Raw genomic sequence first — 70008 nt, 5'->3', positions numbered from 1 at the left:
CACACAAACACACACAAACACTTACATAGACAGACGCACACACTCACGAGTAGTCAAGGAGAGATGTACAAATTTTGCCAAACCTTCTCTAACGGTCACCTGTCCAAGACAACCGCCTATACAACGTAAAGGGGGGGGGGGCTTAATATACTTTATATTTTTACCTAGGCGAGACGATATTCTGACTGCCTATATGGTGAATGGTCTACACTGCAGTACAAGACCCTTGAGCAGACAGCAGGTGGCAGGGAAAGGGCGCTGGTAAACTTTAGAACAGATGACCAGTGGTCAGAATATCAAACTGACCTCTGCTTTGTTTCATCAAATTTGACCCAGGGGTCCATTTAGAACTGTGACATTCCATACGCAAACTAAAGTTCTGAACTCGCAATGAATAATATCCTTCTGATTGGCTGTTTCCACCAAACTAACCAGTTCGAGACTAGAAAATCAAATGTGTTCATTGTGTTATATTTTGCAGAACTTGAACGAATTGTGCCACAATGGTAGCCCCCATGAAAAAAAAGATCTAGTCGCCCCGAAATGTATAAAAGTATCAAGCCTTATCAAAAAGGGTTATGGAGAAACGTTCAGCTATGCGCACTGGATATTACTTGTTTGTCATTGTCATCCACAGAGTCCGTTAAAATGTCAAGTGGCGACTCTATCATAATATAAGACGAAGGGCACCACTTGCCGGTGTGTGGTGGGTCTATTCATCTTGGTAACTGGGTAACTAAATGATAAAGTTGTGACACGTCTATTGTTTGTTGCCAATACATGCATAAACTTTTTTTTAATGCTTCAGAAATTAAAAGGCAGAACCTATGAATATACTTTCTGCCTCCGACAGGATAAAGGCCAACGAGTTTTTAGAAATCTCTACCCACACCTTTTCCCTCTTAACAGCCCAAGTTTAAGAATCGTTGTTTAGGATTTTGAACTAGAGTCCTTCGCCCGGTAGTCTAGAATGAAATCAACATAGTCATTCATTAATTGTTTGAAAGATGATACGCTGCCATCATTAACACTTAAACAAAAAAATATATACGACTGCATGATAAAGTGTAAAAGAGGCAACCCATGTGAAAACATTAAGACTTCAGCATCGCAAATGCGTGAATATTATTAATATGAATCACAGAAAATTTTTAAGTATGCCTTTTTAGCGTAAACAGAGAGAAAAAAGGTGAGTGACAGACAAACACACAGGCAGACTGACTGACTGACTTACTGACTGACTGACTGACTAAGGCTGTAAAAAGACCAACGGACAGAATGGATGACACAAAAGTAGATTAGCAGACGGAACAAAAGAATTCTATCTTTCTTTCTATAGTAGATGTTTTACGTCCCTTTTAGACTATAAGATATAATCAAGATCATTTAGGAGGCAAGCTTCATCGACCCTGTCCGTCAGGGTCAATCTGGGCTAAGAAGGATATTATGTCCCAGCAGACAGATGGACATGATTTTCTTTTAAATCCTTCTCTCAGGGGAATGGAAATATCTTCTGCTTGCGCCGGCGAAGCGCCTAATCGCTACACCTCAGACACCCTTCAGAAGGAATAAATTGTGAAATACGAATAAATCAATATGGAAAGAACAACTGATACAGGCAAACATTCTAGTTTACAGACAGATTGATGCAACGTTAATTATTAAAGACATACGGAAACAAAGATACGCACAACGCACACACGATATATAATAAATTATTGTAATAAGATACATAAAGAATTACATAAAAAATCGAAGGAGCCGGGAAAAGGACTATGAAAAATAGTCTAGAAACCCTAGCATCTACAGACCAAAGGTTAAAAACTCTGTCTCTACAGTTTTACATTATAAGCACTTGTTTGCATGTCTTTTTCCCTCGCAGAACATGAAAGGTTAGTTCACCGTTTTGTTCTAACTAAATACCGGACTTTCCAATTTTCTGGCGCCGTCTCAGAAACTATAATTTACAGACTGTTCAGGTCTTGTTAAGCCCTGGGCCCAATTACTTCATACGTTAGCTCAGTCTCTCCAGTAATTTGAAGGAAGAAAGCGTTACTGAGCTCTTTCTAACGGCCGCTTCCTAATCTATTAAATGGCCACAAGGAAAGGGAGGATGGCAAAGCTATCGTGTGCCACAAAGCATTTCCGTAATGGCTTTGAACTTTACAGGGAATTTCCGTCTGCAAGTCGGGGCTAGTTCTCGTATGGATTGGGATTTACTCAAGGCTCAAGGACAGAAAAAGGGAGGATACATAGTCAGAGATTGTTCATAACAAAATGGGTTTTTTGTACTAACATTTCAATTGTTGGCTTTTTTTCCTTATTATTTGCTTTTTTTGTTGTTGTTGTAAATTTAAACCTTATGAGCCATTTTACAAAAACATTTATGCGAGTACTAATGTGGATAATGACAAAAAGTTAACGAGTGTTCAAGGGGACTAGAAATACTACATTCACCTTAATAATCTTAATGGAAAGATGTATTGAAGCGCAGAAGAATCTATCTTTATTTTCTTTGATTATACAGTATACTTATTCAAATACTTTCGATAAGGTTGGACATGATGAGTTAAATGTATTGAAAATTCTGGAAGAGCTCGACAAAGAAGGAAAAGGCATACAAAATTTATTAAGAATTAGTACTGGGATCAAAATGCGCTGCTGGGGGAATTGATAGACAGTGCAGTTGATTGAAAGAGGATTGAGACAAGGATGCTTTATGTCACCTAACTTTTTTTAAACATAGGTTCTAGTGAAACAATCCTTAGAAATATATGTCTAGGTCTCAAAGTGAATGGCAAAAATATTCCTAACATCAGATATGTCGACGACACAGCTTTAAAAGCATATTCAGAAAAAGCCTCTCAATACCTTCTAAGCTTAGTCCTAGACACCGTTATAACAGAAAGTGGACGAAAAGGGTTACAGCTGAAGGTGAAGAACTCATTGAAGAGATCAACAGTTTTAGGATATAATTACATTCGATGCCAGATGCTCCACAGAAATAAAACTAAGAATTGCAGTGGCAAAACATAGTTCTAATAAAATCAGCACAATTCTGGAATAAAAGCTTCTCAAAGACTACCAAAATAAAGTTTTAAATTAAATTAAAAGGCTATGTGAGGTCAACTCGTCTATACGGCTGTGAATGGGACACAATTAAAAATTAAATAGAAATAGAAGGGCAAAGACATCAAATGAGATAGTACTTGGAAATAATATTAATAATAAGCCTATGTGGGCCGCCCTCTTATAAAAAAAAAAAGAAATTAAAGAAGAGACAAGTGCAGTTTCTAAGACACTTCAATAGACTTGAGAGCCTTGTACGTCTCAATGTCTCACAAAAATATATATAAGACAAACGAGGCAAAGGTAGACCCAGAGTAACTTACTTTGGATGTCTAAACAGATAGGTGACGGGGAAAGATCAAGATCATTTTATGACTTTTTTAGAGCATCGGAGAAAGGAATGAATGGCGAACCATGATCACCGACGTCTGTCGCAGATCTGGCAAAATGATGATGATGATGATGATGATGATGATGATGATGATGATGATGATGATGATGACTTTAAAGCACTAACCATTGCCTGCAGGGCGAAGCGTCTATATAATCAAATAATCACTGCTTCCCTTCCTAATTTTGAAACATTGTCGCTGTCAAATTCACCCTTAAACGTCAACCTCTTAAATTAAATGTAAAAAGACGTTCGTAATCAACAATGAGTATGCCTAACATTCAAAACGGTTTCACGGCCACAGAAATAGCCTCCTCACCCCTCTCAGGCCACTCCATAAGCAGTCGCAATCTTTGATTAAGTAAGCTTAAAGTGAGGCTGGAAGAGTCTACCAATAGAGTTGAAGGGAACATGTGCATAGCAGTCAAAGCTGTTTCATTGCCACATATACCCTGTTCACTCCTTTGGGGCCACAGTTATAATCAATCACAAGCCCTGATTATGTAAGCTAACTATCACTGGTCGAGTCTACCTCACAGATATGGGGGGGGGACTTACTCCTAATAATCTCTTGACTGCTACATGTGCTTGTTTTTTTCCTCGACTTTTCACCGTCCTATAATCAGATCGTGACCTCGATTATGACACCAGCTCCTGGCGAAAGGCTAACAAAAACAGCCAAATGTGAAATTCAAAAAATGATAATTGTCATGTTCTACCAAAGAGTTAGACTCACTGGTATATCTATAACACATAGATCTTGTACTGACATCTCTGCTTCTTTGCTTTGTGTTTATGTATTCACATCTAAAGTTAAATTTAATTTTAGTTGGAACTGATATTTAATAAGATACTTTCCCGATTATTTTGGCGGTTGAACATACAATGTGAATTCCGGATTTGTTTTCATTCACAACTCAGTCAGAGTCGCCGCCTGGAGTAGGATTCTTGTGTGATATCTACAGGCCATATCTGGTCCTGTTTCACTTTGATTACCCTGTCAAACAAGTCAGCCTTCGCCCCTGATTGCCTGTTACGTCTGAACATTCATTACCCACATACGGTTTCGTGCTATCGAGTATCGCTTTCGTCTTTCGGCCAGTAGACTGCATTCTATTCGACCCGGACTAAACTTGGACAGTGACAAACGGGGTCAAAGTAGCCTAAATACAGTGAATGGGGGGGGGGGGACATTTACAATCTACTAACCAAACATTTCTAGACAAAACTTCATTTGAAAGGCAGACTGTTCGGCCCAGTGGCAAAGCTACGAATAAAAGAAAGAATAGATACACAAAAAGGAAGACCTCTGCTGTTGCGCTGAGGGCATATCTATTATATATTCGTAACTCATCCGGGTGAACGTAGGGAGCAGACATTGCGTTTTGCTTTGTTTCTGTGTAGTATGGGACTTATTTTCTTCTAAGAGAAAAAAAACCATTTACTCCAAGACAGCAAAACTCATTTACTTTGTACATGTACCAGTTTTTGTGTCCTTATTATTATTCCCGTGCACAAGGAGGGGGCGGCCGGGGGGGGGGGTTGCTATCCCCTGTCTTTTCATTAGTTCCACTGAATGAAAGTTCAATAACACGTAAAACACACTTTTTGCTAAAAAAAATTTAATGAAGCCTCTTTGATCCACATGTCATCTCCTCCTTGCATAATGCAGGCCCAGAAACGGGGGGGGGGGGGGGGGGGGGGGGGGGGGGGCATGGCATGCTGAAATTGCATCCCCGATGTCAGCGTGCAATAATTCGTGTCTCCATCTTGCACGCAAAGGAGCTGTGCTCGACTCCCATGATTAGACGTAATGCTGTTATCCAGCTCTCCATCTTTCTGCTGAGTACGGTATTTGTAGTTTGTATCCCCCACAGCACGAATTGGCTCTGCTAAATGTATTGCTTCGGTCTATTTGTCTTATCTTTCTCTGCACCAGATAGCCATTATATTATGTCGATGTGCTTCTCATACTCACGTCTCACATTTATGTCTATTAGTATTAGTTACTCTCGTTCAAAAACTCAAATATACCAATTTTCGCTTTACTTTCCCCATTTTAGCCAGACTGGCACCCAATACATCTAGGTCTAGACCTACCGGTATCCCTTGTCTAGCTGACGATTGTAAACTCAAAACTGTCTTTTTTTCACTTAGCAACGGTGTATTGTCAGAGCTTGGTAAAGTAAAGCAGAAATAATTTATGATGACACAGAGGGAAGTTTACATAGATAAACAGAGATAACACCATCTTTATCCAGCCAACCAAGATAACCGTTATTCCAACTCAAAATCAAAACACTTATTAAAGTTTCACTCCCCCACAAACACAATTTACAACATTAATAAGAAAGCGGGTTATTTCGATTCGTCCTGTCAGTGAGGGAAATACTGCATCCCAGGAAAAAGATGTACGGAGATTTAAAGTACCCGATAAAATATCTTCCTTCTGGGGAAATCGAACTTACTTCTTTTGCAAGTACGGCCGGCCAAGGCCACAATTATCTCATCCAGGACGCAGGTTTGACTAGACTTTTAAAATGTTTTGCACCCCCTTGACACAAATGATATTATTTAGAGGAGGAAAGTGGTTTGATCCCGCCTGCCAGGGTCAAGTTTAGTTTAGAGTTTTACGGCACTTGCAGCACAATAAGGTCATATAAGTGCCGAAGATTAGATTTAGTTTTAGTAAATGTTTTACGACACTTGCAACACAATTAGGTCATATAAGTGCCGAAGATTAGAGGTGTTACAAGAGAGTAACAAACACAAAAAGGAGGGGAGGTAAAGAAGATAGATGTTTGAAAGGAAAGAAGGAGCAAACACACCAGAGCACCCACCAACCACCCACTGTCAGAGTCGACCCGAACTGTGTGGGACACTATGACACGGCACGAAGACAGAGACATTCGATGGAAAAAATATCCCCACCAACAGTTAGGGAATCATATTTGCATCATCAGCGCGCACGTTGAAGTAAAGAACGTAACCATTACACCGCTATTAATGTCATTTTTTTGTCTGGGTCACTGAGTTCTATAAATAATAATTATTGATGTTGTATTGGACATACCTCTACTGACTCTGCTAAAGGTCTCCGGCTATGGCAGAAATCAAAGAAAAATATATTCTTTCTTGATCTAATGGATTTGTGTTTTGCGGGCGGCGTCAAGCCATAATGCTGAGGTTGTATTCCAAACAAAGATCTTGTTGCGCTTGTAACTCAATGTAACTGATCAGATAACAGCCGTGAGAGATCGCGAGGGCAAGATAGTTGAGAAAGTTTCCAAAACAGTCTCTCTTATTTGAGTTTTTTTTCTCATGTGCCCTTATTACACAAATTACTTTCGTTTTGGTAAGAGTTTAACAGCACTTGCAACTAGTAAGAGCAGAACGCCTGCTAAGGTCATATTATGAGCGCGCGAGACACGAGATGGTTGCAGTCACGACAGTTCACTGCACGGCTTGGCTCGGGTCAACGATCAGATTTTAAAATGTTAACAACTTGAGATAAAAATAACAATCTAAAAATAACCTGTTTAAAATCAAAATAACTGTATTTACAATTTTCCGTAAAGGCCAATGGCCTTTTAAAATCAAGGTTTCATTTGGGGTGAACGACGGAAAACAGATCTTGCAGTTCTTTACATTTAAAATGTTTCCTTCGGGCCTCTCCGAAGTCTAGACATTTTGTTAAAATGTTTCTAATGGTAAAATCTGTGTCGCATCCGACACAGAACGGCTTCTCATCTCCCTGAAGGGCGTATTTATGTTTCAGGGAAGTGTGTCCGATGCGTAATCGAGTAAAAAATGACTTCGTCTGTTCTCGAGAGGCTCGAAGGTTTTCGTGGACCCAGTTTGGGCTTAATGTTGAGTAGTTTGTTGTTGGTTTGATTCTTCCAGCGAGTCTCCCACTGACTGGAGGTGTCGTTTTTTTACTTTATTCTTAAAATGAGCCTGTGGTAGAGTGTTCGTCGTTGATTCCAACACTAGGAACAAGAATTCCTTCGTCGGGAGATCCACCTACTCGTTTCCTCGGATGCCCACTTGGCTAGGAAGCCATGCAAACACGATACTTTTCCCGTTTTCAGTCAAAGCGTGTATGTTTTGTTATAAACTAACTATTTTTGGGTGTAAAAGTGTGTAGTTTATAAGTGAGGTGATGCAAGACAGAGTCAGATAGGACAAGGAAAGATTTGTTAGGAGAATTTTCTGCGGAGTCCAGTGCCATGTCAATGGTGTGTACTGTTTGAAGATAGGGCAGGGGCGCCCACAGTCGAGACCGATTTAGATCCATCTGTGAAGTTTAGCTCCGCACTGGGTTTTTCAATAAGTTTTTTTGTATTCTGCTTCACGCGTGTTGGTTTTTGTAGTTGCTTTGTTGTGTGTGGTCAGCTGTAAGTCTACTTTTGCCTTGGTGAGGTGCCACGGAGGGAGGTATTTGTATAGCGCATATCCCCGCTCAACAGCAGGCTCTATGCGCTTTACACTATATTACGAGTATTACCCCAGTAGACCATAGAACACTCCAAAACATTCTCAGCTTCCCGGGAAGCATACAGTGCAAGCAGCTGATTAAGCGCTCAAACACTAACAAACTGACAAGATCTTTCGCTGTCTATTATGATGTCTGGGTTCTGAAAATACAGTCGTATGCTGGGTTCTCTGGTTGTAAGCTCTGTTTAATTGCGTACTGTTGTAGTGAAAGTTGTGTGCGTCTGAGAGTGAGTGATGGTGCGTTTGTCTCGGCCTAGAGCCTCTCCACTGGAGAAGTGCGGAAAGCCCCCTGGGCGAGGCGGAGTCCTTGGTTTTGTACTAGGTCTAGCATTTTTAGGACGTGGGGCTCTGCCGATCCAAAGACCTGGCAGCCGTAATCGGATCGGACAAGGGAAATGTATAGGTGGAGAAGGTGTTTTGAGTCCCCGCCCCACTCCGGATGCGATAATATTTTCAAAGCGTGTAACGCTTTATGGCACCTCACACGAAGGCCTTTTATGTGTAGTATGAATGTGAGGTTTTTTTGTCGCGGTCCTGGACAGGAATTCTTTCCCCGTATAGCGTCAAATCCGGCTGCAGTACATGTCTGCCTGATCCGCGGAAGAGCACTGCAACCCTCTTTAACGGTGAAAACTTGAAACCGTTATTATTTGCCCATTTTCAAAGTTTGTGCAGCTGTGTTTGCCTTGCCATAGATCTTAGTTGAAGGTTTTTTGGAACTCGGCATATCAGGAAGTCGTCAACATATAACGAACTGTCTATGCTATTTTGGACGGTCTTAACGATCGAATCTATTTTAATTTCGAATAGAAGAGGAGAAAGGATGCTCCCCTGGGGGACTCCTTCCTCCTGTTGGGGGGGGTCTGAAAGGGAGAATCCGACACGAACCTGGAAGGAATGGTTCTTCGGGAAATTGCCAATGAAGGCAGGGAGCGTGCAGGTCTCGGAGAATGCCGTACTTCCAGGTTGTTTCGAGGGCTTTTACTAGGTTTAAAAAATGGCGATCATGTGGCCTTATTCGGCAAACATTTCGCGTATAAAGGTCTCCAGGTGGACCGGGTGATCCAGAGTGGATCGAGTTTCCCTGAATCTGCTCTGGAGACCGCTCTGCGAGCCCGTCGTCTCCAGAAACCACAAAAGTCGCTTGTGAATCTTTTTTTTTCTATTATAGAAGTTTGCATAAACAGCTCGTCTCGTTAGTATTATTGGTCTGTAATTGGATAGGTGCGTGTGGTCTTTGTTAAAAGTGTGGGTATTGGAATGACAGTGGCGAGATGCCAAGACTCCGGAAAGGACAGCGACCGCCAGATGTCGTTGTATATGTCTAGTTGGAGTGTAAGTGTTTCTGTGGGTAAATGTCTGAATGATCTGGTTGTGGATGGATGTCATCCGAACCCGGGGCTGTATTGCTCAGGTCCGAGAAGCATGATGTTTGTTCATCTAATGTGAAGTCTGCATTGTAGGATTATGTATTACCTGTATTACCTGTCCTGGGCAACAACATCATTGCAAACCGGACAGGTCCAAAAGTGCTCAGTTCCCCTCAGCACCAAAGCCCGCTGATTGTTCTGTTGGCTATCTGATTATGGCGACGTCTTTCCTTTCCAGATAATCGTTCCTTTCTTCCGTCTCCCCTCTCTATCCCCATTTCCCGCATCCTAAGGACTGCGTGGTGTTCTGCTGTCTCTCTGTCTTCTTCATCCCATAACTTTTTCTCCAGGGTCTTCAACACTTCTCCTTTGTCAAATTTCACCTCACCATCAACCACGGCACTGCCTGCCAGCCTATCAGCCTTTCACTCCAGACTGCCCAGGACAGAATATCCACGTGATGGCTCAAAGCGACGAGTGATGTATTGGGTTCATCCATTCACTCCGAAGAAGCCCTTTCTCAACCCTTCGTAAGATGCTCTGGGAGTCTGTGATAATGATGAAATGGGTAGTTCTTGGTCTTAAGGTACACCACGGCAGCCTAAAAAGTCGATTTTGGTATCCAAAACCGATTTTTCGATTTTGGACTATTTTAGTAGAGCAACATCTGCTTTATCGATTGGAAATATTTTCAAGTGTCCAAAACATCTATAAAGTGCTCACATATGCCATGTATTTTAACATTGTGGGGTAATAGAATGGTATGAATTCGTGTTTTTTAAAGTTTTCTAAAAACTATGATTTTCTTAGGGGGGTGGGTCACCTTGGCAGAGATATTTCTAAAAGTACTCGTCGCAGCGGAATCCAACTTTGCATGACTGTTTCTAGATAATATGTTTGCAACGTACTAAAAGATTATTGTGATATTGTAATAAGTCTTCCGTCAGTGTTAAAAAGATTGGCAGTATAACTCTGATTTGTGATCATGTTTTTGTCCAAGTATCGTATATGACACTAAAAGGGCAGTTACAAGAAAAGTATGAGACTTAGGACAGTAAATCTTTAGTACGTTGCAGGCTGTATATACAAACTCTGTGTGATAATATCAAGGCTGTATCAATTCAATCTTTTTCAGAATCCCTGCCAACAATTTGCGCGAATTTTGGTCTGTCGAACCCTTTGCATCTAAAAAATTCAAAAAATTGACAGTGACATCATACAGGGATAGTGTGTTTCTGTTTCTTGACCCATACTGGTTATTGGGAATCCCATTACACTTAATTTAGAGCCCAAACAAAAATTTTCATTTCAGCTGTACCTAGTTCACCTTAATAAAGATTCTGGGTTGTTTGAATGCAAGCGCAGGTGTTGTTGTTCTGTTAGTTTTGATGTTTTAGAAGGCGGTGTTGTACTAGTTGTAGTTTGCTTTGGGTGAGTTTTTGGAGAGATGTAGCGATAGAGTTTGCGATGTCTACCTGTGTTTATTAAGCTGTGGTTCCACCTGGCCTATGAACATACCGGACGGTGTCTGTGCGTCTACCCAAAATTTTTGTTGTTGCGATTTTGAAAACTTGGTTGAGTGGTGTCTGACTATTGATTTTGGAAATGAAATGTATTTTCTGAAGGATTGTCTTTTGCTCTCCCCGAGGCAACTACGTGCTTCAGCTTGAGCTTTTAAATATTTGATTTTGTCTTCTGTAGTGGTGTTGTCGACGGTTCTCTGATACTGATATGTTGCCTTCTTTTTCTTTACTGCACATCACACTCCCCTGAGAACCAGATCTTGTTCTTCCGGGGTTTTGGGTGTTTAGGGTGGTATATATTTGTGACATATTTCTTGAAGCGTTTCATGGAATTTGTTGTAATTGAGGTCGAAAGTGGGGTTCAGAATCTGGGAGCATTCAATGGCGAACCCGCCTCAGTGTGCTTTTTAAAAATTGAAGCGTTCTGGGATCGTGTCGTTTTTGGAGACTATTGTTGTTGGGTTTTTTTAATAAAGAGTTGGGAAATGGTCCTACGGTAATCCAACACAGACCACACAAGATCAAGGAGTAGGTCAGGGGTACAAAGGGATGAAGCGCCAAAAGTGGATCTGTTTCTGTAAGTGGGGGACCTAACATTAATTTAAGAGGCAAATGTTATAATGAAATAAAAAATCTTCTATTATTTTTCCTTTCTGGTCTGTAGGTTTGTCTCTCCAAAGGGTGCTGTGGTCATTAATAAGTAAGTCAAAAAAAGTCGGAAAGATAATGACGATTGATGTTTGACTTGAGTAGGAGAAGAGCAAACCACGCCAGAGCACTTGCCAACCACCCACACACATTAATTTATTTACACAAGCCCATTGTTTTTATCAGAGGGAATGAAACAGAATAGACTTTTGACCGATGTTCTCTTGATTTTACAGAATCTTCACAAGGACAGCGTCCAATTATTACTTAGAAAACTTCTTTTTCTTTTTTTTTTTTTGTTTTTGTAAAGTGTTTTACGGCGCTCGCAACTGCATAGGTCTTATGAGCGCGCGGGACACACCTAATATTTTCAGTTGGTGGGAGATTTTGAATTTTGCCCGCGTGGCGGGCGAAGCCTACTCTTATCGATTTTAGACCACCAAGGAATCTTTAACGTGCGCAACTTGCACACGGGCCCTCCGAGATTTTTCGCCCTTGTCCGAGAAGGCTAGGTATAGATCTTTCCTACCAGAAGATCAGGGGTGTGGCAGAAAGACAGCAGTAAGGAGGAGCCAATGAGTAACAGTAGAAAGCCTGCAGAAAGAGTCAGGAGCCCAGAGGAGGGGGCAAAGTAGGTGAGGGGGTGGGGGCAGAAAGTGAAAATGAAAGCAGACAACAGAACATTGCTAGAGAACAGGAAAGGAGGTGAAAGGAGACAATTTTAGAGAAGAAAATTTTTTTGGTCGCTACCCGGATTCGAACCCGGGACCTTTGAATGAGAGGCCAACACCTTAACCTCTAGGCCATGAGAGCCCCCCCTTCTTTTTCTAAGTTGACAGCAATTTCCAAACAACAACCGAATCATTTTGTTTTCTTCATAACTCGTTTCACTGGAATAACTCTCAAAACAACGAAATTTTACATTATAACATACAGACACACAAAGCCAAATCAGCGTGACCTGGAAATCTTTTGTACGAATTTCGCTATGTATTTGTTTTAAGTTTTAAAATTATTACATTACATATTTGTTTAAAATTTGGGACTTGATCATCAGTTTGCTATATAGGCTACTATATATATATATAGATCTAAGCACATTCCCTGGTAGGTGCTCACTATGTGCTATATTATGTGTGCTGAACAATTGTATGGAACAATTGGAAGCGGTATATTTTGGCCTCAAAACAAAGAAAAACAAAACAATCATGACCATAATAAAAACAAATTATAATGAAAGTAATAACTGTAAAAAAGCAATAAAAGTAAAAATGATAATAATAAAAACCAGTAATCTGGGGTAGTCTCAAAATAGCACAAACTTTTGCTGCAAAACTGAAAACCTCAGCATGACAGACTGTTTTTTAATCTTTAAAAATGTAGGTGTCTTTACATCCTCATAACTATAACTTCATAACACAGATCATTTAGAAGGCAAGCTTCTGACCCTGCTTGTCAGGGTCAACCCGAGCTTAGAGCAACATCCCACCAGAAAGAACAAGATACTTGATAAAAATGTCCCTCTGGTCGGGACGCGAACTCGAGTTTCCTTTAAGGGACAGCAAAAGTACCTACCCGCTACACCATAGACACTGGTCATATTACATGTATATACATACACATAGATATATTTTTTAAAATAAATATCCATACAGTTGAGGCCACTTAAACAGAAATCAGCAGGACCCCTAGATTTTCTCCGGTTTAGCTGGGTAAAGTCACAAATTAGCAAAGACAGCACACATGATAGACTTGGCATGACAGACGACGTGGTAAGTCAAGATGAAGAAGAAAATGGGTAGGGCAAATTAACCATTTACAGATAGGAAGGAGCAGAATGATCATAATTTACCAGAAGCCAGATCAGCACTAAAGAAACACTGACAAACAAGCAGACAGAGCAAACCACAAGAACACAGAATCCCCACAAACCATGAAAAAAGTCACAACAGACAAAGGTTTATGCAATTATTATAGACCAAGACCTTTAATGATCAATTTTCTTAAATGCAAAGATGACCAACAACATTAATCTGTGAAGCAGTCGATAAACACACAAAACGCTTATCCATCTATCTACACAATGATATCCCAGACCAAAGTCTGCTTCAATCCATCCCATAAGGATCAAACAAGTCAGTATGGAATACCGCCAATGTCCTCCCAGTCCCAGAGATAAACTCCTAATCACATCCTGTTGGGTGCAATTAAAAGCGTCCAACTATGATACCACAGACATCACACAGTCTTGCAAAGATACAAACGTCAAATTGGTCAAATTTGTTATTGATGCCCCAAGCATTACTAATATATATACAAAAATGAAACGAAAATGAGATGTACATATATACACATGCACACACATACTAGATACCAACAAGCACACATACATATTACATAATTATTATCCACTCACACGCACAACATATGTACAAGAAATGCATAATTATAAACGCACTCTACATGGTCAGTTACTGCCGTCAGTATCCAGTAAACAAGCTCACTGACACAGTCTGATGGACAAACTTTCACCCTACCAAGGCACAACTTAGGTCGTCTTATCAAAGGCAGAGTGACATACCGTTCGGATGTTGCCTTTCTCCAAGTTCATAATACACTAAATGATAATTTATCCCAGCGTCAGTCATTCATACGGACACCTTCTTACAAAAAGCCCATACTGCCATACAAATATACAATGCACAGTTCGGCATTTTTCATAAGTGCTTTACTTCATAAATCTTCAATAAAAATCATCTCTTTCTATCTTTTAACTGTGATGTTTTACACTTTCATTGACACAATTTATCACTCAGAAGACCGACTGCTTCAACCTTGTCCGTCACAATCACAGCCAACCTAGGCTGAGTAAGACACCACATTTCAATAGATGCTAGGTGATTTTCAACACACGAAAAAGCTAATCCATACAGGAATCGAACTCACATCCTCTCTGTGTGACAGTGAAGAGCCAAACTGCTACACCACAGACGCCAGTTAGAATGACAATGATTATGTCCAAATATGTGTCACGACACGGTGGAATTAGGTGCTTGTCAATTTCTGGGGATGTGGAGTTATTGGTACCATCTTAAAGCTTCTTTAATTATAGTCTATCTTTCTATGAAAAAAATACCCATCTATCTTGAATAGAAGTCGAGATATTTATCATTGAGGGAGGAGACGGTCACTTGATTTCAAAGGTGAAATTAGTGAGAAAATGGCCACTAAAGATTGGTAACATCCATAGAATGAGATTCTTGGAAACTGAAAAATTACATTTTCGTGTCTTTAACTCTTTAACCATCTCTGAACGTTGGCACCGTCCGGAAGCTGAGGTCCATAACCATGGCTGGACGGTGACGGTACACCATCTGATGTGAAGTTAATATGTTACAGTCCAAATATAAAAAAAGACGACCTAACAAGACTTTAGTTTGACCCGAAAGTCAAAGATTAATAAATTCTACCTCTTGGTGACGCTTTGTCGATCAGTTTGAACGAGGTGAAGTGATCTTTGCCAAACATCGCTTTTGAAATAGCGGACCGTTCAGCAAGACGATACACTGCTAAACAAGCACTTAATTTATTTCAATCAATCAGGACAAGTGATTCTAGCAGCTCTGAAGACGATGACGGTGAGTTTGTGATTGATGAAAGAGGTGATAAACCAGGACCCTCGACTTGTAGACCCACGCGGACAAGGAGAAGAAGAGATTCTAATAGTAGTAGCGATTTAGACACAGACCCTGAATAAGCTTATCCTGTGGGGGCGTAGCCCCAGCCTGGTCCCAGCAAAGCAAAGAGAAGGAAGAAAGCAAATGTACAAGATAGATTTAATTGGAATGTCCTGACACCAGGATGCAAACAACACACGAAGGGTTCCAATTTGGTGATGAGAACGAAAAACTGACGAGAATGTGGTGTCAACGCAGACCTCAACGCCAACTCAACGGAGTTAGACTGCTTTGCATCCCTGTTCACAGATGACATAGCCGACCACCTCATCAAAGGAACGAACGACAATGCAAAGACAGTCATGACGAAGAACAATCCAGCCAAACGTAATTCCTGCCTCAAGAACATTAAGCCTGTGAGCCTATACGAACTTCGGAAGTTCATTACTATCATGACAGCAATAGGACTCGATAATCGTCCTGAATTGACGGACTACTTTTTTTCAAGAATATTTTTCAACACCCCAGCGTATGGGCAGACCTTTTCGCGTGTGAGGTTTGAAACACTGCACTCAACCATTCCTCATGGTGGCGCTCCGCACAGTGAAGGGAAACAGGAGATTGAGCCCTTCATCAAACTTCTTGTCAAGAAATATGCCTTTGCCAGTTTATCAGGACTTTCCAGGGACAGAGCTACAACGATTTTGAATGAGGGACTCTCCTATGAGTTCAGCAGAACATTTGGCATCCTGTTCCAAAACATCAAGCTGCATTTGTTTCATGTCTGCCAGAAATTTCTCAGAAGTGGAAAGCCTCCACAGAACTCATATTATACCAGTAGTGACAGGTTGAACCCTAGGAGGGAGTGACGGGCGCGGGGGGTGGGCTATAGGGTCCACATCCCAGCAACAGATTCCTGCGGGTGAAATGAAGTCCCAAGACAGTGGTGTGTTTCGTGGAGAAGGTGGCCAAAAGAAGAGATGGACTGTCATTGCTGGGGGGGAAAAAGAAACAAATCATTTGCTAGGAATGAAGACAAAAAAGTGGGAAAGCAATTAAGAACTATCAGCTGTACCATTTACCTCTCACAAGAATTGAAAAAAAAAACCAATTTGATGCTACCGACCAATTTGATACTACCGACCAATTTGAAAATTTAAAAAGAAGTTTACTTCTTTTTAACAGGATGAGCATATTAATACCACAGAAAAGCTCAAGAGCAAAATGTTATGTACAAGTGCCAACTGAATATAAGCATTCAATTTCTTTACAATCACTCAAATGCTGAAAAATTTTGTGTTGCTGGGTCCTATTTCAAGCCATTGTAGAGGTAATAGCCTCTAACTACCAGCTAGACCTGGTAGTAGTAGTAGTAGTATAAGGTTTTACGGCGCTCGCAACTGCTAAGGTCATATGAGCGCGCGAAACACAAGTTGTTCGTCTCTGCGAAAGTTCACTTCACGGCTGGTAACTAATTTACTTTAAAATGCTAAAAAGTTAAAATATTCAAATTCGGTGTAAATACATTTGTGATCTAAAACAACTTTTAAGTAACAATAAAAATTTTAAATAATATCAGATTCACTTTACAACTCGCCATAAAGGCCAATGGCCTTTATAAAATTTAAAATTCTGCTGGGAACAACGACGGAGAAAATATCCTGCAATTTCTTGCATTTATAATATTTCCTAGACCTGGTCCACAGACTTTAAAAGAGATAGTCAGCTCAAAGTGTGGGAGGAAGAGAAGTCCTAGACTTACACTGAGATGTTACTGGGCACTGTCGTGTCTGCCTCCGTGTCCTGCTCCGCCAGAACCTTCTGGATGTCCCACACTTTCAGACTGTTATCCAGGCCACCTGTGGAACAAACGCAATCGGTCGTGACACTGACAGACATAACTTTTCTTTTTTTCTTTTCCTTTTTCAAAATCCAGAGTCCATACCTGTAAAATATTACACCATCCCACTAGTAAATCATGATATAAATTACTTTGCAGCTACTTCCGTCTTTTACAGATTAACTTACAGTACTACCTAAGGTTTTGAAAAGGAAAGGTTACCTTGCAGACAAGGATCTGTTGCTAACACTACCCTATTTCTTGTGAGCCCACGAACTATTGTGTTGTTGGGTTGTAGTTTCCAGCCACCTAAAGAACTTCAATATTTTGTAAGACAATGACTAGGACAATAAATGTAACGCCAAAAAAAGCAGAATAAGCAGAAGCCACTATAGAACACCCACCAACCATTAATTGGGAATGGGTGTGGATTCCTAACAAGTACATATTCATAAAACCATAGCTAGGAAGAGAGATGACCCTGTTAGGCAGAAGTATGAACAGTCAAATACAGGCCCCACACATTATGGGGTACTTGTAATCTGGTCTGAGCAAGACTGAACTCCAAGCCACTTGGGCAGCCCTCAAGAGACAAGATGAACTATAAAGAAAAGACACCACTCCTCAGCCTACAAAGTTGCTGCATGTGAGAAAAACCTTAAAAACCAAGGAGTTCTGACACTCAGCCATAGGGAGGCAAACTATTTATATCCTCCTGCCTGCTCGGGGTACACAAAGAACCAAATATCAGATGTATGCTGATGGCATAGAAAAGCATTAGCATTAACCAACGTGCAAGATAACCTTACAGTTACGTGGGGTTGAGCTGCAGCATACAACAAGTGAGCAGGATAGTTGCTATATATTTCATCGTAGATAAGGGTAAGAGAATCGCTGAACAGGACCAGAGGGAACAAATATAACAGAGAACCCACCAACCACTCCAACGCTAAATGGTACTCCCAAATAAAAACGTTGTAGAACATGTCAATTCATAAATTGCATTTCAACATATTTTTACAAAGACATAGTTACAGAAAAACACTACCAGAAATCAAAATACATATGAGACGCGGCATGGTGGAATCAGGTATTCGTCAATTTTTCAGCATATTGAGATCTTGGTATCATCTTAAAGCTTGTTCATTTGCCTTGCTTTTGAAGAAAAAAGTATCCATTATTTCAAGTACAGAAGACGAGATATTCGAGATCGAAGAAGGTGGGGATCACCTGGTAATTGTAGTAATAATAGCAAGAAATGGCCGCAAAATTTGGGTGACTTCCAAAGCGCGAGATTCCTTTGAAACAGAAAATGTACATTTTTGTGCCTTTAATCAATGTTTTTCAGTAAACATTCATACATGAATGTGCATTTAAATGGATATAAAAGGTGTCAAGCCAAAAAATGAAAATTCTAAAAAATTTGCCAAGTGGCTAGAAAAATACCAGTTTCTTTGATTTTATTATTTTGACGAGCGCCTAGATTTCGCCACGATGCCTCACATATACACTAGATCAAACAATTTTCTCTGTTCTAGATTTGTTCAAAATGACAGAGAAAAAATAATGAAGACATGAACCTACACCATTTCATACAAAATACGAATTACCTTTTAGATGAAAGAAAAAAAACACAAAAAATGTCCAAATTAGGTGCTGATAATTCCTTCAGTTGAAAGATAAGTTACGTTTAAAAAAATTCAATTCTGAGAGACTTTTGGAGGTTACCTGAAGCAAGGATAGTCCCGTCGCGACTAAAGCACAGCGCGTACACCGTGAGGGTGTGACCTCTCATCTGAGCCACCGCTGTGCCGGTGGACAGGTCCCATAACATCACCAGGCAGTCCGCACCTGGGAGAATCACAAGATACCGGCCCATAGTATACACACATACATGACGACACATACAAACATATACGAATGATTATGTTTACTTTTTTGAAACCTCGCCCAGGAGTCCGGTCCGGGACAGGTTGGGTGCGCCACTCCATCAAAACGGTCCTAAGCCTGAAACTGCCTTGAAAGCACACCACGTGGTCTCTGCCATCAGTAGTCATTAGTCATCAGAGCAGTGTAGCCTGGGGGCTTTTTTAACATGGAGGACGAAGACGTAACAGAACTGATTCGTTATCAGTGGCTTAATCAAAGAGGCATTGGGATCCTGTAACCGCATTGCAGAACTGTGCTCCCAATTTGGGAAGTATGAGCAGGCGATAAAGGAGTATGAGCAAGAACTTCGTCTTTGCCGCCTTATTGATGGCAGAATTGGGCAAGCAGTTGTTTGTGGCAATATTGGAGAGTGCCACTGCACCCTAGGAGCTTATACATAGCCCACGTGCCACATGAAGAGGCACCTAAATTTATCCAGAGAGTACCAGAATCACATGGAGGAGCAGCATGCCTGAGCCAGAGCCAGTATTGTCCTAGGATTCTCTGCAGTCAGCTAAGGCCAGCAAGAATGCCTATCGAGCATTCAAAAAGGCATTGGGCACCTGTGCAAAGATTATGGCCCTGATCTGTGAACTATACAGAAATCTTGGAGTAGTGTTGGATCTCAGAGTCGAGATAAAGTGAAAAGAGCAGTGCGGATTGCCAAAGAGTTTAAACTGGATGGTGAGCTGTATAGGTGCCATGAGGCCTTAGCCAAAATGTATCAAAAAGAAAAAGATTACAAGTTGGAGCTATGTTATCTCAAGATAGTCCTTGAAATGGTAAGGAAATTGAAGCTCAAACATTGTGAAAAAATATTATTTATACAGAAAGCATAGATTCACACCAGCATGGAAAACGAACAACATCCTCAAGCAAAACACAGCCTCATGCAAGCATATCGTCTGAAAACTGAAATGGCAATGGATGAGGTCAAAATGTACAAGTCAGTGCACAACATTGAAGAGGCCTATCTCAATATTAAAATAATGCCTGATGAGGGGAGCCAAGGCATACTGCATAAAAATATTGCAGACAACTTTCTGGAGTTGGAATTGTACACGCTGGCTGTGACCAACTACATTAAAGTACTGAAATGGCTCGACTTTATGTATTGGCATGAGAAAGCAGCCATCTATGAGTCTCTGGCACAGACGTACATTTTCCTGGGGCAATTGGACAACGCTCTCTTCTATTACTACATTGAGCTGCAGGAACTTCATGAGGAACAAAATATCAGTGAAACATTCCTGAACATGGCAGCTATAGAAGAGAAGAGAGGTTCCAAGTATAAAGTCACTAGAAAGCTCTTTTGGGCGGGGGGGGGGCTGTAAACGTTTTCGGCGCTCGCAACTGCATAAGGTCACGAGCGCGCTGGACACATTAAACATTTTCAGTTGGTAGGAAATTTTTATCATTGCCCGGGTGGCAGCCGAAGCCTACTCTTATCGGTTTTAGACCACCAAGGGATCTTTAACGTGCGCAACTCGCACACGGGACCTCCAAGATTTTTTGCCATTGTCCGAGAAGGCTAGGAGTAGATCTTTCCTACCAGAAGATCAGGGGTGTGGCTGAAAGACAGCAGTAAGAAGGAGCCAAGGAGTACAAGTTGAAAGGCTGGAGAAAGAGTCAGGAGCCCAGAAGAGGTAGCAAAGGAGGTGAGGGGGTGGGAGCAGAAAGTGAAGATGAAAGCAGACGACAGAACATTGCTAGAGAGTAGGAAAGGAGGTGAAAGGAGACAATTTTAGAGAATATTTTTTGGTCGCTACCGGGATTTGAACCCGCGACCTTTGTATTTGTATAGTATAAGGTTTTACGGCGCTCGCAACTGCTAAGGTCATATGAGCGCGCGAAACACAAGTTGTTCACTTTCGCAAAAGTTCACTTCACGACTGGTTAACTAATTTATTTTAAAATGCTAAAAAGTTAAAAATATTTAAATTCGGTGTAAATACATTTGTGATCTAAAACAACTTTTAAGTAACAATAAAAATTTTTAATAATATCAAATTCACTCTACAACTCGCCATAAAGGCCAATGGCCTTTATAAAATTTTTAATTATGCTGGGAACAACGACGGAAAAAATATCCTGCAATTTCTTGCATTTATAATATTTCCTTCGGATCTCTCCAAAGTCTAGACATTCTGTTAAAATGTGTCTAATGGTAAAATCTGTGTCGCATCCGACACAGAACGGCTTCTCATCTCCCTGTAGGAGGTATTTGTGGGTCAGGGCCGTGTGTCCGATGCGCAATCGAGTAAAAATGACTTCGTCTCTTCTGGAGAGGTCCAAAGGATTTCGCTGTTCTAGTTTGGGTTTTATTTCATATAGTTTATTATTTTTCTGGTTTTCCCAGTGGCTCTCCCATAGACTGGAGGTGTACTTTTTGACTTTATTTCTAAAGTCAGTCTGTGGGAGGGTGTTTGTCGTTGATCCCAGCAGAAGGGATGAAGCTTTCTTCGCCAGGTCGTCTACCTGCTCGTTTCCTCGGATGCCCACATGGCTGGATATCCATGCGAACATGATGTTTTTTCCTGTTTCGGATAGTGTGTGTATTTTCTGTTGTAGCCTAACTATTTTTGGGTGTAAGAGCGTGTAGTTTGTGAGTGAGGTGATGCAAGACAGAGAGTCAGAAAGGATAAGGAAAGCTTTGTTAGGAGAATTTTCTACAGAGTCCAGTGCCATGTCAATGGCAGTGGCCTCCGCGGAGAAAATGGAGGCTTCAGGATGGAGTCTCCTTTGGTGTGTACTGTTGGAAGATAGGGCTGCGGTGCCCACTTCATTGTCTTTTTTGGAGCCATCTGTGAAGATGAGCTCCGCACCGGGGTATTTATCTATTAGTTTTTTGTATTCTGCTTGAAAAGTTTTGGTGTTTGTGCTTTGTTTGTTGTGTGTGGTCAGCTGTAAGTCTACTTTTGCCTTGGTGAGGTGCCACGGAGGGAGGTCGGGGAAAAGAATTTGTTGGATGTCTTGTTTGGAAAAGTTTAAGTTTTTGAGGTCCTTAAGGATTCTAAGGCCGAAGGGTTTGATGAGTTTTTCGTTGTTTTGGAATTTGTTTCTGGTTTCTGGATTTGTTTTAAAAATGCTGTTGTGCGCTGGATTTTCCGGTGTTGAGCTCTGTTTAACTGCGTATTGTAGTGAGAGTTGTGTGCGTCTGAGTGAGAGTGGTGGTATGTTGGCCTCGGCCTGGAGGCTCTCCACCGGAGAAGTGCGGAAAGCCCCCAGAGCGAGGCGGGGTCCTTGGTTTTGTATTGGATCTAGTATTTTTAAGACATGTGGTTTTGCCGATCCGTAGACTTGACACCGCGACCTTTGAATGAGAGGTGAACACCTTAACCTTTAGGCCACGAGAGCCCTCCTAGAAAGCTCTACATGTCAGCATTTGAGGCTGCACAGAAAGCAGAGCACTGGGATCTACAGGTCCAGGTATTGGAGGCTTTGGTAGCCGTGCGGAAACTTCACAAACGCTTTCATCATCAGCAGGAGACAGAGAAAATATTAGCTATGGTACAGAGGCAGAGGATAAAAGCCAGCCTCACTGAGGAAGACTCTTCTACTGATGAGGAGGAAGAAACAGAGGAAGGAAACAGGAACCTCAGCATTTCCGATCTCCTTGTTTATGAGGACTCTGATGAAGATGAACAAAGCTCTTGGGAAAGTGGCAGATCAAGGCAATTAGATTTTGCAAGGGAAAAATGAGGAAGGCGAAACTCTACTGCACCATGCTTGTATTGATGGAAACTTGAAGCAAGTCACTTTAATTTCACAGGAGAACAGCTCGGTCAAGGAGGAACAGTCTTGACGCGAGCCTGGGACATCAGGAGTACAGTCTTGATGCGAGCCTGGGATATCAGGGGTACAGTCTTGATGCGAGCCTGGGACATCAGGAGTACAGTCTTGATGCGAGCCTGGGACATCAGGAGTACAGTCTTGATGCGAGCCTGGGACATCAGGAGTACAGTCTTGATGCGAGCCTGGGACATCAGGAGTACAGTCTTGATGCGAGCCCAGGACGTCAGGAGAACAGTCTTGATGAGAGCCCAGGACGCCAGGAGTGAGAACAAAACCAAAGAGTTTACATCTGCCAGATCCTGAGGATGTCCACAGTTCTGAGGAAGATGTTTTGCTGAGGTCTCTAGAAAAGACAGTTGCCAAGCAAAGACCCATGGCACCAAGGAAGTAGAAAAGTCCACTTGACAGCAAAACTGTTGAAACAGAGGACATCTCGGGGCTGGCTGGTGAGGTGGCTAAACGTTACTGCAGCCTGTACCAACAACGCAGTCCTTACTCTCAGTACCACTCAGTGTACTCTCTACCCTGTAGACCCAATATCTGCAGTGGTGGCTAACTATGACCACCCCAAGGTAACGGTCAATCTTTGGGAGCACCCGGCCATTGCGAGTTCTGTCCCCACAACTTCAATTAGAAAACTCAGGACTGGCCAAACTAAGAGGCGCAAAGTCTCAAAATTTTCAAAATTTGCGAAAAGAAGGCAAAAAGTAAAATGATGGAGAGAGCCCCATTGCTGGGAATAGGTGCGTTTATATTATAATGACAAATTGTCATTGGGGACTGCAATGGAGAAAGAGGCAGCCCTTGAGTCAGAGGCAGCTGAGAGAAACATTCAGGATGAGAGAGAAATGAAATGAATCAGGGATACTCGGAGGAATGTTCCTTCCGTCAAGCTGATGTGCTCTTTGAGGTCCCACCTTCAGCCAGCCAGTCAGAAGTGGACATGTTAGCTCAGGACACACTTGGTTCTCAAAGGTGGAGTCTCTGGCACTTCCACAGGAGGACACAGCTGTGGAGAGGAGTGATCCTGTTGGGGAGACCAGAGCTGATATTTACAGTAGAGGTGAAGGATAAGACACTGCTCATTCCCCTGCAGGCATCAGACAGTGGTAAGAGCATCTCGTGGCTGGCTGGTGAAGTGGCTAAACGTTACTGCAGCCTGTACCAACAACGCAGTCCTTACTCTCAGTACCACTCAGTGTACTCTCTACCCTGTAGACCCAATATCTGCAGTGGTGGCTAACTATGACCACCCCAAGGTAACGGTCAATCTTTGGGAGCACCCGGCCATTGCGAGTACTGTCCCCACAACTTCAATTAGAAAACTCAGGACTGGCCAAACTAAGAGGCGCAAAGTCTCAAAATTTTCAGAATTTGTGAAAAGAAGGCAAAAAGTAAAAGGATGGAGAGAACCCATTGCTGGGAATAGGTGCGTTTATATTATAATGACAAATTGTCATTGGAGACTGCAATGGAGAAAGAGGCAGCCCTTGAGTCAGAGGCAGCTGAGTGAAACATTCAGGATGAGAGAGAAATGAAATGAATCAGGGATACTCGGAGGAATGCTCCTTCCGTCAAGCTGATGTGCTCTTTGAGGTCCCACCTTCAGCCAGCCAGTCAGAAGTGGACATGTTAGCTCAGGACACACTTGGTTCTCAGAGGTGGAGTCTCTGGTACTTCCACAGGAGGACACAGCTGTGGAGAGGAGTGATCCTGTTGGGGAGACCAGAGCTGATATTTACGGTAGAGGTGAAGGATAAGACACTGCTCATTCCCCTGCAGGCATCAGACAGTGGTAAGAGCATCTCGTGGCTGGCTGGTGAAGTGGCTAAACGTTACTGCAGCCTGTCCCAACAACGCAGTCCTTACTCTCAGTACCACTCAGTGTACTCTCTACCCTGTAGACTCAATATCTGCAGTGGTGGCTAACTATGACCACCCCAAGGTAACGGTCAATCTTTGGGAGCACCCGCAGCTGGAAGAACGCTACATTAAAGCATGTCAGTTTATGAACTTCACAAACGTCAACCGCCAAGTGTCTGAGCGTCTCCATGACTGTGTGGCCAGCGGTCATCTCTCCCTCTGTGACTTTGTTTTTAGCCACCAGGAGCTGCAGCCAGTTTACTGCGCTTTACGAGGGCAAAGAACTCTGACGAACCTAAGTCTGGCTTGGAACTGTCTCGGAGACACAAATCTTGTTCCCTTCGCTGAACTCCTCCAAGATATACCCAACCTCAGATCATAAAATCTGGAGACAAAACATCTTTCATATCTATGAAAGTTTACATACTCTTTCAAGACCATTTAAGAGCGGCCTGCATAGTCTTCAAGAGCTCAACCTGAGCCACAACTGTCTGGGAGACTTGGCGGCCAAGTGGCTGGCCAGCATGCTGAGAAATCTGACCTGTCTTACTGAACTCAGTGTGGCTGTCTGTCTACCAGAGTTTTTACTCCCAGCTTCTGCTATGCCCTGAGAGGGCGGTCTCTAAAGCTGCTGATCATTGCTGAAAACCAAATATGCGATAAAGGGGTTGCCCTGCTCTTGTCCAATTTATACACCAACTCCTTGTTTGTCCTTGACCTCTCACACACCAGGACACAGCGTGGTGCTGAACTTTCAGAACAGTTGCAGGCCTTTGTGGCCTCGGGCAAAAAGTGTAGCCTCAAGGAACTAAATTTGTCTGGCTGCCATCTTGGTCCTGTTTCTGGTGCGCTGTTCTTGAACAGGCTGGTGGCGGAGTTGTCCAGCCTACAAAAGCTGAGCATTTCTGACAACACACTGTGGACCATGTGTAGCCTGGAGAAGTTACTCTACTTGAGCAGATGAAGTGGTCTGGAAAAGCTGGTGGCTTGAGACTGTTCCGTCTTTGCACCATTCAGTGAAGAGTTTTTGCCCGTTTTCAAAGAGAAAATGGAAAGTGCACATCCCCTTGGCAAATTTGTGTTCACTTGTTTTGAGATGAGGAGAGTGGAGGTGGAGAGTCTCTGTTGTATGTGGACCTCGGTGTGGGAGCAAGAGGCGGTGGTGGAGGTGGAAGGGCCATCCATTTCTCTGTCCATTGTGTGAGGGGGAAGAATGCCTGTGAACACTTGTGTGCTTCATTTTATTAGTTGGATGAGGGCTGCAGCCCAGGGGCAGAACACGTTAAGAATTGTGGGCAGTGAGCACACTTGCTGCTCCCCCACTCTCCTCCTGGTCCCACAAGATTTATGGGGTGATAGTGGCGTGCATCTCGAGCTGTTAGTCCACTTTGATCAGGCAAACCTCTATACTGCTCAAGACCATTGAGCGTGAGCGAAAATCCACATCCTTCCAGAGGTGTCATCTGAATGAGAACTGGTGGAAAATCGTCCAAGCTGAGATCACATCTCCACAAAACTGTGTCAGCAGACAACCCAGATCCGTCCTGTCGAGCCCGCAAGGAGGAGGACGAAACTATGGACCATGTGTTCCTGAGATGCCCCGCCAACTATCGTGCCAGAACTCATCTGCAGGAACATTTCAGTAACCCACTTTCAGCACTTTTCAAGGACCCCCGAGCAAGTGTTGAGTTCCTGCGTGCTGTCGGCATCCCTGACCATTTATGACGCCACAGCGCCTGAAGAGAGAGAGAGAGAGAGAGGGAGAGAGGTGTCACCTGCTAATCAAAACCATGAGGTTCAGAAACAGAACACAACGGATCAACAGGAGCAATACCATCTGCCAAAGGGACGCAAGACCGTGGGTCAATCAGCCTCACACAAATCCTAATCTTACGGTGTACCTACGTGCTAATTGGATGAATGGCTACAAGACTTAGTAATCACTAACATGGGCGTCTGGTAAGCGAGAGGGACGGCGCCAAGCGTATGGACTCTGTACAGACATCCCATGTCTCTTCCCTGGTATAGGGCTCTGCCAGGGCGACAGTTTTCTTCCTTAGCATAGAAAAATCAAAAATGAGTAAAAGTTTTAAAAATCAAAAAAGGAAATGGCGCAGGAGCGGCGGAAAACATCTTCCTTTGGCAATGCTTTTTCCAAAATCGTTGCTGAGGACTGAGTGGAGGAGAGGATGGAGGAGAGGAAAGAGAGGAGATGCCAGAAAAAGAAGGGCAGGGAAAAGAAAGAATCAGGGAAAAGCAGACAGGCTCAAAATGAAAAACATCTGCATCGGCGATTGGAATTGTTTCAGTAGTAGGAAAAGAGTGGCATCAGAGTATGCCATAGGATAGCTCAAGCAAAGATTTATCTAAATATAATGGGCAAGAAAGATCATCCACTACACAAAGCACTTCATGACAACAAGAGATGCAGAATCAAAAGAGGAAAGTCTTGGACGGCAGAAGCAGAGGATTCCCTCAGAAAAGTCTGTGTACCTGAAAATCTACCACTTGGCGAAGAATGGGAAGAGGTGGCAGGAGAATACAGGGATCTCACCAAGATCAAAATAAGCATGGACAGAGACAGATGTTGCAGTTTCTATAAACAAGAGTGATATCAATGAGACTGTTGACAAAAATTCAAAAGCAAGGGATCCTGTAATTTATACAGAACAAATGGCCCAGTGAAAAGAGCTAGAGATAGCCCCCATAAAAACCCAAATATCCCACTTACCCACCAGTTTCTCAGAATCCTCCTACTGTTTCGCCCTCTCCATCACCCCACACACACACACACACAACCCATGCCGTTCTCATCACAGCTTCCATGTGTACACTCAGAAAGATCAGAAAAGGTTACCTGATACCAAAATGGGTTCAACTGATCGAAGCAACGCCAATACGACCGCTCACATGGATTTTCTGCCCTGGCCATGCAGGCATTAAAGGAAATGAAAAAACCGACAGACTGGCAGGAACGGCCACCTCAATACACAGCACGGTTCAACAAACAAGGTCAAGACCCTGAAACGTCTCTCTCACCACCTGATTGAAGAGGAAGATAAGGAGGCAGTGGCCAGTACTGCTGTGGAGAAGACGATGGTTTTGGGATTACAGAAAGGAAGCGGAAAATCAGGCACCCGTGCAGGAAAGAACGAAAGAACCTTCAACCAGATATGCACTGGCACAATCATTAGAAAGACCCTCAGCGGCATTTTGGAGAGAGCAACGGAGCATCAATGGACGTGTCCAGAATGCAAGGATGTTGCTTCCTGAAACAATGAAATAAGGAAGACTTCATCCTGCCATTCTCCGCTGCTGATTAGCATTCCTACCTCCCATTTCATAACGCAAAACTCACACACACAAAAACACACACACATGCATTCACTTACACATGCACACTGAAAAACATTCCACAAATTTTCTAAAAACAGTGCCCAACAACACACTGCACACTTGCAGCCTTCAAACTTGAATCACACTCCTATGATAAACAACACAATTCTAAGCTTACATGTGAATCTCCACCATTAATCTTATTACTTTAATCACACAAACAAAAAAAGAAAGAAAATAAAATCAGTATCCTTACAGTTATCTATTCATACCCCCTCATCCCCACTCAGCGATACAAGTACCACTTACCTCCCGCAGCCAGGTAGCGACCATCTGGACTGAACTTGAGGCAATGGACAGTGCCCTAAAGGACAGGAACAGAACAAAGATGTTACATATCATATGCGATAAAAATTTTGTTCAGGCCAATGATATCACATGTTACCATGTCTCCTACAAAACAACACCTTTTGTGGCACATTATGATACAACACTATATTCTTTATGCAACAGGACTATGCAATGTGTTAGTTAAGACTGTCTTTTCTGGTTAAAATGATACAACTTATCTGGAGTTCACTCATTTATCATCCGGTGCCTTGCCGACTGGCGAGGGCAATCATGGACCTCCACTTCACTCTGTCTTTATCACTAAATCATTCATTTATAGGCAGGTCAAATCATAGTTTTCTATTGTTTAAAACAATCAAGATAGGACTGGAACACCTGTGGCGTTAGCAACTTCGAAATAAGCCCCAAGAAATAAGTGTTATCTCTTTTCATGTCAAGTGCATTGACTGTGACCTTAACAATATGGCAAATAAGCTTGGACAAAAACACTGAGCAGCAAAAATTTTGACATCAATAGGAAACTATTAGTTTTCTTTTCTCCTCATATCAGGGGAAACCTGCTGTTCAATTTATTTTTGAACAGGTATGACCTATTTTCCTACCAGAGCAGAGTGTCCCATATTTTCCAGCATGTGCAGTCAAGATTCATTTAAAAATTAGCCTAAGCAGTTAGCATTTGCAGGCCTTCTTTTCTTTGACTTTCAATTGCCAATGTGTCTTCAATGAGCAAAACATGCACATGGGATCTCCGGGTTTTTGCCCTTACCGGAGCAAAAAAAAGGGTTCTCTATCCCCATCTACCAGGGATGATCAAGGTTGAGCAAAAGCAGAGAAATAAGAAAAATACCCACCAAATACACCTAAAAAAAAATCAAACCAAAACTATTGGTTTACGAGAAACTTTGCCTTCAGCTGAGAACCACTGCACCTGGGCAGTGTTAGGCGAGGTAGACCCACTAAGAGGAGCACTGACCTGATGTCCTGCCATGATGCGTACACAACTGCCAGTCAGCATGTCCCAAAGACGCACAGTTTTGTCACTGGAGCCAGTAGCCACATAGTTAGAGTTGGGATGAAACTGGCAACACTGCCGGAAGATACACACAACAGGGGAAATACAGTTAGGAGAATAGTGTGAGTTTGTAAGAGTAGTTGAGTGAAAGCATGTGTTCGTGTATAGATGTGTATGCAATTGCATATGTGCATGAGTATGCCTGTGAATACGCATGTGGTGTGTATAAATGTGTAAGAGAATTGAAGGAGCTCATCTGTGTAAACAACAGTACACATTAGCTTATCATGTGAGTGTGTGGGTGCATGTATTCAAGTACATGAGAACATGTTTGTACAGATATGTCTGTACATGAGTATGAGATGAACATTGGTCTGCATTAAATATGAATTTGTGAGTGTTCAAAAGCACTTGCGTACATATTAATTTGCCTTTCAATGAGTACTGTGATTGTGAAGTTCACGCAAACATATGACCAAAGATAGTAAATAACAAGATGGGCCACTCAGCCAAAAAAGTGTCCGCAGGAAGTATACTCTTTGCTTCAGATGGCGCTGCAGTCTGTTTTGAAGCTCTCTTTCGTTTTTCCAGAAGAAGAATAGGAATAGCACCTCCTTGCGTGCGCAGATCGACTGCTGTTCATCAGCAGTTCGGGTACGTTCAGTGCGGAGTTTTAGGGGTTTTTTATTTTAATGACCTCTCGCCTTTCATTCTAAAGTCAAATTAAACGAAGAAAACCATCACCCTTTCCTCCAGAAGAGGTTTTTTGTCAGCGTAACCATTTTAAAAAAGCGTTCTTCCGAAATTTATCCCAAAACATGCTAGTTTCACTTTGATTTTGTAAAACTCAAGTAAGGTAACTCTGTTCGCAAAGAGTGCGCTTTTGTGAAGAGGGCGCCACCAAATTTTGAGGACACTTTTTTAATTGGCTCAAAGAGAGAAGTGGCCCATCTTGTTATGTACTATCTTTGATATGACGGAGTATTTAACTTAAAACATACATTGTGTGAGTGTTCAGAGGCACTAGCATAATATTAATTTGCCTTTCAAAGAGTACTGTGACTGAAGTCCACACATACATATGACGGTGTATGTACCTGAACACATACAACAATCATGTGAACATATGCATACAGACTGGAAAAATTATTGTATTTTACCACATTAATGCTCACTGACTACCATAGCTGCCACTCAGGAATTTCAAAAAAGGAGGAAATTCATGCGAAGGCGGATGCGCGCTCTCCGAAGGCCGGAGTAAAACCAGTGAGATCCAGAGGCAATATATACTGGAAAATCTAGCCTATGGTTTTGGAAGGGAAAACTGTCATATTTGTTAACCATAGGCAACTGAATTAAAATGTATTTGAAAAAAAACAACAACAACATAACAAAAAACAAACAAAAAAACCCAACAAAGGCACTAAGTTAAGTAGACTAACAAGCATTTGAGTCAATTTGACACAGTTTAGACTTGGTGACTAAAAATCCAGTGTTTGTTGCAAGCTGGTGTCTTATAAAAAGATTTTTTTCAACTTAAAACTTGTACATCAATGTAGAGTGCGCGCAGTATTGGATCAAGGAGGCAACACCTCTGCCGCTGTACTGAGCACTCCTGTACAACTGCAGTCCCGTTTGCACTTAACTTAGTAGTCCCTCTGTAGAGTGTAGATCTAACCTGAATTAAAATTATAATTATAGCCTAGGCTATCTAATCTAGATCTAGAATCTAGATATCTAAATATGTGTAAATCTAGATTATATCTAGAGATAGATTATCTAGATCTAGATTCAGTGTTCACTTCATCAACAGCCACAATATAGATCTAGATCTAGAATCTAGCCGTCATGTAAACAAACGGGACCGCAATTGTACAGGAGTGCCGCGGGCCGCGATTTCTTTATCGCACCAAACGCAAAGTGCAGCAAGCGGTTTATTCAATTTTCTCATGAACTTTTCAAGTCGCACCGGCAGCTTCTTTCTCATTTCAGCTCCTTTTATTTTTGCATTCAGCATCAATTTCTCTCGAATTTCCGCCGTTTTCATTGACAACTCGGCGCGCTAACAACGTCCCGATGCCCAATCGACACTTTGTTGCTCCACAATAAACAAAGTGAAACTAACGCTAGGCCTAGAAGAACGGAAGTAGAAAGCTACGGGCGGACATGCGCAAGCTGCGTTTTCGTCTCTCTCCCGGTTCGGTGTTTTCCGCGTGTAAAAAAAGTATCGCAATTTGCGGCCGAGAGCGGTCCAGCGGAGGAAGGAGGAAAGTAGCGGGAAAAGCTAGATGAAGCGGAGTTTCTGTTATTTAGCGGGAAAGTGGCAGCTATGTGACTACATGCTACTTGGAACTCGATTTTGAATTATCAGAATCAATATCATCTACAAAACGACCTGAGCCAGTCCATCAGGTACAAAGCATAAATAGAGAGATTTCCAACTGAACTGTGAAGATACTTTCATTGGCCAAAACTTTTTGCAGATATCTTTCAAGAGGATGTAGTAGAAGAGTAATTACTAGAATGGCAGTTTTCAAAACGTTAAAGAGACTTATGGAGAGGCGCCAACTGGCTAAAAAAAAAAATTCAGGAGCTTTTCTAAACCCATGGAAACGTGCGCACATGAACTAAAAAATGTAAAGGCCATAATATTCTCTAATGCATCTTGGATCGAGTCTAATTTTATATAAAAGATAATATGACATGCAAAAAAAGATAAAAATATGAATAAAAGTATAATACAAAATCCAGACAATTACAGAATGCAGATTTATGGGTTTATCCTAAAAATCAGCATATCTGTTCATTTGATCTGATTTTTCAATCTGAACAACTTTCTAGAGCCACTAAAAGGTATAAAATACCCCTCCCCGTAAAACCTTTCACCTTGGGGAAGAAGACCCGTTTAATAAAACCCACACCAATATCATTTATAGTCAAATGAGAAACAAAAGGCTTACAGACAGCCATACTTAACCAAATGCATTCTCACTCCACTTACATCAACATCTGCCAGATGACCTGCAAATATCCTGAGAGGCTGGTAGTGGTCTGTGGCCCACACGCGGGCAGTTCGGTCATGGCCCACAGAGGCAAAGTAGTAGCCATGAGGGCTGGATAGCAGAAAACAGTACAGAAAAAAAAGTAAATTTGGCCCATGTCTTGCTGTGAGATGAATAACATAACATACTCAAGGTACATTAACAATGAATAACAAATCCAAATTCTGGTTAATAAATAAATGGTAGCCAATAGCCATCAATTACCTATGTGGTGTTTCCATTTAATAACCTTGAACTTGAATCAGTTCAATAATCAATGCTTTACATCAAGCAGACTCAACAAACACCAGAAGGATGAGCAACACACTAAAAGGAGGAATAATACACATGAACATCGCTTTGACATATTAACTCTCTTCCTTCTTTCTTTTTAATTCTTAACATAGAGTGAAGACCCCTGCCTTTGAAATAACAAAATATATTCTTTTGTGCCTTTCAAAGAAACACATAAGCAAGAAATTTAAAAAGCAAAAAACAATTGCAGTGCACAAAGAAAGATGCTGAGAATACAGATAAGCCTCCATCTTTTTCCGACTGCTCAGACAGAAATCAGCTGTTCACACACCAGCCACTCACCTGAAACAAACATCCCACACAGGGAAGTTGTGACCCTTGTAACACACAAGATTTGACCAGATGTGAAGACTCCACAGTCGAACTGTAAGGAGAAAAAAACATGACAGAATGTAAGTGTCCTAAGAAGTTTTAAGCAAGAATTTGAGCCCCTTCCCCAGTGAACATAATACAATGTCTGCTGTGACTGGACAACATCAAATACCAGAGACGGAAGCCTCCCGTTCAGTCTCAGAAAAAATGTTAAGCAGTCTTATATGAGTGTGAGAAAAATCTGACCCCCAGAGTACCTCAGGGTAATAGTCTTGGCTGCTAATCTTTACGTTTAAGTGTTGCCAGATTAGCCAGTCTTCTAGTATACATATTTGGGTACAAAAGGATCTGCTTGACTTACTTAAAGAAGAATCTAGGAGATGTATAACCCATTTATTTTTAGATAAAAGGGGAAATGAAAAAAATGCTTGATATGATAGGGGAAAAGATTTACAGAATACCCTCCCATCACCCGTTACAAGAGCTAAAATAATATAGAAGGGGCAAGTCATACCGCCATGAAGCTGTTGGGGGGGGGGGAAAACACCAAAGACAAGTAACTTACATTAGCCACAGGGTGATCCAAAAAAACTGTACATCTTTTTTTCTAAATATCTCGCATAAAATTTGTACTAGACTGTTGTAATTTGGAACAGATATAATTCATTCAAAAGGAGTTTGTTTGACATAAAATTTACAAAGAAGAAACTTGTTTTCGAAAACGAAAAAGGCTTTTATAAAAACCACCCATAAACGCAAAATGCACCAATTTAAAAGATCTTGTAAGAATAGTCATGAAATGATCGGTTTGTTTTTTTCTTTCCTTCTATTTTTTCAATCAAACCTTTCAAACCTGTAACCTTTGAAAAATATTTCTTTTCACCTACAGACTACAGGGTGAGAATTTGTATTTTAATTCTGAAATTCCAAGAACCTATGATCTATATATCCTCCTTCGGACTCGAAAAATTAAAACACGTCGTTCGTAATGTTCAGTGGTAGCCAAACACAAGGATCCCCTCAATCATGAGTACTCAAAGCCACACACACTGTACACCTTACAGTATGGAGCCGTTTCTAGAGACAATGGGAGGAGGGCTGAGGTTGCCCAAATAGACAGCATTTGTGGAGTTAATATAACCTGAAAGGTGAAAATGGGCTTTGCCAAGAAACCAAATGTCTTAGATGAAATGTTCACGCTTTTCAAGACGATCGAGAAATCATGAACACATTGCTATCCTCTGATAGCTTCGCACACGGGAAAATGGTACAGTCGTAGATGAAGATCTGCCTTGAGAAAGCGGACAGTTGAGATGTAGGAAAGTCATTGCTGCAGACATCGTCTACGGACTAGATGTCTCATTGGGCTCATCTACTGAATTCTGTACCCTGGTGGTGACGTTCAAAGGAGTGCGAACCGTGTGTTTGACCTGAAGTGGTCGTTTTGTCTGGGAACTTTTAATTCTGATTCTTTACAGGTCCTAACTGATGGACCATTTCCACCCTTGACATCAAAGAAGGCCACAAGGGCACTTCAACATTATTTCCGTACCTTGTGCGAAACTTACGAAATGAGTTGGAGGTGAGAAATTGTTCAAGACAAAAAGCTCTCTACTCTTTACTAATCTTAACCATGATCTCAGCAGGCAAAGGAAACTTGAGAAGAACTATCTGCAAACTTCTGTTGGCCTGTCAGACTACTGTAGTTTGCAATATAGCGCAATCGTTGGGGTTTTTAGTGGTATGCCTAATGAGAACTAGTGCGCCATGCTACAAAAATGGGGACATAGCAGAAAATGGGTTGTTTTTTTACGTGTTACGTAGAGCAAATCTATTCCGTGGATTTATTTTTAATGAATATTGGACAAATTCCTTTTGACTTCCAAATGTTGTGTCCAAATTTGAAATGCAAAACTTCAGTGTGAAGGAAAATATTAACAAAAAAAGTTGTCCAGTTGTTTTTTTTTGGTTAACCCTGTACTTGCAAAACCCCGAGCAGGAGTCAATGACTCACTTGTCCCATCCTCAGAGCATGACAGAAGGTGCTCGCGGTGCGGACCGATGCTTGTGGCATACACCGCCCCACTGTGACCTGTCAAAACCTTATTGTCGCTGGCTGTGCGATCATCAAAGATTCTTTCCATCACATCATCTGTGAAGAGAATTGTCACACATGCTCCAGTAATCCTGGTTTTAGATCCCGGTGCTCAGGAGTCAGGCAACAGCTGTACATTAGGTGGACAATATTATATAAGCAATAATGAAGAAGGGAGCAAAATACAATTAAATTAGAATAACCTCCCCTTACTATAATAGCAAAAAAGGTGACCCAAGTTGGAAAAAGTTAGCCTTAAACATGGTATTGCTTCCTTTGCCCATTCAGGATAAAGCTCCACTTAAAACTACCCATATAGACAACTCATCTTTGCAGACCTCAGTTTCACCAAAACCTTGCACTAACCTACACTAAAAGTAAACACGATAAAATTAATTCGATGCAAGTTTCACAAGGGAAAAAAAATAAATTCTGCAAGAAAACATCTGGAGTAACCCACCAGCTTCCTTATCAATCATTTCAAGGTCATCAGGTGACTTCATGGCTCGCAATTTCCCTGGCGTCAACGTCCACACCTTGATGGGGCCATCAGCAAAACCGGCAGCCAGAAGACTCGAGTCATCCGAGATATCCACACTGGTCACTCTGGAGAAGACAGAAACATAGAGTGTGTGTGAGCATGTGTGTGCATGTGTGTGTGTGTGTGTGTGTGTGTGTGTGTGTGTGTGTGTGTGTGTGTGTGTGTGTGTGTGTGTGTGTGTGTGTGTGTGTTTGTGTGTGTGTGAAGGTGTGGGTGTGAAGGTGTGGGTGTGCGTGTAGGTGTGGGTGTGTGTGTGGGGGGGGAGATGGGGGGGGGGGGTATGTGGAGAAAACAATTACAATCAAGCACAGTGAGAAAAATAATTGCGGGGGGGAAAACAATTTTTTTGGCTTTAAACAGGCACTTCCATCCTCCCTCCTGTTGAATTTGATCTGAGTTTCACAAAAACCCTTTAAAAACAAAGCTGAACCTGCTGCAGGTGTCAGTCAAAAGTGAGGTGTTCACTCTCAATGTGAGCAGGGTCGAGCTTCAATTTGTCTTCATCATAGTTGCTCGAGTTGGAGGAAAAAAAAGCACATCAATAAGACAAAAGAAATTAGATGAAGGATGGACAGAAAAAGAACAGGGAAAAAAGAACAAAAGTAGAACCTGTTTAGCTACCAAGAAAAGCTATCTTTGTTATTTATGCATCTTTTGAAACCAAACTTTCCCAAAACATGTGGTACCCTAAAAGACATAAATCAAAACATTTAAAAACAATTTAACTCAAAGTGTTAGGTAACACCGTCAGCTACATTGAAATTATACAATACTTAAGAAAACATTAAAATTTTGAAAACCAAAAGGCATAATGTTAATTTTTAAACAAATATCAAGTAAATAATAATAGTTATAGGTACCTGGCTAAGTTGGGGGGTTTTTTGCATACTTCGAATATTCGGAATTTCTGGAGGTTTTAAAGTAATGTCCCTTTTTTTGTACCAATTTTAAACGCAAAATAAATTTTACATGCTGATTTCAGAAATATTAACTACATTTTCTCAAATATAACCACCCAGGTACCTGTAACTACCAAATGCGCACATACATGGAAAGTTTCAGTGCATTATCTTGATTAGTAGCTCTGATTTTAAGATTTTAGTAATGAAGGGTCTTTCAAAAATTAAGTTTTGAGAAAAACGCATTTAAAAATGTCACTGAGCGCTTTGAAGGTTTGTTCCTTCTAGAAGTTCCAGTACCGTATGCACTATTATTTCTAATCACATATAAAACCTCATTTCGGTAAAGTTACAAATAACCTCATTTATAGCAGTTTAGTGAACCAGGTAGACACAAAAGGTAACAAAAGTGACCAAGCAGTCGTTTTTGCAAGAGGGGGTGAGGTCGCTTTAGACATATTTTCATCCATTATATCAATATTTTTTACCAACTGGACCAGAAAATCTGATTCAGCAATGATCAAAGGTGTAAAAAGCTGCTTTCCAGAAAATCAATAATTTCATCGAAAATTGACCAAAAACCTTACCCGCTGTGTCCAAAAACAAATCAATGACCCCCAACTATTTCCACAGTAAGTCAGTGCCAGTAAAAACTATTGTTGCTGTTCTCCATAAGTTGTGCTTTTCCACAGGACAGGAGCATAATTGGTTCATTTCATCAGATGCAGATAAAAGGACAACACTTGAAAAGAAATAGAACAGGCAAATCACCCTACAGCACCCGACAATCCAAGGCACTATTGTAAAATTAATTAACTATTGCTCTGAGAGTGCCATTGCACTAACAAAGATCTTTGAAAGGCCATTGCAAAAAAACAGTAACAGGAGAAGGAGAAAACTAAGAAGTTTTAAAATGTCCTACCCTTGATATACATTGAGGAATGTGTAGAAGCAGACAGAGGGCATGTGACTATGGTCAAGCTTTGCCCGTCGCATTGCCTCACGGAAAGCCCGCGTCTTCTCCACCTTGTCCTGGTCTTTCCTGAAATATACAACAAGATAGACGGATGACGAAAGCTTTTGGTTTTAGTTTTAGTAGAGGTTTTACAGCGCTCACAACTGCATACAGTCATATGATCGCCAGAAGATTACAGGTGTTACAAGAGAGTAACAAACATAAAAAAGAAGAAGGGGAGATAAGAACGAGAGATGTTTGATAGGAAAAAAGAAGCAAACCACACCATCGCACCCGCCAAATACCCACGATGACGGAAGCAAAAATTAGATGAATGGCGTGGAAAATCAAATGGATGGGAGTATGCCTGGAAGAAAGATTAGATGAGTGGACAGGTGGACAAACGGATGGGTGTGTAAATAGAAAACCAGCTGGAGACTCAGAAAATGACTGACTATATGATGGAAGGAAGAAACATTGAATGGACAGTGGATAAATAGATCGATGAGTAGTCGAATTGACAGCAGACATAATGAATAGATGGATGAAAGGACTGATGGATGAAAAAATAGATGGATGGAATGATGAATGAAAGGATAAATGTTTGTGACAAAATGGTTAGATTCAATGACATTCCACTGAGAAAATATGAAACTGATTCCTGAGTGCTAAAGTTGATCTCACCGAGTACCTTCATGTTTCTGTTGGGATACTGCATCCCACTGAGTCCGGGTTGGCTTGACAGGCAGGGTAAAAAAAAGCCCTAAATATTTAGATTGTGTCTATAGGGGCATTAATACCAATGGGACCGGCCTCACTCTTGACTTCTAGTATCCCAGGACCAGAGTTGCCACCCACTTCCACTTTCTGACCATATGAGATACCAGTTATTCTAATGTGAACAACCCAGCCAGCCCCTAGACAGTTCATTGACGTGGAACTCCACGAAACTGTCAAGAAATAAGTTTTCTTAAGCCACAACATATCTCCATTAATAAAACAAAATTTTGATGTGAGTCATCTCACTCATAAGTATAATGGTCCCCAGTCCCGGGGAAGCAGTCAGGCTAGGCAGTATTCTCCTCCGTGGTCCAATAAGTGTTAAGTAATAACAATCCAAGAATGGATGAATGGATAGGCAGAAAAATCTATTTAAAGAGTACTGAATAAAGGCATAAAGAAATAGACATATGGTTATGTTAAAAAGTTTGAGAGTGTAAGGAGTGACAGAGCGAAAGAGCAAGAGCAAAAGGGAGGGAGGGAGGGAGGGAGGGAGAGAGAGAGAGAGAGAGAGAGAGAGAGAGAGAGAGAGAGAGAGAGAGAGAGAGAGAGAGAGAGAGAGAGAGAAAGAGAGAGAGAGAGAGAGAGAGAGAGAGAGAGAGAGGGAGGGAGGGAGGGAGGGAGGGAGGGAGAAAGCAGTCAGAGACGACCTTCAGACCTCATGGGAATTACTCATTTCAATACGTACTTCTCTAAGAACATCAGGATTAACGAGTTACAGTTGTGGTGCTGCTGCTATTGACCTAGGCAGACATGCCATATAACAGGCCACACAAGCTCAAGCAGAGTTAAATGAGATAATGGGATATTTTGTCTTGACCAGTTAGCTTTGATAACATATGGCTTAACCTAATCACTTTCGTGTTGTTGCTGTTCCCGTTAAGAAGAAAAAAGGGTCAGATCACAGACCAGCAGCAACATTTTGCTGACAACAGATAAGAAAAAGTTAAATAGAAGTTAAGGAAGTAGATCATATCACAGCATCTGATAGAAGATCATACCCCAACATCTGATAACCAAGTACATAAAAGACAGCAATCCTACCTCTCAGATTTTCTTTTGTTTTACTTGAGCACAGAGAAGTAAAATGACACAATAACAGTCATTTAATGCAAAGAAAGAGTAAGACAGGTCAATATAAACAACAGAGGAAAAGAAAAGCTGAACTTAACAGTGACCACTCCTATCCCCTAATCTTGGAATGAAGAGGGCAAAATAAGCATGATTGAGTTGTGGAATAGTATACCACAGTGACTGCTATTGATCCAGTGTACGAGAAACTTTTTCACTCTTCACTTTCATCGATTTCTTCCCCTCTTTCTCCTTTTATTATAGGTTTATCTTTTTTTCAAAGCAGGGAGGGTCAAAAAATCTTACATCAGAGGAAATCTGAAACATTTAAATCCCTGTCATGTGTACATGACAAAAAAATACTGCATCTTAAAAAATATAACATTCAATATTTTCTGTACAGCAACTGGACAAAAAAAATCAAAATTATGCTAAGAAATGTTATTGAGTAGAAGTTTATGAAAAGCCAGAATAATAACAACCACTTTCCGCCAGACCCAGATGAAGAAAATGTTAACACAAGGAAAAAGTAACAGGAGTAGACCACATCAAAAGTGCCTACAGTTGTTTTCCTCCAGCAAACCAGGGCTACTCACAATTCTGGCAACGGGATGCGTGTGGGTTGTGGAGCATTTGGATCATTTTTGGACTTCTTCATCAACAGTGGATCCTTTTTCGATTTCTTTTTCTGTAAAGAAAACAGTAGTCTGGATTGTAAAAGGTAATAGTGATGATTTCTAACCATGTCTCCACTCTGATGATGAAAGGCTCACGCAACTTCACAATAACTCTCATGATTGGCTAGTCCTTTGAAATTTAAAATCTACATTTTGCACTAACAACTATCATTTGCAAATGTGACATCTACTGATTGCCAAGTGTCTTTGTCAATAGAAGAGGGATCTATGCTTCGTACAGTTCCATGACTGTTCCCCCTTTCGTTAATGGTTCTACCTCAAAGTCACATTACTGATGGCTTCCGTCATGCTTCATGCCTGACTTGAACACAGCACGTTGCAATCTTGACTATTTTGTTTTGGTAAGTGTTTTTACAGCGCTCGCAACTGCATAAGGTCATATGAGTGCGCGGGGCACACCTAATAATTTCAGTCGGTAGGAAATTTTGAATTTTGCCCGGGTGGCGGCCGAAGCCTACTCTTATCGATTTTAACCACCAAGGGATCTTTAACGTGCGCAACTTGCACACGGGACCTCCGAGATCTTTCGCCCTTGTCCGAGAAGGCTAGGTGTAGATCTTTCCTACCAGAAGATCAATCTTGACTAACAAAATGGACAAGCAACACATGCCCCAAAAAAAGCTGAATATCTATGGTGAAAAAGTATTCCAAAACTTGCATGGCTATATTATAGCCATCTATAAAATAGGCTCCGAAAGAAAATTTATTATCCTAATTCGAAAAAGCCATGTCGAACATAAAATTCAAACCTTTTGACATTTACACACTTATACATTACAAAATGATTCATGAAAATAGTTAACACGAAAAGTCTGTGCAAAGTGTACAGAAAACCACATCCTCGCAAAAATAATGTCCTTGGCAACATTTGCACACATACCTTAGGTTTTTCCTCTCCCTCCTGGCCCTCCTCCTCCTCCTCCAGAGGAATGTTCAGCTCCGGCTCCTTCAGCAGACCGTAGTACACCTTGGCCTTGTTTGCTGTACATCAACCACACAGACGTCATGGAAATAGAGACAACATTGTCACAGTCGGAACACAATCACAGCAAAAGTCATCATTTTTACGTTTTTAGATATATACTATTATAGTAAAAATACATGTTACTTGTTCCACATCCTCGATATAGCATGGTTATGTTTCAGGCACTGAAAATCCAGTTACTGAGACATTGTTCCTTTTGCTTAGATGGTAATAAGATTGACTTAAGAAAGCACTGGCTTCTAAAGTTTTCTCAAAACTATATTACAAAAATGACTTAGACAACTGTGTTATGCCTGTGATAATCATTGTGAACTGGATGACCAATACGACGTAAAGAAAAAAACTAGGAAGCAATACATTGGATTTTGTTTGAGACGTCAAGACAATAAAAAAATAAAACACTAATTTGACTTATACAATCATATTGCCACTTTGAAACTACCATTTCAGAGTGGTAACAGGATGGGGAGAAAAAAAAACTAAGTCCAGAAATCATTTCATAAGATTCATTTTAAGAAAAGTCCTCTGTAAATGAGTTTTACCTTGTCTCAGAAAGATTCCTCTGTCAAGTGTCCGAAGTGCTCTACCTGTCATTGTCAAGGTGGCAGCTAACTGTCAGTGTGCCTATCACTGACGGCATCTAGATCACATTTAACTATACAAAATAAACTCATATAAGCTAACAGACCTAGAGAGGGGGTTCTCCTGGTCTAGAAGGGTGTTCCGCTCTCATTCAATAGGTCTCGGGTTCGAATCCGGATAGCAACAGAAAATTTTCTCCTTTCACATCCTTTCCTGCTCTCTAAAAATGTTCTGTTTAATGTGTCCCTGGCGCTCATATGACCTTAAGCAGTTGCAAGCGTCGTAAAACACACACAAAAAAATGATTTTTTTTAAAAAGACCTTGACACATTTCCCAAACAAATGACCACTCATGAGCCCATCCAAGCTTCACCCACCATCTTTGTCCACCTCTCCCAGAAGAGCGCCACCTGTGGCTTGGATCTGCTGCTGTGTGCGGGGGACACCATCAAACACTGGGGAAATGAACAGACGTTGAAAAATGAGAAGGAAAGAAGAGAGAGAGGGGGGGGGAGAGTGGGAGAGAGGGAGAGGGAGAGAGAGAGAGAGAGAGAGAGAGAGAGAGTGTGCATGTGTGTGTCAGAGTGCGCGTGTCAGTGTGTGTGTTCGTGGACAGAGATCCCATCTGTGAAAATATAAATTGAATCACTAGGGTAGGAGTCAATTGTCTCGAGAGCTGTGGTCTTCAGTTCTACTGGGTCCAATTCCTTTTTCACTGTCTCCTTTTTGAGGGAAGTTTTGATGTTAGCGTTCTTGATGTTGGTGTTTGGGGGGAGTTCTGGTCTTAAGGGTATCAGCATTTCTCTGTTACATTGAAGATGGAGTTTTCCTACTGTTTCAGTGGCTGTGTCGAATATTGATCTTCCATGAATTCGTTTCTTTCGTCGTCTCTGTTCAATTATTTTTCAGTTTGGGTGGTTTCTCTCTCGTCTTTTGTAGCACTCACTCATCTCCACAACTGCTGCCTCTCTCCGCAAGTCCAAGGGTTCCAGGTTTGTAAGGATTTCGCAAGCTGCAGTTGGAGTGGATCTCAAAACTCCAGAGATAAATCGTACAGCTTGGTTCTGGATTTTGTCAAGAGACCTCTGAGTTGGTTTGCTGCAGATTGTCTATAAGGTTAAGTTATATTCCATGGCAGAGGGTACATAACCAACATATAGCTGTCTGAGTGCATCCTTGTCCGCTCCCGATGAAGTGTTAGCCAGTCGTCTGAGAAGGTTAAGTCTTTTGTTGGCCTTTGTCTTCAGGTTCCAGATATGGTTTTTGCATGAAAACTGCCTGTCCAGCTTGACCCAAGGTAGGTCGAGTTTTCAACTTTTTCTAGTTTGTTTCCAGCAAGAAGTGAGATAGTGAGATTTTGCTTTGCGACTTTGCGACTTTTTGTAAAGACGGTGTAGATTGTCTTGGTACAATTCGCTTTTAGTTTCCACTTGCAGCAGTAGTTGTTGAATCTATCTAGGTTCTCATTTATAAGTCATGCACTGATCCCAGCTTGTTCACTTGAATTCCAGGTGGCTAGATCGTTGGCATATAGGGCCTTCTCTGATTTCAGTATCTCAGGCAGGTCTTTGATGAAAACAAGGAAGAGTGTGCAGCTCAGAAAGGAACCCTGGGGTACGCCCTCCAGTACAGCTTTGGATGACACACCATTGTTCACCTTGGTCTGTATAGTCCAGTCTGTAAGGAAGGTCTTCACTCATCTGTAGAGTTTCCTGCCGATTCCTGTTTGTGTCATCTTCCACAGGAGGCCTTTTCTCCATACCCTGTCATAGGCTTGCTGGAGATCAACGAATACTGCAACTGTGTGCTTCTTTTCCTGGAAGCCATCAAGGACTTTCTGACTGAGCCTGAAGAGCTGGTCACCTGTCTGCCAGCCTGCACGAAATCCTGCTTGGTTGCTGTCTAAGGCACCAGTTGTTTCCAACCACCAGTATAGGCAGTGGTTGACCATCCTCTCTGCTAGTTTCCCGATGCATGACGTGAGTGAAATGGGTCAACAGCTTTTCATTTCTTCAGCAGGTTTTCCTGTCTTGAGAATGGGTGTGATGATGGTGGGGGTTTTTTAAAACTATTATTATCATTGTTATTCTCATTGTTGCAGCTACTATTATTATCCCTCTAAGGTGCTTTTTCTGTTCTTTTTTTTTTATATGTATGGCGGCCACATCAAGGCTTGCATACAATGTGAGAAATCTCTCAACACTTTTCTCAGACACAAACCATATTCAAACTTTTGTCTATCAAAAAAAGTATTGTATTATTGAGTTGATCCACAAATTCACCAGTTAATAAATTTGGTGAATGCTTTATCCAGCACAGAATTTAATCTTTCCAAACCATCAACTTGCTTAAATATAAAAAGAGGAAAAATGGTACAATAAAATACACAAGATAAATGCACATTATATCCCAATTTACCCTGCCCAGCTGCACATAACCTTACATGCTGCATTACCCTGAGGAATTACAGAAAGTTAAGCACCAACAGTTTAGCAAATTCTCTTACCTGAAATTCAAATTAACTATGGTACCCCCTAGATAAAACAGATATCCCAATTTTTTTTTCTACAATTCATAATACAAAACATGTTGAGGGAGAAAAATAAAATATGCTAACTTAGTAATCAAATTTGGAATGAACATAACTATTCTTTTCAGTGAAATTCCTTCTGAGACTCAAACTAATATTAAGTAAGCAAAGCAGAAAATCAACAAACCGTCAATGAAAAGATGATCCTGAATAATGGTAAGCAGAGGAGATAATCTCTTCTCTTGCAAGTGTCGCTTAAGGTGGGTGTAGGAGTCGCGAGACATACGTAGAATGAAAGCACTTGACCTGTGTACACATGCAAAACATGAAAAAAAAATACCTATATTAGTAATGATTATCAACCAAGGTTGACCAAATCGATTGAACCCTCTACAAAAATGTTTTTAGAACCCACTGCGTAAAGGAAGCACACTGTCACATGGATCATATTTTTAAAGAAGCTGAAATACTCATATTATCCTCAACAGATATCATCCGAATACATTTGACAGAAATTTTATGAAAAGATACTGTTAAACAAAATCTTATTTTTTACTTACTTTTTCAGCTACAGGCTTACAGAGTCAGCCCAATACACCACCATCCTTTCACTAGAAAGCAGCTCATGACTGTTGCAACAGTGAAAAGGTAGCAGACTGAACATACCTCTCAACCACCCACAAACAACCATCAAAATGGCAATCAACTAAAGACTAGGCTACAATTTTGAAACCACAAAGCAGGAAGAAAATACCACAAAAATAGACAAAAAAAAGAAGAGCTGTTCACCTAAAGACGTTAGGAAACAGAAACAATTTTTTTAGTCTTAGTAGAGGTTTTACGGCGCTCGCAACTGCATAAGGTCATATGAGCGCCAGAAGATCAGAGGTGTTACAAGAGAGTAACAAACATAAAAAAGAAGAAGGGGAGATAAGGACGATAGATGTTTGATAGAAAAGAAGGAGCAAACCACACCAGAGCACCCGCCAACCACCCACAAACAGAAACAATGAAACCAACAACAAACCCACACAACGAGAAAGGTCCCGTGAAACAAGAATGTGAGAAATGCATGGTGAAAATGCAAACATTCTTACCTAAAGCTGCTCAACATGGGGTTTTTATCCATGTGATCTCGCTTGCGGACGCTGGAGAGAATAGCCAGGTCAGGATGCCGATGCTCTTCCTGGTCCTGCCAGAACTTGCTGTAAAATTCCCATGCTAAGGAGCAAAAGATGAATGGAAGAAATGATTCCAAGTTCAAATTTATAGCTAACAAAAAATTCATCCACTTTGAGGTGAAGCACAGCATGAAAAGGAGAAAAAATATGTTCTGACCAAAAGGAAAAATAAACAAAACATAAGAACTTTATTCAACCATGAAAGAAAACTTAAATCACAATATCCTTTTCCATTTAGGCAGTGTAATGTCACATTTAATTTTTCCTCAATAAAACTTTTGCAACTTCTGAGTCTTCAAAGCATATCTTACAAGATATTTTAGGAGCAATATACAGTCACGTCCATAGGAAGGAGACAGACTGTATCATCATGCTCTCTTTTCAGTCATCTTATCTGCTTCTCACAGTGGCAAAAGGAAAGACCCAACAACTGGAAAATATTAGTGTACCAAAGTGAAGCCTTTTCTAAAATAAAAAGCTAATCAGTGTTAGGTAAGAATATTTGACAATGACTGAGCCTTCCACTGAGTATAATAATTCAATAATTCAGCTGACTACCAGCGCTAGAAATCTTAATTGATACACATTTAACTATGACATCGAACAAAGGACCTTACATTCTAAAATTCACTGTCTGTGGGTATAGATAGGTTTACGAAAATGAAGCAACACACACATGCGCACACAAGCACACAAACATACACACACACCCACACATTCCTCTAACAAAGAGACTGACCATTCCACTCATGTCCATTGTAGACCAGCTCCAAGTACATATGGACAAACACAGGATACAAAATAGTGGACAGCTCCACCTGAGGATAAATGGTAGAGGAGAGGATGTTGGTGGGATTGTCATTACTGTTGTTAAAGCTAACACGCCTCACTAGACAAGACATGTAATTTCAAAGGAGGAGCACTAGGTGCCACATCAGAATACTAGGCTAAGACCTCAGAATAATAGGCTATGAGGAAACATTCCAGGAAGGATAGACAAAATAAGTTGGGACCTCACATTCACTCAACACTCAAACTTCCAAATGACAGATAAGCTCACAACCCATTGGGCAACAGTAGCGAGCAAAGATCTTTCAACTTGATACATCTGAGTCAAAGACAAGCCCATCCTGAATAACAGTCAAAGAGAGCCGCAAAACAAACAAACAGAAGCAACTAAGGGATGTTTTTTTTTAAAGCAGCACCTGAGACACCCTCCAACCACCAAATGAACTACTGAACTGTGAAATCATTACAAGTTATCATAAATGTAAAGTACTTTTTTCCTTTTCAAGACAAAAAAAAGATAATTGATCAATAACACTTTATGCCACTTTGGAAACAACATACAATTGGAAGGTAAATTCCTATCAATCTGTAGTGCTGGCCTTCAAATTTCAAACATTGGGGTTTAATCATTTGCCCCAAGGTTGGTCCTACTTTCAAATTGAACATTCCAAGGTTAACTTTTTCTTGAAGGGTTTTTTGGGTCTAAGAGATACACTCCCATGCTTTCTGAGACAAGTCAGAGTTAAACATTTTTCTAAACCGCACACCAGCCAAGTATTTTTTGTTGTCCTGTTTTTCTGACAATTGTTAAAAATTCATGACAAGAAAAACATACACCTACCCTACACATGGTCTTGAATATCTTAAATAAAGAAAATCGAACAAATTTAACTCTGACAGATTTTCATATAAATATAATTCACATATGCTCAAATAAAATGTGTTTCGGGAACCAACAAATCCCATCTTTTTCAGGGAATATAAATTCAAGTTTATTTGTACAGAAACACTCACACTCATTTGACCATAAACAGTTGCGGGCAACGTAAAACTTTTACAGAACTAAATAGAAACACTGATCAGAGATTTCATCTCAAAATAAGATCTTTAGCCCATAAAGGTTACCTTGTGAACATCTAGACACGAGTCGATAAAGTTCTTCAAGTTCCGGTACAAGTCTTCGTACAAACTAGGATCATCATCGCTGCAAATAAGAAACAACAAAGACAATTGAAAATGATGGAGAAAGGTGGAGGTAGTTGCCAAGAAACTGGGCAAAATGAATGTGGACACATATCAAGAGAAAGATGTACTCTCTTTTCAAAGACAAGTCAAGAGTGAAACATTTTTTCTAAAACACACACAATGCTCTTTAGGGAGTTAAAAGGCAAGAAAAAGATTCTTCCTTCAAAGAGTACTTGAAATTACTGAGACATATTCCTACTTTTAAAAAAGCACTGAAGAACACACACATTCCTTACAACAAAGAGTATTGATGACTACCTAAACTTTTTCTATTTTACAAAGATTACGTGAAAATATAAAAGATTCCTTCCTACAATGAGACATCCAAAAACAACAAAGATTTCATTTGCATATAACTGCACACACTAGATGTCAGGTGGCACTTCTGAGATACTTCAAAAGCATCTGTCTAGCATCAAAGCGCTTTTCAGACCAAGAGAAAAAAAGAAGCTGGTTAGTTACCTCTTGTACACAGCAAGAGCCTGAGAAACTTCCGACTTTTTGTCTTCCTCTGTCTTGAGATCATCATCTGAGACTTTTGCTTCTTGTTTGAGCAAATCTTCAGTATCCTTGGAAAACATTAAAAGTATAAGAAAATTAAAAGTATTCCCACTTTTTAAGGAAAGTGTGGGCGATTGTGAAGAATCTGACCTTTCCTGCTGTGAAATTAGGATCTGTTTGAGTCCTCCACCAATTATGATGAGCATCTAGACCAAGGATTAGGTCAAGAGTGCACAAAATCCTTCTTAGTATCTTAGGCATGCCTATCAAGCACAACAATATCATTGGTTGTTTGAGCTTTAAAAAGAGTGTTTTTATTTACTCCCTTGAAACTAGCTTGTGCTACTCAAGGTCTTCTTATTGAAAGCCAATGTAGACATCAGCAAAGTAAAAATAAAGTCTGTTCACACTATGGCTATGCTGAGCAGAGGGTGACTTTCAGTAACTGTAAGCCTCGGTCTCTTTTACAGATTAAGAGGCATCGTAGAGTTGAAAACAGTCCATTTTGGACCAAAACATCAATTTTGAGATTTTGATCTCATATGAAAATTCAATCATTTTTCTATCCAACAATGTATGACAGAATGCTGAAATCGTCTTAATAATACCTAAAAATCCATTTGTAAACACCTACCCCATCTCTAAAAACAATAAAAATGTCACCTATTTTCTCTCACTCAATGTGACACTTATTCTCACCCGAGGGCAATGGCTTGCCGTATTCGAAACCCATCATGCTTGGCATATAATTATTCCTTGATTCTGACTGGGTTGTTTTTTTTACTGAAACTCATATTACTTAATATACTATTGTGTCCTAAGTCACCCACCTACAGAACAGATGACTGAGTACAGACTAAAGAAAACTTCACTACAGTAGTCTCTGCCTAAACGCACGCCATACAAAAGCCCGCTCCTCTCAAACGAATGCCTTCTCGTCACCTGACAGGTTTTTTTTACTATATAATTTAGACGTACAAACACACGGTCACTCCCTCTAAACGCACGCTCCGATCCACGAAACACGCCAACAGGTAAAGCTTGACAAGGGTAAATTTTCACTACAACCTGCACAGCTTGCATAAGACAAGCCTAGAAAACTGGATATTAGGTGAGACTGCCCCTCACGCCAAACAAAGAGAATGATGGACAGTATTTTCATACCCAACTTTCCACAGACACATGAGGTCTAGGACTGGTTGGTGAAAGTTGGGGCTGAAATGTGTTTTGACTGATCACTGGAAATGCATCTTTGAGAGGTTTCTGACTGGTGTTTGGGTGACTGCATGCATGTAATGTTTAGTTAGACCTAGACCTATGAAGCGTGTGAATGCTGTATAAAACACTAGATAGGCCTCTATAGGATTTCGAAGAACTTATAATTGTACTTATATAACATACACGTACTTGTTCAACAAATCACAAGAGAAAAGTTTCTCTGAATGTAGAGATCTATGATTCAGATGTCGTCTATGAAATTACAGTCAGGGGTGGTCTTCGGCTATCTGCTCCCGACATTTTATGGTGCATTATTATCGTTACATTGAGTCTGTCTTTGGGATCCCACCCCCCTCCCCCCCCCCCCTGGTCCAGAACATGCTCAGAATATCTTTTAAGCCCAGGTCCCAAACATAATCTGGATTTTGCATTTCACCCTGTGTATGTGTTTTCCCATAATTTGATGCTTTGCAATAGGCTTAGATTTGAGATTTTCTTGAAAAGCATTTGTTTGTGATGGTTTTGGTGGCCATATATATATAGAGAGAGAGAGAGAGAGATATATAGATATATATAGATATATATATACACTTGTGTTCGGCTTGGCACCCAAAAGTAATATATTTTGAGTTTGGCCCTTGCCTAAACTTTTACTTTATGAAGTGGTAATTCGGACTCGAGTCTGAATAACCTCCCATGGCTATTCAGACTCAAATTGAAAAGCATGGATGTAATACAGGGTGCCCATTGAGGGATCGGGTCTGGTCGGGGCGGTTTGCTAGCCAGGTTGGGGGAGCAAAGCGGCTATGGTGGAATAAGCCAATCGCGTCCAGCTGGCCGACTCAAAAACACATGCGTTTGTTTTCAGGGACGAGTGGGGCGATCACCCCCTATCCAACCCAATCCAAGACATCCAAAAATTATTTCCGGTATCCCCAATGGGCACCCCGAATAACACTATCAGTTGTACTGTCTCCTGATTTCATTAGAACATCATTTAAGGTATGCTGTTGGAAAAGCTTTTCCTTTAGACCACTGTTTCTTTGAATGACTGACTTTTGTTGCCTTTGGAAGGGTTTTAACTTTTTTCTTTTCTTAATTTCTGACTGGACTTCCAATTGATCAATGATTTTTTTTCTTTCTCATCAAATAAAGCGGGTTTAGACTACCTATTGATAGAGTGATCATCCTTTGTAGTTCTGAAACTTTGATTTTCAAATTTTTTTCACTGCTTTGAGCTCAGATTACCGTTTCCCTGTTGCCCTTTGTTGTGTAGTAGATCTATTTCAGATTTTGCAACTGTTGTTTACTTTTGACGTCACTAATACTTTTGTTAATTTGTGTCGAAAATTTTGGCCAGATTGTAAAAACCGAGGAAGGCCAAGGTCGAATAGCCTGTCCGCTCCACAGCCTATACACCCATTGATTGCCCCACGCGCATTGGAGTTTTGAGTCCGAATAGCCATGGGAGGCTATATTCAGACTCGAGTCCGAATGGCCGAGGCCTTTACTTTAACTAAAAGTGCAAAATGTAAAAGTAGCACAAAAAGTTCCTCAGGCAGTGTGGGAGTTGGAAATAGGAGTAATAATAAAAAATTTAGTAAAAATTTACGAGACCAGGCTTTTATGAAAAGACCTCCAAGTCTAAGCTCAGCACTAGAATCTAGATGGAACTTGTACTTCAGTCCAGACAGACTTACTTTAAAATAGCTTAGCCTGGCTGAAATTTACACTTTAGCCTTTACCTGTTAGGCCCTTGCTGCTTGCAGCAACTGCATAGCGTATGCCTGCTTGCTGCCTGGTGTGGTGCCAGTAGCGTACGGTACAGTCCACAACTTTCAAAGTATGAAAACCGTGAAGACGAGGGGGGGGGGGGGGGGGATTAACGGAGTGTCTACATACACGGTAACCGGGCACCTAGCCTCGGTGTCTACGTACACGGTAACCAGCAACCGGGCACGTAGTCTCAGTGTCACGTACACGGTAACCGGGCAACTCAGAACTCCAAGTTCAGTTTTTGTCATCCGGTGTTGCCTTCAACCGAACCCCACCCCTTCCCCGATTGTACCTTTAAGGGGAGACGTACACTCCAGGAAACATTTTCTAAACGAAAGACTTTTATTCACTTTCATGTAAGTGTGCAAGAAGTTCATAGGTAAATAGGATCATGTACTAAGGGTGGATTTGTTGATTTTTTCTGAAAAAATGGGCCTCTGTGGCGGCCATCTTGGATTTTCAAACCATGCTTCTTAGTGCAGAAGAATTTCATAGTACAGTAGTCTCCGCCTAAGATCCCGGTGATCTAGAACAAGGAAATGCGGGATCTTAGGCGAACCGGGACCTTAACCGACGAACCCAGGGAAGAATCTATGGTGACCCATGCTAAGGCTCACAATAGGTACAATGGTCTCCCTCCACTCTAAAATGAACTGACATGACCGCTTGGTGGGTTTATGACGTATGGCGGGCAGAGTGGTTAACCTTGGTGAACTATCACAGTGCATGGTGGGATGAGGCGTGCCATTTTCACTTTTTATCCTATCATGAGTCTCAAGATCTACGCATATCCAGTTGCCCCTCCCCCTTACCTGTCGAAAATTTATAGCTTTCCATCTCTGACCGAGTTTCCCCCCCCTCCCCCCCAACCGCTTTTGTCGTTACACACCAATACGTTGTGAACACATCAATTAAAATTCAGTCTGTCTCGCAAATTCCGGAGTAGAGACAACTTCTGCAATGGTCAGGGAAAAGTTCACAGTTCAATGTGATCCCGCCTGGAGCGAACTTGTAGGCCCTGCCCACCCAGCGAGTGATGTAAGTTTAGGGGGAAAGCTCAGGTGTGAGTGCGATGCGTGGGGAAAACAAACGTGTCCGTCAGTTCACACTCCGGTGTGATCCGGTCTGGGGGCAAACATTGTATCGCTTCATCGAGTTTTACAAAGTGTATGTGATCACATTCATGATAGTGGCTGATCTTTGACGCGACGGACAGTTTATTGACCTCAACTTTTCACTCTTGGTTGATCGGCTGTCCCGCCCGGGTTTTTATTCCGCAAATTATGATCTGAAATGCGGGATCTTAGCCCAATGTAGACCTTCAGAGTGAATCAGAGCGGGATCTTAGGGGTGACTTTTGTATAGAAAAAATTCTGTTTTCTTAAAACAGCGGGATCTTAAGCGAACCGGGATCGTAAGCGTTGGGATCTTAGGCAGAGACTACTGTAAATGTTGAATTGTCAGCCTGAATTTGGCACACAAGTACGAACAGATATGGATTAGGGATCCATGTGAGGATTTTCACCTATCTTCAAAACTAAAAAAGTAAGTCCAAAGTCAATGGACCCCCGAGAGTCAGTTGACGAAACATATTACAACAAATTTGAATATTTCCAGAAGTTACCAATATTTCCTAATTCCCTCACATAGATCCTCAGAATAGATCTTAAAGCACATGTATGCCAAATTTGAAACAGTTTTTGAAAACTCCTTGCACCAAGGAGGTCACATATTATATATATGTCAAAAAGTGGGGGGGGTTTGGGGGGAAACAGATTTTTTCAAGGATTTTTCGTGTAATTTGCACTTTTCAAACGCCCTTTTAGATCATTTAGGGTGTTTTTTCAACAGTTTTGTCACTGTGACCTAATAGAACAGATGTCAAAGGATGTCTTTCCGCAAAAAAAAAAAGTTGTATAGTTCGAACAATTTTATTGACATATGGTGATCGCCGACCCGGGTCTTCCCTTTAAAAAAACGAAGTGGCTATTTCTCCGAACGTTCGGAGAAATAGTGCCGATCTTTATTTCTCCGAACAGTTTCCGGCTTCCAGTCTCGTGGTTTTTTGCCTATATTTATTGCGAAAGTTCGGCGCCAACTTTCATTCGACTGCCTCTGGTCTGGGAAGGAACACCGCATGGCAAGCCCGCTTACAGACAACCTGTAACACCCACCACACACCCACCACCATCATGCACATGTACACACACAAACTTATATACACACTAACTAAACATGATCAGTGGGCAACTTTTGAACGTTTGACGAGCTGAGCTGTGGATGGAGAGACAGTGTGAGTGACAGAGCAGGTGAAAGGAAGAATGTACGAGTGTATCCACAGGCGACAGCAACTACAAGGCGACGACACCGACCCCCCTGGCCTGGTCCACAACTCACGAACGAAAGGAATGCGGCTAATGCAGTGTTTTGCTAATATTATTGTCCATGGTTCGCAGGGTGCAAGGGAATGAGTGAGATTTTCTTTGTGTGTGCCTGGAGGGAGGGGGTGGGGTGTGAAAGTCATGCGGACGGGGATGAGCCGCGGGAGAGAACACGGGAATTGAATGAATGAGTGAAACTGAAAGAGAGGAACGACTCATGAGCCCTGGAGTGAATGGATCCTGTGTTTCTATTTTTGTATACTTTGAACTGTTACTGAATAAAGGCTGAAATAAAGCCCGAAAAACAAACACACACACACACACTGTCCTCTCTCTCCACTTACTACCACACACAGACACACTCACACACGCACATGCATACACACATACATACACACACGCACACACACACACACACACAGGAGCAAATTTTTAGGTCTATATCTATTTCAATTTTCAAGAGCTAGATCTAAATTTCTAGATCTTCTAGTCTAGAGATTTTTAGATGAGTGTAAAAACGTGAAAATAAAGGTTTCACAACCGAATGAAGTCAAAATTAGAACAGCCCATAGACAACCACAAAAATTAACAAATAAGAGCGTGTGTCCACCTGTCTGAAGAAGATTGGCTGTTTTAACCCTAAATGTGCACAATCTTAAAACAAAGTAAAGTACAGGACATAACATGTAAATTACGGAATCACACACATTAAGGGGCCTGCCAGTGTCAGTAAATGTAATCGGTTTCGGTGGAACGTACGCTCTAACATAACACATTTAAATCTGTATATATACACATGTATATTATATTTAGAATCTAATGAAGGTAGGAACATCAAATTAAATGACGTTACACTATACAAAATCCTCCCCCCCCCCTTTTTTTCCCCAACAACACATCAGAACAATAACAAGAAAGAAAAAAATACACACTATAACAAAATAAAACACCACAAAGAGGGAAAAATAAAAGTAGCTGCATGTAACGTATTCAGCAAATCAAAGTGGTGAACGGGGACCAAAAAATGCCAAAAAATCCAAGCCACGATTGATTGGTCGCGGCCGCGACAAACGCGATACTAGTTCTACGTGTCGTTGTCAATAACCATCCGTAGATCTAGATCTAGACAGCACACGAGTGAACACAACACATTAAGTTTAAGAGCAGCACCCTTCATAGGCAACACATCATATCTGTAGCGAAAACTGTTTGGAACTGTAGCATTTCTTTATATAAATATTTACTGCGGACATTTTTTGGACCGAGTGAACCATATTGTATACGAACAATCTTTTGTAGGCCTTTACTATAATTATAGATCTAGAATCTATATAATATCCGAAATTGCGGGAAAGGATGTGATTTCAGAGTGTTCGGAGAAATAGTGCCCATCTTTATTTTCCCGAACGTTCGGAGAAATAGTGCCTAGCTTTATTTTCCCGAACGTTCGGAGAAATAGTGCCGGCATTAAAAAAATCAATAATCCACCCATTCCGGAGACCTATACTTCGCAGCGCAAGACTTTGAATGAACTTTGGTGACCCCAACCGGTACTCATTATGTGATGCAAACGAACAGGTTCACTGATTGGTCACGATGATATAAAAAAAGTATATATTAAAGTACGGCTAGCCTCTTCCTTTATGGTAAAATTCAGGGGGGCATGCCCTGCTGAACCCCCCCCCCAATCCCCCCCCCCCTTTCATATTTTTTTTAGGTCAGGAACCCAGCTACTCTTGACTTTAACGAACGAAACTACAAAATCGCCGAGATCTTGAATCTTGAACTTAGGACTAAGTTGTGACTTGAACTTGAGTCTTGAGAGTCCGAGTCTTGGTCTACAACAGTACTACAAACCAACTCATTTTCTACAACAGCAATACAAATCCAGTTTCACTAACTTTGAGATTATGTTTCTTTAAGAACTGTAAAACAGCAAGTAGTGTTTGCTTATCAGACTGCACACTGGTGTCTGCAGAATCTGTAGGTTCTTTTTTCTCAACGGCGGCCGCTGTTTTCGCAGCCATATTTTCGAGTCGACTTTCTGTTCCGCGAAATTTAAAATATGAAACTTCCGGTAGAAGTTTTGCCATAGATAACGAAAAGAATTTCACGCTTTTTTTTTGGGGGGGGGGGGTTATAATAATACAATAAAAGTAAAAGAAGGCTGGACCACTGTGTGTCAGGAGGTACTGGGGAAACGGAAAAGTGAGTGCAAGCCTTGGATATCTGCCTCCACTCTGAGGAAGATAGAAGACAGGGAAAAGAAAAAGGATCAGGTAAACAGGAGCAAGACAGAGCAGCCAAAGCAAAGGCCCAAGAAGAATACACCAAAGCAATGAAGGGTGTAAAAGTCAGCGTACGGAAAGACAAAAGAAAGTACGTTTGTATGTAGATGACCTAGCGTGCGAGGCAGAGGAAGCAGCAGGGGCAGGAAACATAAGAGGACTGTATGAAACCACCAACAAACTTGCAGGCAGATACAAGAACGCGGATGTGCCAGTGAAGGTAGAGGGAAAACTTCTCTCAGAATCAGATCCAGACGAACAGAAAGAACGCTGGAAGGAGCATTTCAAATAGCTACTGAACAGACCAAGGCCAGAAAAACAGTTTGACATTCCACCAGCAGAGATTGATCTGGAGGTGAGTGAAAAAAAGCCTAGTAGTATATAGAGGAGATCAAGGTGGCGATAAGACACCAGAAAGCAGGCAAGACAGCCGGGCCAGATGGAATTCTCCCAGAAGTTCTCAAGGCGGATATCGACCCTGCGGCAGGATTCTTCGTGGAATTATTGGCGAGATATGGGACAGCGACAAATTTCCAAAGGATTGGAGAGAGGGATTGCTCGTGAAACTGCATAAGAAAGGTAGCATGCTCCTGTCCATTCCTGGGAAGATTGTCGCACCATACTGGAAAGACTGAAGGAAGCCGTGGATGCAAAATTATAAGAGCAGGCAAGATTTCGTTAAAAGAGTTGATGTACAGATCAGATTGCAACTTTGAGGATAATAGTGGAGCAGTCCACAGAGTGGGACTCCTCCCTGTACGTTAACTTTGTTGACTACGGGAAAGCTTTTGACAGCCTAGATAGGGTCTCAATATAATGGAAGCTCATGAGCCACTACGGAATACCTGACACGTTCGTGAGATTGATCAAGAAGATGTATGAGGGAATGAGTTGCAGTGTCTTACTTGGGGGGGGGGGGGGCAGCAGACAGACTCGTTTGACGTGAATACAGAGTGAGACAGGGATGCCAGCTATCGCTTTTTCTCTTTTTATTAGCGGTGGATAATGAGACAGACAACATCGGGACAACGCGGTGGCATACAGTGGACCCTTTCATATCAGTTAGAAGACTTGAACTTTGCCGACGACTTGGCACTTCTTTCTCACAGTCGAGCCCAGATGCAACAGAAAACAGATCGCCTCAGGACCTTCTCCCGTAGTGTTGGACTCCATATTCACACGGATAAAACGAAAGTTCTACGAATGAATGCAGCCGACGTTCCTATCACACTGCAAGGGGCAATATTGGCGGATGTTGAATCCTTCACCTACCTGGGCAGTGTCATCAACAAGGCAAGGGTGGGAACAGACGAAGACAGCAAGGTCAGAATCCAAAAGGCAAGAGCAGCATTCATCATTCTCAGATATGGATGTCTAAGGAACTGGGATTGAACATCAAGCTGAGGATATCCAAAACAAACATGAAGACTGTTCTACTATATGGTTCAGAGACATGGAGGTTCACAGCATCAGCAGCAAGGAAACTTCAGAGCTTCGTATGGATGCCTACGAAGGATAGTGGGGATAAAGTGCTACGATCGAGTCACCAAAGCTCAACTGTGGGAAAGAACAAGCCAAAGGCCAGTAAAGGAAGACATACAGGTGAAGAAGTGAAAATGGATTGGACACACCCTGAGGAGACCCCCGACGAGCATCATCAGGCATGCTTTAACTTAAACGTGGAACCCACAAGGAAAACGTAAGAAGAGAAGACCAGAGATGACACGGAGGCGAGCGGTACAAGCGAAAATTGAAAAAGCGGGGACATCATGGAAACAGATAGAAAAGGATGCTCAGGACAAGCTTGGCTGGAGTAATGTTGTTGATGGCCTGTGTTATTGCCGTGTAACACAGATAGCTCAAATTCGTCGGGATCGACTTCGATATTATAGTTCGAGGGATCCGTAGTTCGAGTGGTATATTTTTTTATAAAGATAAAGAAGGAACAAACGGGACAGCAGGCACAGTTCGAAGGATGTGAGGTTTTTATTTTGAGTCTCCTAAGTGCTCGACCTATCCGTGTTATACTAACTTATACTGTATTATTATTGTGTGTGTGTGTGTGTGTGTGTGTGTGTGCGTGTGTGTGCGCGTGTCTGCGTGCGTGTGTGTGTTTGTGTGTGTGTGTGTTTGTGTGTGTGTTTGTTTGTGTGTGTGTGGCCAACAGCCTGCAGATTAGGGGGCTGCTGAGTCAGAATAATCATTTTCCTGACCGTTTCTGTCTGCAAGTCCTGAGAAATTATGAATTCTCGCCATAGTCACCCCCAAAGGCCTACCGTGGCGATGCTTCCTGATACCAGCGCGAGTGTAATAAGGCAGTCCAAAACCAATGTCCAGTCCTCCACTGTCCTCCCCGAATGATGTCATTATATTATGAGTATGCGTGTGCGTGTGTGCGTCTGAGTTAGTGTTTCTGTGAGTGTGAATGTGAGTGTGTGTGTGTGTGTGTGTGTGTGTGTGTGTGTGTGTGTGTGTGCGTGCGGCCGACGGAATTAGGTGGCGATGGAGTTAGTACCGGTAATTTGTCTGCTGTGCCACGACCCCGTCAACGACAAGCGTTTCTCATGCACGAGCCTGCGTCACCGCCTCCAACAGGTGGCGTCTTCCTTTACATGTACTCTTAATAAGAGTAAGAGTCGTCTTTTTCTTACACAGTAGTGAGGAGCAGTTAGTGCACTCGTCTCCGAAGCGGAAAGTCCGGGTTCGACCCTGGTTCGGACACGGGTTTTTTTCGCCCCCTCCTGATGACCCAGCCGTAATGGGTACGTGACTTCGAGTTGGGGAGTAAAGGCGGCGTGGAAAGGAACTGGCCACCCTACCGCAATATGCCGAAGGCCCAGGAAGTTGTCACACAAATAAGCAAGTTTAGCAAGGCAGCCCCCAATGTCGGGATCGGGTGCGAGAACAACTTTACTTTACTTTACTTTACTGAATATATGGTGTCCTCCCAGGGGGAAAAAAAGCTGCGTCTGCTGAACCGTTTTGTTGAAGATGAGATGAAGCGCTTCTGTGGGCCTAGGGTTTCTTCGGGGAAGCTGTCCGGGCAGGGTGTCCCACGAGTCGAGTTTTCATGTTGGAGATACAGTGGAAACCATATAGGCCCGGTAACAACAACTTACAAGGCTCCGGTAAAAACAGGGATTTTTAAAATCGCCGTTTTCTCCTACTCTTCATCTCTAATAAAAGTTATCTGCAATAACAGGGCCTCATCGGAGCCCAATCGGTTATACTATAGCAGGGACAAAGGCTCGTTAACAATGTGTAAAAAGTAAGAGAAAGAGAGAGAGAGCGAGGAAGAGAGAGAGCGCGCGCGCGCGCACGCGAGAGAGAGAGAGAGAGAGAGAGAGAGAGAGAGAGAGAGAGAGAGAGAGAGAGAGAGAGAGAGAGAGAGAGTAACGCAGTGATGGAGCGAGCCCACGCAAGCCATGCCACTGCCAGCACACACAGCGGGTGAAGCGAGGGAGGGCTGGGGTGTGCTGCAGACTTCGATTTCGATCTAACCCTAAGCCTAGCTGGACTAGTCCACAAATGCTTACTTTCCTTGCATTTCTGATTTAAGAGGGATCTGATGATATAAAATGACTTTTTTTTTTGGTCCCACCATCCCTGTTATATCAGGTTTCCACAGTAGATCTAATGCATCTCAGCTCATCCGGGGATTTAATTAGATTTCTTAGCCCTTAGGGCTCTGCTCACCCCTCTATCCTCTTTTGTCATGACCAGGCTGCCCGCATTCGAGTTACGAAGTAGCCTAGGTCAGCTTTACGTCTTTTTTGGCGGAATGAACGCTCTAGTTATGTACGATCTCGTGGGTAAAGGGGTACGAAAAGTGCATCTCGAAATTTTTCTCGAGCCCACTTTAGCACTGCTATCTCAATGAGGTATTTCTTTATATTGCACAAGAAATTTGCACAGGGGTTCAAAATGCTATTGACAACCAGGATTAATTTTTTGCTCTGCGAAAGCGTTACTGAATCCGTCTTTGTTTATTTTATTTTTGTAAACAAACAAAAACACTGTACATTTACTACTTGAATGTAGGCTTACAGTTTACAATAATAGGTGCCGGTTAAGCTGAATGTCTACCGCAATATAATTTCTGGTTCAGTTTGACGGTACCCTTTTCCCATACAAGTACAATGTACAGTGGAAGTGGAAACCAGATAAAAAAGGAATGGCGGGACCAGAGAAAAAGTCCTGTTATATCAGATCCCTGTTAAAATAAATCAGAAATGCAAGGGAAGTAAACATTTGTGGACTAATCCAGCCACAAGTACGCAGCCCTTTTTCGTGGCCATGTGCAGCACACCGCAGCCCTCTCTCGCTTCCCCCGCTGCGTGTGCTCGCGATGGCGTGGCTTGCTCCATCACTGCGCTCTCTCTCACTTTTTAAACATTGTTTACGAGCCTTTGTACCTGCTATATATAACCAATTGGGCTCCAATGAGGCTCTGTTACAGCCAATAACTTTTAATAGAGACAAAGAGAAGGAAAAAACGGGGATTTTAAAAAATCCGTTATTACCGGGCCTGTTATATATGGTTTCCATTGTACTGTACAGTATAAAGTTGCCTGCGATTATTTTGCATCGACCCAAAGAAAATTCCAGACATGTCAGTAATTTCTTGAGGATCTTTTGCAATAAAGTGCTAGATAACATCAAGGGGATTTTCTCGTTCACCACAGGCGAATTTATGAGGCAAGAACGTGGTTCATCAAAAACGATGTCTCTCCCTTTACTAAATTCCCTTACCCAACAATAAACAGTGCACAAATACGATACAAACTTCCATGTACATGGATAGTCTTTGTGATTCGCCAAATCTACAGTGCATAACAAAGTTGTAAACTAGATGTTTTCTTTTATGAACTATGTCTTGTGCCCTCCAAAGCGCACAGATCTGTTATCCTTTAATGATGTCATAAAATAATCACAAATGATCAAGACTGACGTCACATGAAAGTCCTTTGGTTGGTTGACTAACGAGAAGCACTTCCACAACGCAATAACCGTTATTTTGTACTAAGAAAAAAATAAGACAGAAACAACAGAGCGAAAATAAAGAAGTAGGACCGACCACTAGCCCCCGCTTTAGTTGGTTTGAGAGCACAGAGGTCAGTTATGTGCATTGCTTTTATGACTGAAGTCAATAATATCTTAGCTGTTAGATGGCAACTTCCTTTACTTTCTGATCCACCCTCACAACAGCTGTCTCAACACTATTAGTACACGTATTAGTTTACTTATTTTTACAGCTCATTCAAATGAAAACATTTTGGTGGATGGTTGGGGGGTGCGCTTGTGTGGTTTGCTCCTATCACCTTTGAGTGAGAGGAAAACATGAAACAAGAAAGTATAAAAGTACGGGCTACTTCCAGTTGTCTCTATTCATCAACTCTTGAACTGGATTTTAAATACATCTCACAAAATAAAAGTTATCACTAAACAAACAAATACAATGAAAGACTCTCAAATCAATTCACAAACTTAAAGCTCATATGATTTATAATTTTTATTATGATCATTTCAGGCTGAAAAGAACAAAAATAATATATGCATCATCAATTTTAGTTCTTAACTATTTCACTTTCAAAAGTGTAGAATGAGGTTGCCATAAAAAATGAAAAGAAATGACGTACGTCACAGTGTTATAATACTTTTAAAAAGAAAAGTAAAAAAAAAAATTAAAATTAAAAAACAGAACACGACAAAATGAGTGACGACATAATAAGGAAAACCATAAGCCTCTGATGTTTCTACATTCTCCTTTTGAGAACAGTCAGAAAAGATATAAGCACATTTTAAAACTGTCATTTTGAGGCACTCTTCTGCATCAAAGAAATACACTATGTCCAGGCCTGAGAGATCCATCATTCTGCAAGGTGGGCCAGATAGCAAAAAATAGAGAAACGGTCACCATTCCCAAAGCTTTCCTGCAGTCATTCCCCCTTATTTCTCCCCAAAGTGGAACAAACTATAGATCTGTAGGTATCCAAATAAAAAAATAAAAAACTCAAACAAATTTTCCTCTTAAGTTCCAAAATCACTTCCTCTTCCAATAATATCAGTTTCAGTGACTGAAGATGGGAGGAAATGATAAATCTTCATTGATCATTTAATCAAACTCTTGGCTATTTTAAAATAAATTGACCTCTTCATTTGTTTTGTTTTACCTACAGGAACAAAGAACAAGGGAAAGTGTCTATTGGACATTGGGAGGATCCCGCAAGTGCCCATAAAATTTATGAGAACAAGCAGAAATTGTGCACCTTTCAATATCGACTTCATATGGCTACGGAAATAGCTTAAGCCAAAGAACTTATTGAGAGGACAGAAAGGCCATTCCTCTATGTCAAACACCCCTCTTACAGGTTCAGGTCACCCGTGGGGCTTTCATTTTTTCTTTCCTTTACAAGGCAGCAACACTATTTCAAGTATTCGAATTTTTAAAAGTCACAACCTGAACAAGGATGCAGTCTTCAGCAAGAAGGAAAAAGTTCTGAACCTCATGACTACATGAGTGGAGAAAGATTTTGTTCAATAATGCATTGCTGTAGCAAACAGCACCAAGCTTTAAAAAAAAAATAAGCTCCATCCCTGGGCCTACAAGAATGGATTGCTAGACCAGATTCTGAGTGAGAAATTAATTTTTTTTTTCAAGAAAAAAAGAAAGAAAGAAAAAGAAACATAACTAAAATGAACGGAGCAAATCGTGGGGGGGGGGGGGGGGGGGGGGGGACCGCTTCCTTCATTAGCCAAAGTTCTGCCAACCAATCTTTTCACCGACCTCATGTGCTAGCATTGGGCCCTGGTGAAAGAGGCGGAGTGGAGGTTCTCAAGGCCAGGACAAGTGCTATTTAAGCAAATGCCAGCCGCCACCCTGCCACCTCAACTACCTCTTGTGCAGGCCTGGGACAAAAACAACAATAACAGTCTCTGTTGGTCTCCACATCATGGAGATGCTACGATCATAGCGGTGAGGGGTCGGGGTCAGGTCGAAGACCGAAGATGGAAGGAACGTAGAGTCAGTGGAAGTGAGTCGTGTACTGTTTAATATATATAGTTGTCAATATCTGCAGCATCGTTTCAATACTTGTGTAGTTTCTGCCTTCCTCACAACAGCAAGCACACACACACCCACTCTAAACAGAGTTCAAAGAAAAAGCACACACAATCAAGTCTCTTGCATTATGCCAACCACTGAGCTAGCTTCACAATCACTCAGTGGAATAAAGGTACTCCAGTCACTACTTGCCAGTACCTCAGTCACGCGTATAAGTTACTCGACTGGCCACTCTCACTCTCAGCACTATCACATTTCCTCTCAATATCTTGTATACCCGTACAACATCCTCAGTGTTCATGCAGCAGTCACACCAAGTTTATGTACATGTATTTGTGCTGTGAATGTACATATGTGAACATCTTTGTACCCATTCTTTTCATTCTCTTATACAATCTCTCAGAAGCTCATCAAGAGATTCACAAACTCACAACTTAAAAAACAAAACAAAAAACTTAGCACCTCAATGTAACTAGCTCAAGATACTCTTCACACCCAAGCACACACACATATTTACGCCAACATTTTGACACTTAGGAATTAGTTTTCAAAGCTTTTTATGACCAACTCTTGGTTAAGTTGCACAACATGGCATCAACATGTTCAGAAAGATTCGAATAGCGTCTTCACAATCACTGATACTCTAAAAATCACCAAAATCTCTTTTTTCGCAAATTTAATTAAGATCAATCCCTTAAGGGCTTTTTTTTCTTAATTCACAAAACAGTTTGCTCTGAACAATCCAACCACTTTCCCATTAGGGTAACAGCACACCTCACATGTGTACCCTGGCGTTATATGAATACACCACACGCTCACTCAGCAGCTTTCTCATACACCTACAACATTCAGTAACAGATGCAAAGCCATGGCACCAAAGAAGATTAAACTATGCCAAAATGTAAAGCCTAAATTTTAGTCAAACAATACTATCAAAATCATAATTTACGTTAGGCTGGCTACAGCTAAGTACAACTAAAGAAAGACTCTTCCAGAGATACCAGTCATTCCTGACCAACAGTTCGTAAAACGGAAAGTACAAACAATGCAAAGAATTGAACCAGTCAATTCTATCAGGGTTTCAGGTGCGTATGACAGAAATTAGGAGAGTCCAAAACTATCATGTGATAGTTAAGGGGTAAGAGGCAAGACCAAGTAAAGGCAATGAGGTTTTATGTTACTGTTACCAAACCAGATAAACAGGAGAGGGATAAATGTCTGGAAATCAAAACAAATCATCTACTCTAAGAGTACAACAAAATTGTACAGCAGCCTAAAAAATAAAAGTTTAAATCCTGAGCAACAGTTAGCTTAGAGAGTTAGAAAGTAATTAGAATAGCTGATAAAGAAGGATAGAGAAAAGTAATGACAAAGGCCACCATGACACTGGGCATCTGGGAAGGGAACGATCCCAGAAGTCAAGGATGCCTATGTGTCCTGCATAAAATACATGTCTGAATACCACAAGTCTTCTGTACAGCTCAAACTGATGGCAGTACCATGCAGTGGGAGAGAGAAACTTGATACAATATATGGAGAAAAAGTAAAACAGAGAGAGAGAGAGAGAGAGGGGGGGAGAGAGGGGGAGAAGAAGAGGGAGAGAGATAGAGAGAGAGAGAGAAAGAGAGAGAGAGAGAGAGAAAGCTAGTAGATGGTTGAATGGTCTCCAACGAAGTGTAGGTTTAGACACAGTGATCTGTGCACGTCATGTTGCATTCTACCAGACGATCACGCAGGATTTGTGGTCTGGGTTCTGAAGGTTGGTTGACACAATTTGCATAATTCTTACAGGGTTCTCTAGGCATGAACCCAGTCATGGTGAACATTACACCAGAGTAAAGAAGTTGAGCAGTGAGGACTGTACAGACATCACCTGCTTACTCAGAGCACAAATCTCCATTCCCAGCAACATCCAACATTCATTCTCGCTCTTCTTCCTGTGCATTCTTTCTCACGTCTTTCCACCACTTGCATACTTTGTACCGCTATGCATTTCCTCATCTCTTAAAAAAAAAAAAGAGAGAGAGAGAGAAGGGAAATTTCTCTTCTCAAGGAGAATTCCTAAACCCAATGGGTGAAGGAAGGGGGATAAACAAAAAGGGGGAGTGGGCCAGCACAAAAAAGTGACCACCATAATACACTTCCAATCTGATCATGCTTGAACATCCATTCATGTCTGTTTTGTGTCTGTTTCCAATCCTAATGTCCATGGGTTAAGATGTATGCTTGTGTCTCTTGTTGAAGTGGTGAGCTGTAGGGTCGAGTTTCGTTCAGTCAGGTACGGTGTTGGCTGATGTGTACACCCTCCATAGGCCACCAGGTCAAAATGTTTAATAGTCACAGTCAGATGGGAAGTTAGCCAGTCCGGGGGCCTCTTCCGATAGACAGGAGCGTCAGCAAGGGGTCGGGGTGGGCAGGGGTAAGAGTTGAAGGGTCTGTCATCCCCAAGTGTCAGTCACTGCAAGACGCTGGCAGCAGCTGGAAAAGTCTGGAGGGTGTCTGCAGTCCGGTCCCAGTCGGTCATTGGCCATGGAAGCCTAGGCATCTGAAACATAGTAGGAGGAAATAAGATTACTGTAAGACAAAGTATCACAGCTTTCTTTATCATGCTGAACCTAAATTCTATGTTTACCTTCTTAAATACACAACTCCATACACCACATGGAATCATTACTTCAAACTTACAAACCAAACAGGGATAATGAACATAGATCTAGTCAGTTACAAGCCTGGGAATGATTGCGAGCCTGGAAGGGCTCCAGATAAAAGTTTTCAATAATGAGAAAGGCAACGGCCAAACTTCTGACAAGAGACAGTAATTGAACTAGACTTTAGCACAGCTAGCAATATTTCATGTTTTACTTGGCACTCTGTGTCAACTGGAATCATTTCATAATTCAAGCTATTTCTCTAAATCTAATCTAGAACTCTTTGTTGAGACAACATATAAGGCACAGTCCAAAACATATATATCAATGTCTGTAGACGCTCCCATTACTAAGGACAAGGACTGCAAAAATGATTACTTTATAAAGCTGTAATAACAAATCCCACACACTACTTCTTAGTACCAAAATCTACAATTACGTTATTTTAACTTTTTTTCTCTCATTTTCTCAAAGTATTTCATTGAGGGATTAAAAATATTCAGTTTTTGGAATCAGTACCAATTATATTATCACAGATATGGTAAATTAGGGCTACATGAAAGGCCATTTTCAAAAGCTAAAAACTCAAAAACCACCCATGATATCTAATAATAATAATAGATAGCACTTGTATAGCGTGAATCCCTGCTCAACAGCAAGCCCTATGCGCTTCACAATCTATACTATTACCCCAGAAGACCTGAGAGCATTCTGAAACAAAAATCTCAACTTACTGGGAAGCATACAGTATAAGTTCCAGAAGCCATTTATAGATGCTAAAACACTAACATACTGACAAGATCTTTCGCTGTATATGGCCGGGTACCCATTTCCACCTGGGTGAAGTGAGGAAAATTCGTGTAAAGTGCCTATCCCGGAGCACAAAACGTCAGGCCAGCGGCTCGAACCCCCGAACCCGCAACCTAACGATCACGAGTCCGTTAGCCTAACCACTAGGCCACCGACTAATTGCATAATTTGTAATCTGCTCACAAATCTTTAAGAAACTGATGCTAGCTGATCTTGAAATTGCAAATAATAATTTCATTACTTCTTGAAGACTTGCATATTAGCGAATGACAAACATAGTCAAAATAGCAAAGTTAGAAAATTATCTATTTTTTCCAAAAATTAGAAAAAGCTAGCTTCATTTTATTTGGAATTGCACGGTGCGCTTATCCTCCAAATTTCATCCCTGTATCTTGAATGGTTTTTTGAGTTTTTAGCTTTTAAAACCAAGAAATGAACATTTTGAGGAATAGAGTAAAAACATCTCAAAATTGCTTAAAAGATTTGTATTGACTCACAATGTTACAAATTTTATGGAGAATTTTCAAGGGACCCAAACTGGACCCCAAAAACCTGTGTGAGGCTTTAAGGCACTGGCAACACAAATAGGTCATGTTAAGTGCTGAACAAAAGGTAATACTTGAGTCACATACAAAGAAAAGAAGGAGAGAAAAGGACGATAGATTTTTGATAAGAAAGAAGGAGCAGAACATCCGCCTATCATCCACTGTGCCATACACTTACATGTTACCAACAATTTAGAGCAACATAACAATGTTTAGTTGGTCTTTGGTCATATGTAATGCCAATACGACAAAAGAAAGTGTGGCACAAGCACACAAAAAAAGCTGCTAGAAACAAAAACTGAATACAAAATGTCAACTGTAAATAGAAATGAAAACAGGAATAGCTACATACACATGCAGTGTAAAATGTGCCAGGGAAAGGGAGCAATTGAAATGCAACAATGGTGAAATGAAACTTAAGTTTTGCTGGAGCCGATAACATTTGAAATATGAAAACAAACACTGAAAAGTGCATATGGCAGAGTTCTGAAGCAACCAAGCCTGAAAAAATTGCGAGAGCCCACCCATAGTCAAAAGCTTCAGAAAGTCTACAGACAACAGTCTCACTGACACCACAAATATCTTGATGTCTAATCAAGATAAATGGGTATTTTTTTTTCAGCAAGGCAAATCAATAGATTTTAAAATTATATTGCTAACTCCATTTACCCCAAAATTGACGGGTGTCTGATTCCACCATGTCATGACACACAAGTCAAGTCCTTGAAGTAATCAATACAATATCAGTGTCAGAGTCAGCATGACTAATATCTTTCAAATTCATATCACACGAACGGTTCTTCAGACAAAAAGGTTTGTGTGTACACTGGGAGAGAGAAAGCATGAAAAAATGATGGGTGTTTAGTTGGGACTGATAAATGAAGTGCGCCAGTGCCAGCTGATATTCATCACACATTGAGAAACTGAATTGGGAGTAAGATGGGTCTACAACTTACTCTATGAACAACAACAAAATGTTCCAAACCACTTTACACATACATATATTCGGAATATCTATCTTGCACCGATTGTGACGAAAATGAAATGCAAAGCTACCAGCTTTTCAAAACCAAAAAATAAAAAACTAAGACTACCCACAAAGCAGGTCAAGACGGTATGTAACCCCTCCTCCAAACTCTTCACACACATTTTTCTGCATAACATTGATACTCAATGGCTAACCATGGTAAGGGACACGACACAATTACAATAGACACATGAACTTCATTCTGACTATTATTCCCAAATCCAGTCCTGAAGGACTTAAGTAAAAAAGGGATGGCACTGGTCTTACAGGCATGGGCAGGGACAAAAGGAAACAAGTTATTTGAGGGGATGGGAGTGGTGACCCGTAGAACCTAATCCAGCAGCAGGAGAAAAAAAGGAAGTACCACTCTAAGCTCTGTTGAGTATATAAACCTATTTACAATAGGTCCCTCATTAGTAAATCAATAACCAAATTCAGAACCCATATGCAGAGAGCATGAGATTAAACATAACCTCAACATTGCTTCTATGCAAAGCACTTTTCAAAAACTTTGAAACGGATAAAAAGTGTGAAGGAAAAAACCAATGAAAAACTCATTTCTTAATTGAGCAACATAACAAGCATGCCAAACAGACTCACGGCGGCTGGCAACAACTGAGTGACGACTAAAACTTTGATCCTGGCTTGATTCAAGCCCACATGTAGTCCCTTCCAACCCACTGAAAAATAATGTTTCGGACAAACCCATTCCTTATCAAGCGTTCCTGATCGAAAAGCCATATAAAAAATTTCCTTTTAAAACAAACTTTACACGAAGGGAGCAACCCATCACCCACATAATAACAATTGAATATTCCATTCCCCCCAAGGAAAAAAGAGTAAAAATGAGATAGTCCCAGCAAAGCAAATCAGTACAGCTTCCAACCAAGTCTATAAATAATAATCACAGCTAAGCCATTTGAGAGAGCGAGGTATTTGAGAGTAACCTGTTATCAAAACTACGAACATTATAGTAGACTATTAACAGGCAAGCCTTATTATTTGAAAGAACAATGAATATGGTGTTTGATCCTATTATTTGAAAAAACAAACATACAAGCAGAACTGCTCACATGAATTGGATGCTTACTTTCTCCATACACCCCACCCAACGACAACCCCAAAGAAAATTGGTGCCCAAAAAATAGCATTAGATGCGACTAATTTTGATAAAAATGTAAACAGCAATCATCGATAGTCACTTGTCATATGTGTCATGAAGCGGTGAAATCAGGCGTTGCGACTAATTTTGATAAAAATGTAAACAGCAATCATCGATAGTCACTTGTCATATGTGTCATGATGCGGTGAAATCAGGCGCTTGTCAATTTCTTGATATATGGAGTTATTCGAATAATTTTAAAGCCTGTCCGTTTGCCTGCTTTTTTAATTGAAAAAATAAATAAATACCAATCTTTCTTTAATAGAAGTCGGGATATTGGTGATTGAAGAAGGTAGGAGTGGCCTAGTGTCAGAAGTAAAATTAGCGAGAAAATGGTTTTGTGATGTCTTTGAAACAACAAATTATCATTTTTAGTGCCTCTGATCAAAGTTTTTCAGTAAAATCCATGCAGGAATGTTTTTAAATGGGCACAAAATGTGTTGAGCCCAAAACAAATAAATAATATAAAAATTGCCAAACAATTGCAGGAAAATGTTGCTTTCTTCAATTTCATTATTTTGACAAGCGCCTGGTTTCACCGCTGTGCCTCACAGAAAGAAAGACCTCATTAAAAAATAACACAAACAGCCTTCATACATTAGAAAAACTAAAAAGAGCTGAAACTTCGTACAATATCTTAGCTATTCCCCCCCCCCCCCAAATGTGCAAACACTCATGGGTTGAACTATTTGCCATTTGATTAATGCAGTAGCACAATAATAGTGACAGTCATCTAAAGGCCAAGGCCAGAGGTCATCACTACTTATAATAAAAACCAAATATAGAAGGGAGGCATTAAGGACTAGATAGATGGGAAGTCCTATGGACATTACAGTACAGTCAAACTAAAATGCTTAAACAAAACCATAAAGTCACCATTGCCATTGGCAAAATAATATGTGTAAGCAACAGCAAGCATGCTTTTGTATGATTATTGATACTCTTCATTCCAGAAGCTTACACAATAATACATTGTGGAGTTATTGATCTTGTATTTGTCTATTGCATTCATGTTTGCAGTGCTGTGTGCGAACCTCATTGAAACCATTCTGCATTGTACGCTATTTAAGCACTCTTCACTCCCATAAAATGGTTTGTTGTTATTTTGGTTCTTGGGTTTTGAGGACTTGCAATAACAAAATGAGACAACAACTGGAACTAAAACTCAAAACTCACCTATCATCAATTAAAATACATTTTTGACACACCGGTAAAGTATTAAACGAACAAATCTGAGTACTCACACACCTTTAAAGTGTATAGTCCACA

General features: G+C 41.1%; 2 protein-coding genes across 3 annotated transcripts in view; both read right to left on the bottom strand.

Moving 5' to 3' along the window:
- Positions 1-13457: 13457 nt before the first annotated feature.
- Positions 13458-55260, bottom strand: LOC101847206 (transcription initiation factor TFIID subunit 5). Of its 2 annotated transcripts, XM_005104889.3 has the most exons (19): positions 55098-55259; positions 47783-47889; positions 47201-47279; positions 46026-46104; positions 45203-45326; positions 44293-44411; positions 41953-42030; positions 40889-40989; positions 39907-39998; positions 37427-37546; positions 35525-35670; positions 34984-35121; positions 32940-33021; positions 32303-32414; positions 29263-29376; positions 28248-28302; positions 18744-18866; positions 16938-17034; positions 13458-16169 (listed from the first exon to the last, which is right to left on the bottom strand). In XM_005104889.3, the coding sequence occupies exons 1-19, from the start codon at positions 55221-55223 to the stop codon at positions 16031-16033; spliced, it is 2031 nt and encodes a 676-aa protein (XP_005104946.1). In that variant the 5' UTR covers positions 55224-55259; the 3' UTR covers positions 13458-16030. The 2 variants fall into 2 exon arrangements, with proteins under 2 accessions (XP_005104946.1, XP_035827359.1); XM_035971466.1 differs by lacking the exons at positions 13458-16169; positions 16938-17034; positions 18744-18866 and adding an exon at positions 26302-26338 and having other exon boundaries at positions 55098-55260.
- Positions 55261-64952: 9692 nt separating this feature from the next.
- Positions 64953-70008, bottom strand: part of LOC100533387 (importin beta 1) — a gene marked incomplete at its 5' end in the record, with an annotated part of 49317 nt that continues 44261 nt past the window's right edge. Inside the window, 1 exon segment of the mRNA NM_001204674.1 lies at positions 64953-65092. Within this exon segment, the coding sequence (NP_001191603.1) occupies position 65092 (1 nt within the window). The 3' untranslated portion in view covers positions 64953-65091.

Source organism: Aplysia californica, unplaced genomic scaffold, assembly GCF_000002075.1.
Source record: "Aplysia californica isolate F4 #8 unplaced genomic scaffold, AplCal3.0 scaffold00440, whole genome shotgun sequence".
Classification (NCBI taxonomy): Eukaryota; Metazoa; Mollusca; class Gastropoda; order Aplysiida; family Aplysiidae; genus Aplysia; species Aplysia californica.
This window is presented reverse-complemented; position numbering and strand designations above follow the sequence as displayed.

Coding starts and splice junctions, on each gene's coding strand:
- LOC101847206 (XM_005104889.3), bottom strand. CDS start 55,223: ATGGCTGCGAAAACAGCGGCCGCCGTTGAGAAAAAAGAACCTACAGAT. Junction 35,671..37,426: donor TTCCTCAATGTATATCAAGG/GTAGGACATTTT, acceptor TGTCTTCTCCAG/AGTGACCAGTGTGGATATCT. Junction 32,415..32,939: donor GTGTGGGATGTTTGTTTCAG/GTGAGTGGCTGG, acceptor TCTGCTATCCAG/CCCTCATGGCTACTACTTTG.